Here is a 60948-nt window from a genome sequence, read left to right on the forward strand (position 1 = left end):
CAGGGGAGCCAGGCTGCCGGCTCACCTGCTCCCCGTGCTGGCAGCGGAGCAGCCTGGGCAGCCCTGGCAGGCAGGGCCACGGCAAGGAGGAGCAGCAGGAAGAGGCACAGAGCAAGGGCCATGGTGCCTTGCCCTCTGCCAGTCGCGCAGCTCTTGCTGACACCGCTGTCCTGACACCGCTGTGCCAACGTCAGCACCGCTGCTGCCACCGCCGCTGCTGCCGCAACAGTTGTGCTCAAGGACTGACTGGTGGCTCCTTGTGCTGCTGTGCAACCACGGGGCTCTGGCACCTCTGTGAGCTCAGAGCCTGCTGTGACCTCAGCCTGCTGTGACCCCTGAGCCTGTTGTGACCCGTGAGCCTGTTGTGACCCGTGAGCCTGCTGTGACCCCTGAGCCTGCTGTGACCTCATGGCCTTAGCTTTACCCTCAGAGTGCACCCCCATGTCTACAAATGGACTGCCCTGGTTGTTTTCTTTTATCACAGTCCTATTGCTCAGCAAAATCTTTTTGTCGCCTGCTGACATTGCGGGTCAGGCTGTTTCTCTGGAGGTGCTCTTGATGGCTTCCCTCTGTTCCTGGGCATGACACTGGAGGAGGTGCAGGCCCAGATGATCCCATGGAAGGAAATGTGCCCTCAGCCCAGGGACGCTCAGCATGGGCTCCCCCAGCCCTCGGGGCCGCGCCGCTGGTCACAGCAGCCCCTGCCTGGCTCCTGCCTGCCCACACCGTGGGCATCCACGGCTGCTCCTGGGCATGGAGCTCAGCCAGGGCTGGTGCTGGCTGGGCTTTGCTGCTGCTAGCACCTGGACACTGGGGTGATGGCTACTTGTCTTTACTGGAAAAGAAGGAAGGGCCATCACCTACCCTGGTGGAGGGGGGGGTGGTCAACCTAAGTGTTTTTTAGATGGCAGGGCCAGGGGGCTTAGGGGCAGAGGAAGGGACATGTTGGTCTCAGGAGGGGCTGGAGGGTGCTGGGCTGGTCCTGGGGTCTCTGGAAGAACTTGGGAATGGGCTGGGACGGGACAGAGGAAGATCAAAAAATGGATGAAGGTAGTTTGGGGATACACATGGCGAGAGGGGGAAGCACTGGGATCTACAAGAGAATAGGTGGTTTATTGGTAGATAGCTCTTCTGGGATCCTCTTCTCAGAACTCCTGAGAGGGCGGCCCAGACCCTTATTATTGCTGGATCAGCTGCTCAAGCTGTCTGGGTGTGAGGTGTGTCACCGCCATTCAGCTCCTGTCCAGAGGAGGAACTGTGGAGAGAGGAGGTGGCTGAGGCCCCAGCTGCCAGTGGCACACAGGGACCCTCCTGCACAGCAGGGCCCAGGGCTGGCAAGGCTCCCCAGCACGGCTGGAGCTGCTGGCACAGCTTGGCCCAGCTGCACAGCTGCCCCTCACGGCCCCGGCGAGCAGGGGACGGCTCTGGGCAGGGTCCCTGGCCAGGAGCGGGCCCCAGAGCGCCTCTGCCTTTTCAGGGCAATCTCCTCCCTGCTCTTTCTCCTCCCCACCGTGCTCTGCCTCTGCCCTGTGCCCCTGGGGCTGCTCTTGGCCACGCAGCCTCAGTGGGAGCCAGCCCTGGCTGCAGCCCCAGCCGGCCCCCCAGGACAAGGCCCAGCAATTCAGAGGCCAATGAAAGCACTGGGCAGCAGCAGAACCCTCAGCAGAGTCATTTGAACAATCAGGAACTGGCCACAACTCCACTGCAGCCTCGCTTGGAGCATTTTCTGTCTACATTAGACTTTCAAAAGAAGCTGTTTGAGGGATAGATGAACAAAACACTCACCCTTTTCTCTTCCATGAATACCAGATTCCAAACCAGCAGAACATAAGGATGAGCTCCAAACAAAGCAGGACTGCTATTAACCCTAGCCAGGAGCCTGTTCTGTTAGAGATAGCCTTTCTCATGCCCATCTGAGAATCAGGAACTCGTGCTGTGGGGCCGGCTGCACCTGTGGGAGCAATGGGGAGCGTGAGCCCGTGCTGGGCTGCCCTGCTGAGCTGGCAGCACGGTGGATCCGGGCAGGACGCTCTGCGTTTCCCCCAGAGCTGGGCCCTGCAGGCACCTTGGCGCCCCTGGGCACCGGCTGTGCCACCCAACAAAGCCCAGCAGGCCGGGAGGAGAGCCCGGGGGCAGCGCAGCTGCTTGGGCAGGCGCTGCTGAGAGGGACAGGGGCCAAAGCCATCCCTGAGCAGCCACTGCCAGCCCTGGCCCTCCCTGCCCCGGGACAGCTCCCCCAGCCCCTGGGGACAGAGTCAGGCCCTGTCAGGACCCAGTGCAGCCCCTGCCCAGTCGGGAGCCAGCGCTGGTTCTGGCCCTGGGCTCGCGGCAGGGCTCCCGCTCGGGGCTGCTCCTGTGCCTTGGGCCTCTGGGCACTCAGCGCCAGCTCCGCAGCAGCTGCAGCGGGAGGGACGTTGGTGCACGAGCCCCGTTTCCCCGGGGCTGTGAACGAGCTCCTGAGGCCTCCAAGCCTCCAGAGGCGCCTCCAGCTTTGGCTGCTGCCGGGCTGTGCAAGGGCAGGTCCTGGGGGAAGAGCTGCTGCCACCCAGCCCCACCGAGGGCTGAGCCTGGCACAGCAATTACCTCCTGTGCCTGTGCCCGTGTCTGGCATGTCCTTCCTTCCTGCAGCAGGGGCTGCCAATCGGCCTCTGCTTCCTTGGGGAAACACCTCCTTCTGTCCTGCCTTTTGATGCCTCACTTGAGAAACAAAAAATAACAGCTGGATCAGATAGAACAATTCCCGATTTCTTTGGTGGAATCTTCAGGGCGTCATGTTTATCAAAAATGGAGAAAGAGCCAAAAAACATCTGGGCTTTTGGTGCTGGGCCAGGGCCCACCCTCCTCCAAACAGCTGCCAGTGTCGAGCAGAAGTAGTGAGGGGATGGCGCAGGGCGAGGGCACACATGTGCGTGGTTCTGTCCTGGCACCTGCAGCGATGCCCCTCTGGCCGAGCTGTGGGCTCTGAGCTGGCAGCTCTCCCAGGGGAAAGGCCTTGACCTACCCTCACCCTCTCCCCGATGCTCCATCCTGAACGTGGGTTGGGAAGACAGATCATTTTCAGCAACACGTTCATCTGCAAAGAAAGGCAGGAGAGAACAGCTCCCGTGACACTCCTGAAAATTCTCCTTCAGGCGCGAGTGGCAGTCAGGGCACCTGGGTGATTGGTGCCCTCCAAGCACTCCCTGGGATCTGCCTTCCCTCACAGCAGGGCCAGGGGGACACGAGAGCACACAGAAGGACACACTGGCATGGCACACAGGAAGAAATTAACAGCTAAATGCTCCTTCCTCCCACTGACAGCCATCCTGTGGGGTTACTCAGGGCTCCAGAAGGGAGCAGGGCAAGGTTTCCAGAACTGATCAACCTTCAGTGGAACTTATGGAAATTGCTGCATGCGTGAGCGTTTGCCACATTGATATGGATTATTCTGTCAGGAAATGTACATTCAGAACATCCCTCCAACATTTGGAGAGGTCTTCAAACTACCATTCACTAGCATTTCCAAATAATGCAAGTCAGGATCCCAATCTAGAAGGGAGCACAGATCCTACACAGCCATTTCCATGGTGTGCTGGGATTCCCCTTCTCTCTTGGGGAATTGGGCACTGCATGGTGGTGGGGTAAGGCTGTGGGAGCCTGTGGCTCCTGGTCACTCTTTGCAGTTCCTGTGCGACATCCCTGGAGGGGCAGCTGGAGCAGCCCAGGGCCCTTGGCTCTCTCCCTCCCACACAGGAAAACCTCACTAAATGCTTGGGGAAATCTGCAGCAGGCAGTGCCACAACTATCCCTCTGTCCCTCCGTCCCTCACTCCTGCTTGCCCACCTGCCCATGGAACAGCTCCCACAGCCCATGGGAAACAGCCAGGCCCTCTCAGGACCCACTGCAGCCTTGCTCTCCCCTCTGCCCTTTCCCCACCATGGGCACCCCGTGCAGCCGCTCCCAGGTTTTGGGACGTGTCTCCCACGGAGGGACCCCAGCAGGACTGCTCAGTACCCGAGTGCCCTGAGCCTGCTCGGGATAATTCCTCTGGGCTGTGCCCATCTTGTCCGGGCTGTGCCCGCAGTGCCAAGCAGCAGGGAGGGCAGCTCAAGCCTCAGCAGGGCTCAGGCCCAGAGGCACAGCAATTACCTCCTGGGACTGTGCCTGGCATCACCTTCCTTTCTGCAGGAAGTGCAGCCTTCCTTAGAGCCCCTTTGTCCATCCCTTGAGAAAGGAAGAGGCACAGCTGGATCAGATGGAATCATTGCACTTCAGGGAGGTGGCCTCTTCAGGAGGCAATACTTGTCCAAGACATGGATAAGGATCAGGAAAATCCTGATCCCCCCAGGCCCTTGGGACTGGCTATGGCCCTCCCTCCTCCAAGCAGCCACTCCTCAGGATGTGCCTGGGGACTGGGAAATCGCAGGGCATCTCAGGCCCATAGTGCAGTTTGGGCTGCTTTCAGCTGATGGCAAATGCCTTCCTGCAGAGGCTGGGGAGAAGCTGCAGCCAGGCCAGGCTGGGGAACAGCCCTGCAGGGCGTGGAAGCAGCAGCGGGGCAGCGAGGCTCTCACCATTTTCTTTGTGCAGTTCCTTCACCTTTTGTTTCAGAATGTTTGGCTCATGGGGTTTCTTGTGTCCTGTGGCTTTGTTCTTCCCTCTCAGAGGACCTTAAGGGAAAGTAGTTCCATTTCCCAGGAATGAATCCCACAAAACCATGGCTCAGCCTGTGAGCTCAGCAGGGACACACTACTCACCCCTGTGATGGGAGCCAGGCTGCTGTGTTGAAATCAGGAAAGGGGCAGGAAAAGTCCTCCGTGCAGACACATCTGTAGCACAACAGCAACAGAAGCTTCTGTTACCTGATTCCTGACGCGTTGTCAACAATTATTCCTTGGTGGCACAGTGAGAACACACCTGCAGGAGGCTCCAATGGTTTCAAAACTTTATTCAGCCAATCTAATGGAGAAGGCTTCCCAGCCACCTCATCTAGAATGGGGCACAAATGAGAACATTTTTTCAGGGCATGCTGGGATCCTCTTCTGCCTCTGGGAATTGGGCACTGCAAGGGGGTCAGGTAAGACCATGGGATCTACATGTCGATTGTCATGGCCAAAGGTGCACAGGGGCCTGGGGAGCTCTGGGCTGACTCCTGGTCACTCTCCACCCTCTTTCCATGCCCTGTGCAACATCCCTGGTGGGGCGGCTGAAACAGCCCAGGCCCCTGGGTGCTCTCACTGCCACAGCTGAAACTCTTGCTAAAGTCCTGGGGAAAACTGCAGCAGGCAGCTCCAGAACGATCCCTCTGTCCCTCCATCCCTCCTGCCCTTTTTCCTTCCCTTTCTACCTTCTTAGAACTCTCCATCCCTTTTTCCCTTGAGACAAATCCCACAGCCCAAGTGGACATAGCCAGGCCCTCTCAGGACCCACTGCAGCCTTGCAGCCTTGCTCTCCCTCCCTGCCCTTTCCCCACCATGGGCACCCCGTGCAGCCGCTCCCAGGTTTCGGGACGTGTCTCCCACAGAGGGACCCCAGCAGGACTGCTCAGTACCCGAGTGCCCTGAGCCTGCTCGGGATAATTCCTCTGGGCTGTGCCCGTCTTGTCCGGGCTGTGCCCGCAGTGCCAAGCAGCAGAGAGGGCAGCTCAAGCCTCAGCAGGGCTCAGGCCCAGAGGCACAGCAATTACCTCCTGGGACTGTGCCTGGCATCGCCTCCCTTCCTGCAGCAGAGGCTGCCAATGAGCCATTCCTTCCTCCAGGAAATGCCGCCTTCTGCTCAGGCTCTGCATCTGCTTCTGGAGAAAGGATGAGGCACTGCTGGATCAGGTGCAGCAGTTTCCCCATTGGGTAAGTGGCATCTTCAGGGAAGGGAAGGGAAGGGAAGGGAAGGGAAGGGAAGGGAAGGGAAGGGAAGGGAAGGGAAGGGAAGGGAAGGGAAGGGAAGGGAAGGGAAGGGAAGGGAAGGGAAGGGAAGGGAAGGGAAGGGAAGGGAAGGGAAGGGAAGGGAAGGGAAGGGAAGGGAAGGGAAGGGAAGGGAAGGGAAGGGAAGGGAAGGGAAGGGAAGGGAAGGGAAGGGAAGGGAAGGGAAGGGAAGGGAAGGGAAGGGAAGGGAAGGGAAGGGAGGGGAAGGGAGGGGAAGGGAGGGGAAGGGAGGGGAAGGGAAGGGAAGGGAAGGGAGGGGAGGGGAGGGGAGGGGAGGGGAGGGGAGGGGAGGGGAGGGGAGGGGAGGGGAGGGGAGGGGAGGGGAATGCTTGTCAAAGACATGGTTAAGAATCAGGAAATCCCTATCAACTTTTTGGCTAGACCAGGGCCCTTGTTTCTCCAAACAGCTGCACCTTCTGGTTTGCCTGGAGGCGGGAAATCTCAGGGCATCTTATGCCCATATTGCAGTTTGCGCTGCTTGTGAGCTGATGCCAAATGCCTTCCTGCAGAGGCTGGGGAGCAACTGCAGCCAGGCCAGGCTGGGGAACAGCCCTGCAGGGCGTGGAAGCAGCAGCGGGGCAGCGAGGCTGCCATGGATCCCTTCCCGCTGTGCTGGGCACAGCGTGTGCAGATGTGCAGCCAAAGCCCCCGGCTGCTGAGCCCCAGGACAAGGCTGAGGGAAATGCACCCACCTGGTCCTGCCTGTTGTATTTCCTTCATCATTTGCCTCATGTATTCGGATGGCTCATGGGGTTTCATGTGTCCTTTAGCTTTGTTCTTTCCCATTGGAGGACCTTAGAGCAACAAGGTTCCATTTCCCAGGAATGGATCTCACAAAAGGAAGGCTCAGCCTGTGGGGTCAGCAGGAGCACACTACTCACCCCTGTGATGGGAGCTGGGCTTGTGTGCAGGAACCAGCAAAGGACCTGGGAAACTCCTCTGTGCAGACAGCCCTGTAACTCAACAGCCACAGAAGCTTCTGCCATCTCTGCTCATCTGCACGGGCACCCCTGAGCCACAGGAGCGGTGAGGGGATGGCGCAGGGCGAGGGCACACACGTGCGTGGTTCTGTCCTGGCACCTGCAGTGATGCCCCCCTGGCCGAGCTTTGGGCTCTGAGCTGGCAGAGCTCTCCCAGGGGAAAAGGCCTTGACCTACCCTGCCCATCTCCCAGAGGCTCAGTCGCGTTCTTGGGCTGGGAAGCTGCTCCACCTTGACCAACAGGTTCAGCTGCAAAGAAAGGCAGGACAGAACAGCTCCCGTGGCACTGCAGGAGTTCCTGAGGCTGCAGGCAAGGCTCAGCCCCAGGCACAGCCCTGGGCCCAGCCCCTTCCCTCTCTGCTCTTCTCTGTGGCTGCACAGAGCACACGGAAGGACACACTGGCATTGCACACGGGAGGAAATGGACAGCTAAATGCTCCTTCCTCCCACTGACAGCCATCCTGTGGGATCACTCAGGGCTCCCAAAAGGAGCAGGGCAAGAATTCCAGATTTCTTCCACCATGAAATTATGTTAAGGGAAACCCCTCATGAGTGATGGTTTGCCAAATAGACATGGATTACTCTTTTGGGAAAGGCACAAGGAGCACTTACCTCTGGCATCCTCCAATATTTTCAAGAATTCATCCAATATGACATCTAAATAATGCAAGTTGCGATCCCAATCTGGAGGGGAGCAGAGATCAGAACCATTTCCATGATGGGCTGGGATCTCCTTCTGCCTTAGGGAAATGGGCACTGCAAGGGCGTCGGGTAAGGCCGTGGGAGCCAAATGTCAATGGACAGGGCCAAACTGCACAAGGGCCTGGGGAGCTCTGGGCTGGCTCCTGGTAACTCTCCACCCTCTTTGCAGGCCCTTTGACACATCCCTCGAGAGGAAACAGGGGCTGTAAAGGGCTCATGGGGGCTCTCTCCCTCCCGCAGAGGAAACCCTCCCTAAAGGCCTGGGGAAAACCATGCCCAGCGCTTCCCGGGGAGCACGGAGTGCTGTCCTGGGACAGGGGAGCCAGGCTGCCGGCTCACCTGCTCCCCGCGCTGGCAGCGGAGCAACCTGGGCAGCCCTGGCAGGCAGGGCCACGGCCAGGAGGAGCAGCAGGAAGAGGTGCAGAGCAAGGGCCATGGTGCCTTGCCCTCTGCCAGTCGCGCAGCTCTTGCTGCCACTGCTGTCCCAACGTCAGCACCTCTGCTGCCACCGCCGCTGCTGCCACAACAGTTGTGGTCAAGGACTGACTGGTGGCTCCTTGTGCTGCTGTGCAACCACGGGGCTCTGGCACCTCTGTGAGCTCAGAGCCTGCTGTGACCTCAGCCTGCTGTGACCCCTGAGCCTGCTGTGACCTAATGGCCTTAGCTGTACCCCCAGAGTGCACCCCCATCTCTACAAATGGATTGCCCAGATTGTTTTCCTGTATCTCAGGTCCCTTGCTCTACAAAACCTCATTTGTCGTCTGCTGACATTGCAGGTCAGGCTGTTTCCCTGGAGATGCTCTTGATGGCTTCTCTCTTTTCCTGGAGATGCCACTGGAGGAGGTGCAGGCCCAGATGATCCCAGGGAAGGAAATGTGCCCTCAGCCCAGGGACGCTCAGCATGGGCTCCCCCAGCCCTCGGGGCCGCGCCGCTGGTCACAGCAGCCCCTGCCTGGCTCCTGCCTGCCCACACCGTGGGCATCCACGGCTGCTCCTGGGCATGGAGCTCAGCCAGGGCTGGTGCTGGCTGGGCTTTGCTGCTGCTAGCACCCAGGCACTGGGGTGACAGCTCCATCTCTTTATTGTAACAGAAGAGCTGGGCCAAGCCCTGCCCACCTTCATGAGTGGCCAGAGAGCAGGGCCAGTGCCTTCAACAGGGGGGAGGACCTTGTTTGCGTGGTGGCAGCATCTGCACAGCAACAAGCTGGTAAAGCACCTGAGACAGGAACCCTGGGCATGGCATGGGGATGGGGAAGGTCTGGTACAGGTGTCCCAGACTGAGGTGTTTGGCTGCTCCTGTGCCGCTGCAGACGGCCGGCTGTTGAGACAGGAGGTTGCTGAGGCCCCAGTTGCAGCTGGCACACAGAGACCCTCCTGCACAGCAGGGGATTCCCACGGTGCTCAAAATTTGCCTCTGAAGATTTGAGGGGTGAGCTTGTCAGAAATCCCAGAAAATACCAGGGAAAGGGTTTTAAGTTGGTTGTTGTGACTAGGTACAAATCTCCCGTGGGAAAATACCTCTGCAGTACACTGGGTGTCTTGTAATGACTTAGTTCTTCTTAGAGGAAAGATTACCAATTAAATGCAGTTTTTCTTTTTATTCTACAAGTGTAAAAGTGTTCTAAATTTTTTATAATTCTAAAACTACTTTGAATAATCCTAAGCTAGTATGGGGAAAGGGAGGAAATATTTGGGGATTTTTTTCTACAAAAAATGTTTCTGAATTATTAAAAAAATTTCTGCTTTGTAAAAATGTAAAATGAAGACAAAATAGTCGCTTTTTCTCGGGAGGCCCATGCCCAGCTCCTGTCTGCCCACCCCTGGCTGTGCCCAGACAAGCACCTGTGCCAGTGCTGGCGGTAGCACACAGACACCTGGGCTGAAGCCCAAAGATGTTGCTGGACTCAAGCCCTTGCCTGGCCGGAGGGCTGCACCTCCTGGCCTGGCTGGACACCAGGGCCAGCACCTTTAGGGACAGAGGGTCCTGCTCTGGGTGGCTGTGGCAGCAGCATGTGCCCTCCAACAAAGTGGTATTGCAGCCATGGCAGGGACTACAGACTCGTGCATGGAGATGCAAGATGACAGCTCCAATTCTCCCTGCCTGAGGTATTTGGCCGGAAGCTGCAGAGGCGCTCCTGTGGAGAGAGGAGGTGGCTGAGGCCCCAGCTGCCAGTGGCACACAGGGACCCTCCTGCACAGCAGGGCCCAGGGCTGGCAAGGCTACCCAGCACGGCTGGAGCTGCTGGCACAGCTTGGCCCAGCTGCACAGCTGCCCCTCACGGCCCCGGCGAGCAGGGGACGGCTCTGGGCAGGGTCCCTGGCCAGGAGCGGGCCCCAGAGCGCCTCTGCCTTTCCAGGGCAATCTCCTCCCTGCTCTTTCTCCTCCCCACCGTGCTCTGCCTCTGCCCTGTAGCCCCGGGTGCCTCCTGTGCCGCAGGGCACGGCCGCGGCTGTAAATGCGTTGGGCTGCAGCACAGGGCCAGGGCGTAGCGAGGCCCTTGTTGCGCCTGCCGCGCTGCTCGGCAGCCCCATGGCAGCCCGGGCCCGCGGCCCTTCCCCGCCGGGGCCGCAGCTGGCCCGACAGGGGCGCGGCGGCTCCTGAGGCCCCGCCCGGCCCCCAAGGATGGGCCCTGCCCGCCCGCCGGGCCCGCAGCCCGGGCCCAGGGCTTTGCGGGAAGCTCCCTGCCGACTCTGCCCAACCTCCACCGACAGTGGCCCTTTGCTGCGCTGAAAAGACTGAAAATCCCCGCAGCACAGCGCATGAGGGACTCCTGCAAACCTCCCTAGAGACCATCAATACTCCTTTGTGCCTCATGAGGGATCCCTGCACCCCACAGCACAGATCCCAAAATATCCCTGTGTGCCTCACAAAAGAGCCCAGCCTCCTGCCCACCTTAGCAAGGGCTCGGCTCCTCTCCAGGCCTTGATGGCAAGCACTAAGCGCCACGTTCATCCCGAGGAAGTCAAGCCCCTGCCAGCCTTACAGATGTCTCCAGTCACCTGTACACCATAGAAAAGATCCCAAATCCTCTAAGAACCTCATGAGGAACCCCAGCCACAGGCACCACTTACAAAGGACCCAAAGCCCTGCGTCTCTTACTGCAACACCCGACAGGCACAACACCCCCTCTCCAGCTCGTGTGCCTCACGACGGACCCCGGTCATCTGCCAGCCTTACACGGGTCCCCCATCACCTGCATGCCATAGAAGAGCCCCACTCGTCATTAACTCTAGCCAGCAGCGTGTTCCCTGACAGAAGCCAATTCCCTTCTGGGAATGGGGAACTCGTGCTGTGGGGCCGGCTGCACCTGTGGGAGCAATGGGGAGCGTGAGCCCGTGCTGGGCTGCCCTGCTGAGCTGGCAGCACGGTGGATCCGGGCAGGACGCTCTGCGTTTCCCCCAGAGCTGGGGCCTGCGGGACCCTTGGCGCCCCTGGGCACCGGCTGTGCCACCCAAGAAAGCCCAGCAGGCCGGGAGGAGAGCCCGGGGGCAGCAGGAAGCTGAGAGAAGTCCCTGCTCTAGAACTGAGGGAGTTCCTCCAGAAGCAAAGAAAGATGGTAATGAGAAGACTAAGAGGAATACTTGTCAAAAATCCCAGGAAATATCTAGGAAAAGGTTTTGCGTATGTTGGTTGTGACTAGGTACAAAGTTTCCGTGGGAAAAGAACCTCTGCAGCAGGCTGGGTGTCTGAGGGTGTCTTAGTTCTCCATAGAGTAAAGATTACCACTGAAATTCAATTGTATTTTTTATTACCTAAGTGGAAAATGTTTTCCAGAATGCAAAACTACTTTCACAAACACAGACATATTGTAGGAACAGGGAAGAAGCATCCAGGGATTTTTCTCTACAAAAAGTAATTTTAAATATTGCTACAATTTAAAAACGAAGACAGAATATGGTTGCAGTTTTAGGATTCTAAAACTACTTTGAAAAATCCTTAACTACTATAGTAATGGGGTGGTAATAATTGGGGATGTCTCTCTGAAGAAAGGATATTTTGAAATATTTCTAAAACTTCTAATTTCTAAAAAAGAAAAACAAATACAAAATGGGGAATCTTTTCCTCAGGAGCCCCATGCTGCTGCGGGCCCCCTGGGCCCCCCCAGCCCTTGGGGCATCGCCGCTGGTCACAGCAGCCCCTGCCTGGCTCCTGCCTGCCCACACCGTGGGCATCCATGGCTGCTCCTGGGCATGGAGCTCAGCCAGGGCTGGTGCTGGCTGGGCTCTGCTGCTGCTAGCACCTGGACACTGGAGTGATGGGTACTTGTCTTTACTGGAAAAGAAGGAAGGGCCATCACCTACCCTGGTGGGGGGGCAACTTCAGTATTGTTTAGATGGCAGGATCAGAGGGGTTCAGGGGCAGAGGAAGGGACATGTTGGTCTCATGATGGGCTGGAGGGTGCTGGGCTGGTCCTGGGGTCTCTGGAAGAACTTGGGAATGGGCTGGGACGGGACAGAGGAAGATCAAAAAATGGATGAAGGTAGCTTGGGGATACACATGGGGAGAGGGGGAAGCACTGGGATCTACAGGAGAAAAGGCGGTTTCTTGGTAGATGGCTGTTCTGGGGTCCTCTTCTCGGAACACCTGAGAGGGCTGCCCAGACCCTTATTAGTGGTGGACGTGCTGCTCAACCTGTCCTGGTGTGAGGTGTGCCACCACCTTTGAACTTCTGTCCAGAGGTGGAACTGTGGAGAGAGGAGGTGGCTGAGGCCCCAGCTGCCAGTGGCACAAAGGGACCCTCCTGCACAGCAGGGCCCAGAGCTGGCAAGGCTCCCCAGCACGGCTGGAGCTGCTGGCACAGCTTGGCCCAGCTGCACAGCTGCCCCTCATGGCCCCGGCGAGCAGGGGACGGCTCTGGGCAGGGTCCCTGGCCAGGAGCGGGCCCCAGAGCACCTCTGCCTTTCCAGGGCAATCTCCTCCCTGCTCTTTCTCCTCCCCACCGTGCTTTGCATCTGCCCTGTGCCCCTGGGGCTGCTCTTGGCCACGCCGCCTCAGTGGGAGCCAGCCCTGGCTGCAGCCCCAGCCGGCCCCCCAGGACAAGGCCCAGCACTTCAGAGGCCAATGAAAGCACTGGGCAGCAGCAGAACCCTCAGCAGAGTCATTTGGACAGTCATGGACTGGCCACAGTTCCACTGTAGCCTCACTGGGAGCGTTTCCTTCTACATTAGACTTTCAAAAGAAGCTGTTTGAGGGATAGATGAACAAAACACTCATCCTTTTCTCTTCCATGAATACCAGATTCCAAACCAGCAGAACATAAGGATGAGCTCCAAACAAAGCAAGACTGCTATTAACCCTAGCCAGGAGCCTGTTCTGTCAGAGATAGCCTTTCTCATGCCCATCTGAGAATCAGGAACTCGTGCTGTGGGGCCGGCTGCACCTGTGGGAGCAATGCGGAGCGTGAGCCCGTGCTGGGCTGCCCTGCTGAGCTGGCAGCACGGTGGATCCGGGCAGGACGCTCTGCGTTTCCCCCAGAGCTGGGCCCTGCAGGCACCTTGCCGCCCCTGGGCACCGGCTGTGCCACCCAACAAAGCCCAGCAGGCCGGGAGGAGAGCCCGGGGGCAGCGCAGCTGCTTGGGCAGGCGCTGCTTCGAGGGACAGGGGCCAAAGCCATCCCTGAGCAGCCACTGACAGCCCTGGCCCTCCCTGCCCCGGGACAGCTCCCCCAGCCCCAGATTACAGAGCCAGGCCCTGTCAGGATTCACTGGTGCCTTGCCCCACCATGGGCACCCTGGGCAGTCACTCCCAGGGTGCAGGACGTGTCTCCCACGGAGTGACCCCAGCAGGACTGCTCAGCCTGGCTGAGCCTGGCACAGCAATCACCTTCTGTGGCACTATCTGGCATCTCCTCCCTTTGTGCATCGGCATCTGGCACGAGGCCATTGCTCCCTCCAGGAAGTGCTGCCTTCAGCAAAGCCTTTTGATCCATCTCTGGAGAAAGGAAAAGGGACAGCTGCATCAGGGGGACCCATTCATTCCCTACCGGGGAGGTGGCATCTTCAGGAAATACTACTAAAGACATGGGTAAGGATCAGGGAAAGGCCAAGGCTTTTGAGGATGCCGCAGGGCATTCCCTTGTCGAAACAGTTAGCCGTCCTGATCAACTTGAAACCAAGAAATTGCAGGGGATCTCAGGGGGTGCATGGCCCATACTGCAGTTTGGTCTCCCTGTCAGCTGATGGCAAATGCCTTCCAGCAGAGACTGGGGAGAAGCTGCAGCCAGGCCAGGCTGGCGAACAGCCCTGCAGGGCGTGGAAGCAGCAGCAGGGCAGTGAGGCTGCCATGGATCCCTTCCCGCTGTGCCGGGCACGGGAGCTGGACAATGTGATGCTCTAGAACCACAGGGCTCCGTGACCCCAGAGCCTTTTCTGATCTCAGAGCCTGCTCTGATCTCTCAATCCTGCTGTAACCTCATGGCCTTGGTGGGGACTGACCTCAGCACTGGAATTTTCCTTCCTGGGGAGGGAGCTTGTTCTGCCTGGCAGTTGTGTCCAAGGGCTGGGCCTGTCCCCCCAAGTCGAGCTCACTGCTCTGTGTTCTGGGCACTGGCACAGGAGATCACATCCAAGGATTCCTGAGCTCCTCAGGCACTGTCAGCTCCAGCCCAAGATGCTGAGGAGTGAGTGATCTCTGGCTGGAGACAAGTGCCACATTCCCTCCTGTCAGCAGCTTCCCAGCTGGAAGTTTGGCACCTTGGGGTGGCCATGGCTAACACAGCCCTTTGGTTTCACAGCCCAGGTGAAGCCTTTACTTCAGCATTTGCTCTTCATGTGCAATTTAAGGCTCTGCTTCCTCTTGTGGTCCTCAAAGGGCACAGTCAGTCAATAAAACAGCAGGGAAAACCACCCAGCCTCTTCAATGCTTTGATATGCCAAAGGAAACCTTGAGGAGCACAGGGTGTGTCTGTGCTGCCTGACCAAGCCAGAGGCCTTCCATGAAGGAGTGGCTGCCTCAGTGCACAAGGGAAGAGCTAGAGATGCCACCAGCCTGGACTTCTGTAATGCCCTGGACACATCAGCCTTGCCCAGCATCCTTGTCCCTCCCTTGGTGAGCTGTGGATCTGATGGAGGCACAGTTTGGAGAATGAGGAATTGCCTGGCAGGTCACAGACAGGGGGTTGTGGTCAATGGCTCAGAGGGCTGATGGATGTCAGTGACCAGTGGTGTCCCTCAGGGTGACCGCGAAACCCCCCTGGACACTGGGAACTCAGTGTCCTGATGGTGCTGCTGGACAGGAGAGCTGGAGGCGCCTCCCAAACACAACTGTTCTGACTGCCCAAGTCTTTCAGACTTTCTCAGTGAATGAGCAGCTGATTGAAGTGCAAAGATACTGAGAAACCACACAATCCCTTCCCTGGGAAGAAACATCTCCCCATCCAAACCTCCCCTGTCATTATCCAGCTCCAAGAGGAACAGACATATCTAATCTATATCTATATCTATATCTATATCTATATCTATATCTATATCTATCTAAAATCTCTTTATTTATCCTTTTGCTATGAAGTATTGTTTAGAAAGCAGTTTTATTTTATACAGGTATAAAATATTTAGTATATTTAGTATATTTAGTATATTTAGTATATTTAGTATATTTAGTATATTTAGTAAAAACATTAAATAACAGATGCTTTTAAGGTCTCAAATACTGGAACTGCAGCAAATTCCTCCCTGACTGACATTCCTGAGTGCCTGCTGTCAGGGAGGGATCAGAAGGTCCTGTCCAGAGGGTGGGAGCAGATGTATGCCCTCCTCTCCAGGATCTGCTTTTCAGCTTTTTTAATGGAATCCTCCAGGTTTTCATCAGCATCTAAGGAGAAACAGAGAAAAGTCAACTAAGGGACCATAAAGAGCTGTTGTAAATTTCTTTCAAGAAGTGTTTTTGAATACAAATGCAAGAGTGAGTGCCAGGAAGAAAGTGAACATTCTCTTCTAAAAAAGACTGATTATTACAGACTGAGCTTCAGAGAGCCAATGCCCAACTGGTCAGTACTTCCCAAAGAGTCCAAATGCCTCATTTCTATCAGTTACTTCTCAGGAGTATATATATAAAATATAGATTTTATATTGCTCAATAAAGAGCCCTGGCAGTTTTCTTTAGCTGTGAAGAGACTCTTTTCAACAGGTTCCAGCTCTGCTGCCTGTTTGAATTAGAAGCAGAAGAAAACTCTTCTGTTGGTCACATCAAAGCAACATAAGTTGCATGAGTCTGTGAAAGACATAGGAGTGTAAAAATGATTTCATTTTATAGCACTTACAGTCTTCTAATTCAGCCATGGGATAATCATGCCATCACTCACTATACCAAATAACGGTAAAAAGCACTGGAAAAGAAATAATTTTTAAAACTAAGTCTTAAAAAAGTGAATGAATTTCATAAAGAAAACCACAAAGAATAAACACAGTAATTTAAACTTCTCAAAGCCATTTGATAATGGAGCCCTGAACTCCAGTCATGTGCAGTGTGGCCTCAGCTGTCCCCTTGAAGCCAGAACTGCCCAGGCTCAGGGCTGGGATGAGCCTGCACCCAAAACTGGCTCCAAGACTGATTGGGACTCAGTGCAGAACAGGGCTCACACAAAGAGCAAAGGCCAAAGCCTGTGGCGAGATGGAATGTAAGAAAATAGTGCAGCAGGTAGTCTCACACCAGAGCAGTTGCTTCAGAGCCAATTACTAAAGATTAGAAACAGGCCCAGATCTTAACAAGACATACCTGTATCCATAAGAGCAAGTGCTACAAAAGAGCAGGTTGGCTAGCTGTGAAGAGAGCTGGCATTTGTTAGCTGGTTGTGAAGAGAGTTGCAATTTGTTGGCTGTGCTGTGGAGAGAGCTGGTGTTTGTTGGCTGTGGAGGAGTCAGATGACTGCTGCAAGGAACAGGGACAGGCAGCACATAGAGGAGCTGCGTTGCGAAGGAACTTCAAGGAGGTATAAGGCCCTGGAGATACGAAATCACTTGCACTATAATGACACTAGAATTCGTGTTAACACAACAAAAGCCAAACCTTCCTCACGTTGGATTTGTTTTAACAGTGAACTGGAGCAAATTTGCTTGTCCTGTAACACCACTGTTACCACGAAACTTTACATGAGCTACTAAATAAGCACTGTCCTGTCCTGAACTGTGCTCTCCAAACACTGTTGAGAACTTGCTCTGCCTCTGCCCTGTGCCCCTGGGGCTGCTCTTGGCCACGCAGCCTCAGTGGGAGCCAGCCCTGGCTGCAGCCCCAGCCGGCCCCCCAGGACAAGGCCCAGCACTTCATAGGCCAATGAAAGCACTGGGCAGCAGCAGAAGCCTCAGCAGAGTCATTTGGAGAATCATGGACTGGCCACAACTCCACTGCAGCATGACTCCAAGCCAGGCTACCAATGCCATGGAGCAGAGTTATAAGAAAAGTATGGTGAAAAATCAGCAACTGACCGTCTGATCTCGGATGCCAGCTTGCGAATGCCAAGATAGCAGCATGTCAGCACAAGTGGCACAGTGATCACTGTCACCACCGTGCCGATCATGCAGGACCTGCGCACATCCTGGGGGCAGACAATTCTTGGGAGGCGCACTGGATCCGGGGCATATATTCCTGCTTCAGTGACAACATCTGTGGGAGCAATGGGGAGCGTGAGCCCGTGCTGGGCTGCCCTGCTGAGCTGGCAGCATGGTGGATCCGGGCAGGACGCTCTGCATTTCCCCCAGAGCTGGGCCCTGCAGGCACCTTGGCGCCCCTGGGCACCGGCTGTGCCACCCAACAAAGCCCAGCAGGCCGGGAGGAGAGCCCGGGGGCAGCGCAGCTGCTTGGGCAGGCGCTGCTTCGAGGGACAGGGGCCAAAGCCATCCCTGAGCAGCCACTGCCAGCCATGGCCCTTCCTGCCCCGGGACAGCTCCCCCAGCCCCAGGGCACAGAGCCAGGCCCTGTCAGGACTCACTGGAGCCTTGCTCTCCCCCTCTGCCATTGCCCCACCATGGGCACCCTGGGCAGTCACTCCCAGGGTGCAGGACGTGTCTCCCACGGAGTGACCCCAGCAGGACTGCTCAGCCTGGCTGAGCCTGGCACAGCAATCACCTTCTGTGGCACTATCTGGCATCTCCTCCCTTCGTGTGTCGGTGGCTTGCATGGGGCCATTGCTTCCTCCAGGAAGTGCTGCCTTCAGCAAAGACTTTTGTTTCATCTCTGGAGAAAGGAAAAGTGACAGATGGATCAGATGGGGCCATTCCCATTTGGGAAGGTGGCATCTTCAGGAAGTACCACTTGTTGAAGGGATGGATAAGGATTAGGGAAAGGCCAAGGCTCTTGGGAGTGCCACAGGGCCCTCCCTCTGCCAAGCAGCTGCCCCTCCAGATCTGCGAAGAGACCAGGAAATCGCAGGGGATCTCAGGCTCATACTGTGGTTTTGTCTCCCTGTGAGCTGATGCCAATTGCCTTCCAGCAGAGGCTGGGGAGAAGCTGCAGCCGGGCCAGGCTGGGGAACAGCCCTGCAGGGCGTGGAAGCAGCAGCGGGGCAGCGAGGCTGCCATGGATCCCTTCCCGCTATGCTGGGCACGGCGTGTGCAGATGTGCAGCCAAAGCCCCCGGCTGCTGAGCCCCAGGGAAGGCTGAGGGAATGCACCCACCACGGCGCCTCTCCAGATCCCTCAGCATCTGGTCCAGATGTTTGGCTGCCTCCTGTAATTTCTTCTCTCCTGTATCTTGCTTCTTCCAACTAGGAGGATCTTGAAAGAAAGTTGTTCCATTTCTCCTTCTTGCCAGAGTGGCAGTGAGGGCACCTGGGTGACTGGTGCCCTCCAAGCACTCCCTGGGCTCTGCCTTCCACTCAGCAGCAGGGCCAGGGGGACCACGTGCCTGCAGTGGCCCCACACTGGGATGGAAGGAGCCCCTTGCAGGGCAGTTGACGCAGAAAGGACTCCCTGGAGCTGCCAGCAGCTCTAAACTCAGCCCTAGGCAGGGCCAGGGCTTGGCAGTGGCAGCAGGAGCAGCTCAGGCTCCCTGGGGCCGGCACAGGAGCTGTGAAAGGCTCAGCCCTGGGGCACAGCCCTGGGCCTGGCCCCTTCCCTCTCTGCTCTTCTCCATGGCTGCACAGAGCACACGGAAGGACACACTGGCATTGCACACGGGAGGAAATGGACAGCTAAATGCTCCTTCCTCCCACTGACAGCCATCCTGTGCGATGTTGTAGCCTGCATTGCTGCTAATAACGTCCAAGGTAAAGCAGCAAAAAGGGCCTATGCAAAATATCCACAGATGTTTAATTCAGCCATGTGGTGATAAATTCAGGTCCCAGACAAACACACAAATTGTGTCCAGCTCTCTTTCTGGGGGCCCGGGGACTGACCTTGGTCTCAGGGCACTACAAAATTAAGGGCCAATCAAGGAAATGGGAGGCAGTGACTCAAGAGCATAGGAACAGGGGAAGGAGCCAAAGGGGTAAAACCTAGGGGGTGCCCCCCAGGGCCTCAACACCGTGATCCCTCAGGCTCCAGAAGGGAGCAGGGCAAGGTTTCCAGATTCTTTCCACTGAGAGATTATGTTAACGGGAAAGGGCTCATGAATGACCTCTTGCCAGATGGGCACTAAGTATTTTGCCAGGAAAGGCACACAAAGAACTTGCCTCTAGCATTCTCCAGGGGTTTCAAGCCATCATCCAATAGAGCATCCAGATAATCCATTTTACCGTCCCAATCTAGAAGGGAGCACAGATCAGAACCATTTCCATGATGTGCTGGCAGTCCTCTCTGCCCCTGGGAAACTGGAACTGAAAGGGGATTGGGTAAGGCTGTGGGAGCCAGGTGTCAAAGGACATGGTCAAAGCTGCACAGGGGCTGGGGGGGAGCTTTGGGCTGGCTCGTGGTAACTCACCACCCTTCTTGCAGGCCCTGTGACACATCCCTCCAGAGGAAACAGGGCCAGCCACAGGCCTGTGGGGGCTCTCTCCCTCCCCCAGAGGAAACCCTCCCTAAAGGCCTGGGGAAAACCATGCCCAGCGCTTCCCGGGGAGCAGGGAGCGCTGTCCCGGGACAGGGGAGCCAGGCTGCCGGCTCACCTGCTCCCCACGCTGGCAGCGGAGCAGCCTGGGCAGCCCTGGCAGGCAGGGCCACGGCCAGGAGGAGCAGCAGGAAGAGGCGCAGAGCAAGGGCCATGGTGCCTTGCCCTCTGCCAGTCGCGCAGCTCTTGCTGCCACCACTGTCCTGACACCGCTGTGCCAACGTCAGCACCGCTGCTGCCACCGCCGCTGCTGCCGCAACAGTTGTGCTCAAGGACTGACTGGTGGCTCCTTGTGCTGCTGTGCGACCACGGGGCTCTGGCACCTCTGTGAGCTCAGCCTGCTGTGACCTCATGGCCTTAGCTGCACCCCCAGAGTGCACCCCCATCTTTACAAATGCACTGCCCCGGTTGTTTTCCTTTATCACTGTCGACTCTGGGCTGTGGCTGTAGGGCACAGCTGCTTTACAGCACTGGTGGACTGCGTCTGGGGCAGGGACAGGGAACAGGGAGAAGTCTTCTGTATGTTCACTCCCCAGACAGTCAGGGACAGAAAGACCCTGAAGTAAAGGCATCACCAATTTCTAAACTGGGGAGGTCCCGGCGGAGGATACAATCTTCAGCCAATTGGGAGAAACTGAGGGTGGAACACAAGGCGGGGAATACAAGGTTTAAACCAACAGGGCATTACAGGGGAGGAGGACAACTTAAACAAACCAATGGGGTTTTGAAGGCTACCAAATTGATAGGGAAGTTTCTGGAGAAAGGGGCAGGCTTGGGGAGGGATTGACATTCAGTGGGAGGAGGAACAGGGACCAAAAGGGCAGGTCTTTGGGGAGATGGACAAGCAGGGCAAAACCAACAACAGGGGGGAAAGGAGTACCCCATAAGTGTGCTATAACAATACAAAATGAGGGGGGCTAAAACAATACAAAATGAAGGGGAGTTTATAACACTGACTACTAGGACCGAATTACAGTCCAAAACTCCCAATGCAACAGGGAAGCCCTCAGTCAGGTTTCAGTTGAGCACTTCCAAATCCTTTCCTGGCAGAAATAGAAGGCCACACTTGCCCTTATTACAAGCAAACTGAGTGTTCCCCAACAGCAACCCCTTCCGAGCCCCTGTGGAAAATGCGTATTTTATGGTTGGCTTTTCGCAAATTTTAAAATGAATATTTTATGTGGTTTGGTAGAAGCTGATGCTCTATTAATTTTCTTAAGTCATGTGTTAAATATAGTTTTAGATTATACCATAAGGTTAAAATAGAAACTACGCTATATAAGATACTTGTTTAAAAGGAAGGACTCGCAGTGAGAAAGCAGCCACGGGACACCTAAATCTTTCAGGGAAAAGAATTGATTGCTCTCCTGTCAGAAGAAACTTTCCCCTGACTTGCTCAGCCATGAAGACGCCCTTAGGATTAATGGGAAGAAGTTGCTGATGACCAGACAGAATCCTGTGTTTGAATGGAATTGATGCCTCATGTCTGAGATGTATGAATATGCAACAGATTATTGTTTTTAAGGGTTAGTTCTCTGTTAACGTGTGTCTTTTTTCAGGCTCATACTGCCCAGAAAAAGGTACCCGGAGGTCCGTAACTCTTCCTTTCTATTGTCTCATATTGTCCTAATCCTAATTGTCCAAAATTATGATTACTCTAATTATATTGCTCTTTTGATAACCATTTTATTACTATGAAAATTTAAAAATTTTATAAACAAGTGACTGGCATTTTTCGCACTCCTTCTGAGAATGGGGAACTCGTGCTGTGGGGCCGGCTGCACCCGTGGGAGCAGTGGGGAGCGTGAGCCCGTGCTGGACTGCCCTGCTGAGCTGGCAGCACGGTGGATCCGGGCAGGACGCTCTCCGTTTCCCCCAGAGCTGGGCCCTGCAGGCACCTTGCCGCCCCTGGGCACCGGCTGTGCCACCCAACAAAGCCCAGCAGGCCGGGAGGAGAGCCCGGGGGCAGCGCAGCTGCTGGGGCAGGCGCTGCTGAGAGGGACAGGGGCCAAAGCCATCCCTGAGCAGCCACTGCCAGCCCTCGCCCTGGCCCCCTGCTCTCAGAAAGTTTCCAACAAACCTCCAATAAATTCCAGGTTACCTCTGTGAATTGCACACTACAGTTTGCTTCGATTTTTCCCAATACCTGGAGGTTCCTGTATATAATATTGGTCTTGAGGATCTCTGATTCTTTTGTGTCTTTTTTTTTTTTAATTGAGACAGATGAAACAGCCTTACTGGTGGTAGTTTGCTCAAGTCTGTTTTTTGTCTAGCCGTGAAGATTTACTGATTGTCTACAGGTAAACCTATTTTTATTTATGCCTCTTTATTCCCCAACCAATTATTTTGACTATATGTCATGCACTTCTTAGTAAATGTTCCATATATGAACAATTCTGAATCTCTCTTTATAGGAATATAAAGATCTCAGAAAAGGGTATTTTTAATTTTGATGACACTCTTCTTCCCTCACCCAGCTTTTACAATGATCCTTTCTGAAACATCCATGAGGATAGGTAGAGTTGTTTAGGAAATGCTTGGCTTAACCTGGCTAATGGATTATTATTTTTAGTGCTATAAAGCTAGATTGCTTCAAATTTCACACCACTACTGTCTGAATTAAAACAATGCTTGTGAGGAAGCTGAAGAGCTTACACCTCAGAAATTAAAATTCCTGGGAGGAGAAAGAAAAAACAAAATCCTGTTTCAAAGGCTGTTTTTTTCACTTCTACTATGCCGGAAGTATGGTAGACTACACCTGTCTTCAAACGTCATTTAATTCCAGAACAACTCTCTACAAGGCCAGACACCAGGACAAATTACTCCAGACTTTGCCTCCCAGTGCATCAGCTTTCATTCTCGTGAGAGGTAGGCTGTTATTACAGTCCGATTAGAGCAAATCCACAGAGCAACCTTGCCACCGTGTGAATGGCAAGAAGAATTTCCTTGTGAACAGATGAATATGTCCCACTCAATCATCAACAAAATTTGCCTTGACTTGGAAGAAAGTAGACAAGGAGCCATGCAGTATTTGGGTTTTATCCAGTGACAAAAGGGGCAAGAAGCTGTCACAACTTACCTCGTGTTTTACAGAACACAAGCACAGATACAGCCAATAATGCACCCACATGAAGGGACCTTCAGGACATTCCTTTATTTCTTAACAAGGAACGGGCAGCAAAATGCTGGCATTTATCTGAACTGGAAGCCGTGCTCCTCTCCTGTTTCTCCTTGAGCACACTGTGTGTTATTTGCAGATTTCACTACCCAGCCCAGGAACCCTGTCGTGGCCAATCGCTAAATGACACAAGTACCAAAATACAGGAGCCACATAATCACCCCAGCACTAATCCAGCACTGCTTTGATGGTGCACAGGAGCACAGACTGGCTTGGCTTGGAAGGGACATTTAAAGGCCATCTAGTCCAATGCAGTCCCTGCAGTGAGCAGGGACACCTTTATCTAGGTCAGCTTGCTCAGAACATGAGCTTGAATGTCTGCAGGTATGGATGTCCACCTCGCTGGGCAACCTGTGCCAGGGTTTCCAAACCTCCAGTGCAAAAAATGGATTTCTTTTGTCTAGTCTGAAATCGACCCTCTTTTAGATTAAAACCATTCCCCTTGGTCTGCAGAAAAGGCTCTACTAAAAATTCTGTCCCATCTCTTTTACAAGCCCCCTTAAGGTCCTGAAAGGCAGCAATCAGGTGTCCCTGGAGTCTTCCAGGCTGAACACTGCCTGCTCTCCCAGCCTGTCTCCAAAGCAGAAGGGCTCCAGCCCTCCAAGCTTTCTCCCTCCTCAGGACTAGATCCAAGAGGGCCATGTCCTTCCTGCGTGGGGAGCCCAGAGCTGGATGCAGTACTCTGTCGTGGTAGAGACGGAGACAATACAAAGAAACACACTGCGTTTCCAGAAGGCGTCAAACCCTGTTTTTATTCTAGCATGCATGCTTGTTCTACATTCTTACAAAGCTCATAACTTTACACTTTCCTCAATGGTCATGAGAGACAAGCAAAGTGCTCCTTGGAATAGGCAGTTGCACATTTCTCTTATTCATCCTTTCTTTCTTGGTGTCTACGTGAACAACCTTGGTAGGAAGTTCTTTCAGGGGCAAAACATGGATGCTCTGATCAGACTTTTCAATGGCTCAAAGAAATTCCTGTAAAACCTCTTCTACAGTACTCCAGGTGGAGTCTCACCAGAGCAGAGGGGTTGAATCACCTCCGTCAAGCTGCTGGGCACTCTCCTTTGGATGCACATGGCTGGCTCATGTCCAGCCTCTCATCTAGCAGCACCGCCAAGTCCTTCTTGGCAGGGCTGCTCTCCATCCCTTCATGGCCCAGCCTGTGAGATCAGCTGGGCTGGGACTGTGTCACAACCCTTGGACAGAGCAGCTGGGCAGGATGAGCTCCCTGCCGAAGAAGGACGATCCCAGTCCCCACACAACTCCACCCTGGCCAAGAGGTCACAGCAGGCTCTGAGCTCACAGAGGTGCCAGAGCCCCGTGGTTGCACAGCAGCACAAGGAGCCACCAGTCAGTCCTTGAGCACAACTGTTGCGGCAGCAGCGGCGGTGGCAGCAGCGGCGCTGACGTTGGCACAGCGGTGTCAGGACAGTGGTGGCAGCAAGAGCTGCGCGACTGGCAGAGGGCAAGGCACCATGGCCCTTGCTCTGCGCCTCTTCCTGCTGCTCCTCCTGGCCGTGGCCCTGCCTGCCAGGGCTGCCCAGGCTGCTCCGCTGCCAGTGCGGGGAGCAGGTGAGCTGGCAGCCTGGCTCCCCTGTCCCGGGACAGCGCTCCCTGCTCCCCGGGAAGCTCTGGGGATGGTTTTCCCCAGGCCTTTAGGGAGGGTTTCCTCTGGGGGAGGGAGAGAGCCCCCACGGGCCTGGGGCTGGGCCTTTTTCCTTTCCAGGGATGGGTCACAAGGCCTGCAAATAGGGTGGAGAGTTACCAGGAGCCAGCCCAGAGCTTCCCCGTGGCCCCTGTGCAGCTTTGGCCTTGGCCATTCCCATCTGGCTCCCACAGCCTTACCCAACCCACTTGCAGTACCCAATTCCCAAAGGCAGAGGGGGATCCCAGTCCATCATGGAAATGGGTCTGGTCCTTGCTCTCCTCTAGATGAGCATTTTGGAAAGATTGCCCCAGCAGCTTGGCTCAGTGAAGATTTGCAGCCCGTTAAGCCTCCTGCAGGTATGTTTTCCATGTTCCCTTCAGAAAGTAATCGTTGACAACCTAGCAGGTTGACAACCTAGCAGGTGACAGAAGCTTCTGTGGCTGTTGGGTTACAGGGGTGTCTGCATGGAGGACTTTTCAGGCTCCATTCCTGATTGCTGCACACAAGCCCAGCTCCCGTCACAGGGGTGAGTAGTGTGTCCCTGCTGACCCCACAGGCTGAGCCCTGGTTCTGTGGGATCCATTCTGGGGGAAATGGAAATACATCTCTTAAGGTCCTCTGAGAGGGAGGAACAAACTTGAGGCGATAGTAAGTCCCTAGAGACATCCAAACACATGGAAAAGATGCTGAGTGATTGAGAGAGGTGCCATGGTGGGTGCATTCCCTCAGCCTTGTCCTAGGGCTCAGCAGCCGGGGGCTTTCGCTGCACATCTGCACACGCCGTGTCCGGCACAGCGGGAAGGGATCCATGGAAGCCTCGCTGTCCCGCTGCTGCTTCCACACCCTGCAGGGCTGTTCCCCAGCCTGGCCTGGCTGCAGCTTCTCCCCAGCCTCTGCTGGAATGCAATTGCCGTCAGCTGACAGGGAGCCCAAACTGCACCACGGGCCCGAGATCCCCTGCGATTTGCCGGTCTCTGGGTAGATGCAGCGAGGCAGCTGTTTGCAGGAGGGAGGGCCCGGGAGCAGCTCCAAAACCCAGAGCATTTTCCTTGTCGTTCTCCCTGTCTTTGACAAGTATTGCCTGGAGCAGAAGGGCACAGCAGAGAGGAATTATGGCATGCAGGCTCAGGGGCTCGGGTACTGAGCAGTCCTGGTGCAAGGGGCAGCAAGGTGCCTGCAGGCCCCAGCTCAGGGGGAAACTGGGAGCAATAACGTCCTGGCCGGATCCACCGTGCTGCCAGCTCAGCAGGGCAGCACAGCACGGGCTCACGCTCCCCTTTGCTCCCACAGATGCAGCCAGCACCTCAGCACGTAATGACAACATCTGGAGGAAAGTCTTCTGCTGGGGAACACCTTGTCTACTTAAGTTGCTGGCCATTCTGGCTGTTGGGGCACTTTGCCCCTTGATTTTCTGTGCTGGAATCTTATGTTGCTGGAAGGGAAAATGGTGAGTGTTTAATAATTATCTACTAAAAAATAGCTGGCTTTAAAGGCTGCTCATATTCAGGGAACATTCCCAGTGAGGCTGCAGTGGAACTGTGGCCAGTCCATGTCTGTCCAAATGACTCTGCTGAGGGTTCTGCTGCTGCCCAGTGCTTTCATTGGCCTCTGAAGTGCTGGGCCTTGTCCTGGGGGGCCGGCTGGGGCTGCAGCCAGGGCTGGCTCCCACTGAGGCTGCGTGGCCGAGAGCAGCCCCAGGGGCAGAGGGCAGAGGCAGAGCACGGTGGGGAGGAGAAAGAGCAGGGAGGAGATTGCCCTGGAAAGGCAGAGGCGCTCTGGGGCCCGCTCCTGGCCAGGGACCCTGCCCAGAGCCATCCCCTGCTCGCCGGGGCCGTGAGGGGCAGCTGTGCAGCTGGGCCAAGCTGTGCCAGCAGCTCCAGCCGTGCTGGGGAGCCTTGCCAGCTCTGGGCCCTGCTGTGCAGGAGGGTCCCTGTGTGCCACTGGCAGCTGGGGCCTCAGCCACCTCCTCTCTCCACAGGTGCTCTGCAGAAAAAGAGCCTGTAATCTCGGGCAACGAGATCTGGACTCGTGATCCCAGCTACCCACATCTGCCCCTATCTGCCCTGCCATGGCTGCAGCACCGGCACGAGTGCTTCCCAAAACCCACCCCTCAAAAATGAGACCCTCTGCCCGTGAGTCCCCTGGTCCTGTACTCCAGCCCGGAGTGAAGGTGGGCAGGCCCTGTCTGCCAGGGCAGCGCTTGGCCCACATTTTTGTTTCAATAAAGAAATGGAGTTGTCATACCTGTCTCCGGGTGCTATCAGCAGCAAAGCCCAGCCAGCACCAGCCCTGGCTGAGCTCCATGCCCAGGAGCAGCCGTGGATGCCCACGGGGTGGGCAGGCAGGAGCCAGGCAGGGGCTGCTGTGACCAGCGGTACGGCCCCGAGGGCTGGGGGAGCCCATGCTGAGCGTCCCTGGGCTGAGGGCACATTTCCTTCCCTGGGATCATCTGGGCCTGCACCTCATGAGGCACACAGGGATATTTTGGGGTCAGTGCTGAAGGATGCAGGGATCCCTCATGAGGCACACAGGGATATTTTGGGGTGACTACTGAAGGCTGCAGGGATCCCTCATGATGCACACAGGGATATTTTGGAGTCCCTGCTTAGGGGTGCAGGGATCCCTCAGGAAGCACAAAGGAATATTAATGGCCTCTCCTAAGGCGTGCAGGGATCCCTCATCAGGTGTGCAGCAGGGTTACATTTGAGGGGGTTTTTACTCTTCCCAGCACAGCAAGGGGTCCCTTGGCCGAGGTTTTGCAGGGCTGGGAGAAAGCCTCTTGCAGAGCCCTGGGCCCGGCCTGTGGGCACAGCGGGCGGGCCGAGCCCATCCCCTGCGGCCAGGCCGGGCTGCTCAGGCCGGGCCGGGCCGGGCCAGGCTCGGGCCCCGGCAGGGAAGGGCCGCGGCCGTGGGCTCTGCTGAGGCTGCTGAGCTCCGCCCTGGCCCTGTGCTGCAGCCCAGCACATTTACAGCCACGGCCGTGCCCGGGCCCACAGGAGGCACCCGGGGCTGCAACTGCGGCCGCGCCTTCTCCCACTCACGGCGGCTGGCTCTGTTCCTTGGCAGGGCGCAGCTTAGACCCCAGTTGCATTTGGGAACCTGCTGGGGAAGGGTCGAGTGGCAGAGAATTCCAACCCTTCTCACTGGCAAGCGTGGCTTATCTTGTGTGTTTTTTTATGTTTTTGCCCTCTAAATTTGTGTTATGTCAGAGGGTTAAGTTTGCTTGCTCTCAGGAGGGCCCTTTTCTTCTTGCTGGTCAGTGGGGCTGCAATGCACCCAGGGTGGAAGGAGGCTCTGTGGCCGCTTGGGCCATGGTTGTGGGACACCAGGGCTTCATCCTTCCTTTGGCTGTGATATGCAGTGGTGCTTGTGCGGGCATTTTGCAGTAACTGGCTTCACCTTGTTCCTCTTGTCACCAAACCTTGAGAATAAATGTCTTTAACAACACTGTAGTATTAAGAGGCAGGCCTTACTTTCTTGCATTGCTGGAGGCACAGGCCATTGGGATCACAGGGCCTTCTTGGTGTAGTCTTCAGGTACCCTGGTGGTCACTGAGGAAGAAAGCTGATTCTTCTGGAAAAAGGATTGTCTCCCATGTGTGGAAAAGAATAACCTCTCCCTTCCCCATCTCTTTCTATGCAAAATTATCCAGGCAAGTGCATTCATATGTCTCTGTCTGCCTTGTCAATCCATCTGTCTATCATCTATCTATCTGTCTACCTATCTATCTCTCTATCTAGTTTTATAATTATGAAATATTTCTATGCATAATATTTTGGTTTTTTGTAAATTATGACAGATCTATTGAGAGCTGGAAAATAATATCATCCATCTTTGATCTAGCAAAGCTTGGGTTTAGGACCAGATATAAGCTGTGATTTCCTTCTTGCTAGACATATGCTGGCTCATCACAGAGCTTTTACCTTGAAGCTCTGATATATGGAGCTTGTTCAGTTCTTCCATGGACAAAGGGAGTTTGAAGACAAAGAGGTTTAGCCAGGAGATCCATGCACAACAAAACTGTTTGTATTTTAGCAAATGAAGCATCTTAAAATGTAAAAGGCTCATCCATACTCCAGTTTTATCCCTTCATTTGCCCAAATTCTTGATCTTCATTCCTTTGTCAGAAGGAAAATATGACAGGGAAATGTAGATCCTCCTTTTCCTCTTGAGCTGGGCAGCTTGTAACCTCGTCTTCTCCCGCAAACAGGAACAGACAAACTGGAACTTTGTCATGAAGCCATACTTTGGAAAGTTTGCCCTGTGTTTGTTTTCACCCAGAAGGAACTGAGATTCGCTGGAGTATTTACAAGCCATAAATGATGGATTTATTGTGGTTGCTAGAATCTTTCATATTTTACAACCTTTCTGCTGCACAAGAGCCTGGCACTTGCAGAACTCTTGCCCCATGCACTTCTCCAGTGCTTCTTGCAGAGAAGCTTTGGGAAGCACTCAGGATAAGTGCCATGTTCATGTGTGGCTTATGGAGCCCACAGGACAGAGAACTGTCTTTGCAGTGTGCCCTGGCTTTTATTCCAAGGAATTGTCATTGCTCCGGGCACTGACTGTTATTTCAACACCTGTTGTCATTTATTCCACTGGAATCCTTGTGAGAAAGGTTGTTCTTTCCCATCCAGATTTTTAGTTGACGTTTTTTATCTCAAACAGCCAAAAGTTCTCCATCTCACTGGTTTCTGATGTTGGTTTTTCCTTTCCAGTCTGTTGTTGGCCCACGAAGATGCTGCTTAGATTCTGCAGACCCCATACATGGATTCCAAGCTGAAAGTTCTCCGCTGCTCCAGAGCAGCCCAATTATCCACAGGTGGGCCAAGAGCAGCTCCAGAAGCTCCAAGGGATTCTAACAGATGAATTTGTGTCCCTCAGAAAGGCAGGGCTGGTTCTGAAGTCACTACGCTACATAAGATACTTATTTAAAAGAAAGGACCTGCAATGAGATAGCAGTCACAGGATGCCTAAATCTTTCAGAGAAAAAGATTTGATTGCTCTCCTGTCAGAAGAATCTAACTTTGCCCTGCCTCACTCAGCCATGAAGACGCTCTTCAGATTAATAAGAAGAAGCTGAAACTGACCAGACGGAATCCTGTGTTTGAATGGAATTTGTGCATCATGTATGAGATGTATGAATACGCAACAGATTATTCTTTTTAAGGCTTAATCCTCTGTAAACGTGTGTCTTTTTTCAGGCTCATGCTGCCCAAAAAAAGGTACCCGGATGTCCGTAACTCTTCCTTTCTATTGTCTCATATAATCATAATCCTAATTGTCCAAAATTTTTATTACTCTAATTATATTGCAATTTTTATAAACATATTATTACTATTAAACATTAAAAATTTTATAAACAAGTGACTGGTGTTTTTCACACTCCTTTTGGGAATCAGGAACTCGTGCTGTGGGGCCGGCTGCACCTGTGGGAGCAATGGGGAGCGTGAGCCCGTGCTGGGCTGCCCTGCTGAGCTGGCAGCACGGTGGATTCCGGCAGGACGCTCTCCGTTTCCCCCAGAGCTGGGCCCTGCAGGCACCTTGGCGCCCCTGGGCACCGGCTGTGCCACCCAACAAAGCCCAGCAGGCCGGGAGGAGAGCCCGGGGGCAGCGCAGCTGCTTGGGCAGGCGCTGCTTCGAGGGACAGGGGCCAAAGCCATCCCTGAGCAGCCACTGCCAGCCCTGGCCCTGGCCCCCTGCTCTCAGAAAGTTTCCAACAAATCCACCAATAAATTCCAGGTTACCTCTGTGATTTGCACACTACAGTTTCCTTCGTTTTTTTCCAATACCTGGAGGTTCCTGTGTATAATATTGGTCTTGAGGATCTCTGAATCTTTTCAGGTTTTTTTTTTTTTTTTTGTATTGAATGAGATGAAACAGTCTTACTGGTGGTAGTTTCGGCAGGTCTGGTTTTTGTCTTAGCGTGATGATTTACTTATTATCTACATGTAAATTTATTTTATTTATGTTTATTTGTTCCCCAAGCAATGATTTTGACAATCTGTCCTCCAGTTCTTAGTGAATGTTCCATATATGAACAATTTTGAATCTCTCTTTATAGGAATATAAAGTTCTCAGAAAGGGGTATTTTTAATTTTGATGACACTCTACCTCCCTGTCTTGGTTTAGGAAGACAGGTGCCTGTTAAAGGAGACAGGAGCCTCCCCTGAAATGGAGAATGCAAACCCTCCCCACCCCTCCGAATTGGTATGAATAAGGGGCTCTCAGGCAAAACGTATGGGAGCAGGAAATAACAGTTCTTTAATAGGGAAAGGGAAAAAAAAACAATATAAAAGAAAAAAAAAATACAACAATGCAATACACCAGAATAACACTGTCAGAGTCAGAACACGACCTGACACCCTGTGGGTCAGGGTGTTGGTAGCAGTCCGGTTGGAAAAGGAGCTGCAGTCCTCCTGGAGGGTCAGGCGTGGTTCTGTTGGAGCAGGGGAGTCCTGTAGGAAAGGGGTGTCTTCTTCCTCCGCAGATCCGTGGAAGTAGAAGCAGCGGCTGTTCCTCTGGGGAGCATCTCACAATGGGTTGCTACAGTTCTTATCATGTGGTGACATTCAATAGCCCCTTATCAGCAGATGTCCCTTGTTGATTATGATCACTCAGGAAGAGAGATAAGGAGGAATGCCTGCTTGACACCAGACAACTGCCATACAGATGGCAATAGAATACATCTTGCCTTGCAATCTGGAACACTCCCCCACCCAGCTTTTACAATGATCCTTTCTTAAACATCCCTGAGGATAGGTAGAGTTATTTGGGAAATGCAAGGCTTAACCCAGGTACAGGATTATTATTTTTCAATATGTTGCTTCAAGTTTCACACCACGGCTGTCTGAATTAAAACAATGCTTGTGAGGCAGCTGAAGAGTTAAGGCCTCAGAGATTAAAATTCCAGGGAGGAGGAAGAAAAAACAAAATACTGTTTCAAAGGCCGTTTTTACACTTCTAGTATGCTAGAAGTATGGTAGAGTACACCTGTCTTCAAACGTCATTTAATTCCAGAACAACTCTCTACAGTGCCAGACACCAGGACAAATTACTCCAGACTTGGCCTCCCAATGCATCAGCTTTCATTCTCGTGAGAGGTAGGCCTTTATTACAGTCTGATTAGAGCAAATCCACAGAGCAACCTTGCCACCGTGTGAATGGCAAGAAGAATTTCCTTGTGAACAGATGAATATGTCCCACTCAATCATCAACAAAATTTGCCTTGACTTGGAAGAAAGTAGACAAGGAGCCATGCAGTATTTGGGTTTTATCCAGTGACAAAAGGGGCAAGAAGCTGTCACAACTTACCTCGTGTTTTACAGAACACAAGCACAGATACAGCCAATAATGCACCCACATGAAGGGACCTTCAGGACATTCCTTTATTTCTTAACAAGGAACGGGCAGCAAAATGCTGGCATTTATCTGAACTGGAAGCCGTGCTCCTCTCCTGTTTCTCCTTGAGCACACTGTGTGTTATTTGCAGATTTCACTGCTCAGCCCAGGAACCCTGTCGTGGCCAATTGCTAAATGACACAAGTACCAAAATACAGGTGCCACATAATCACCCCAGCACTAATCCAGCACTGCTTTGATGGTGCACAGGAGCACAGACTGGCTTGGCTTGGAAGGGACATTTAAAGGCCATCTAGTCCAATGCAGTCCCTGCAGTGAGCAGGGACACCTTTATCTAGGTCAGCTTGCTCAGAGCATGAGCTTGAATGTCTGCAGGGATGGATGTCCACCTCACTGGGCAACCTGTGCCAGGGTTTCCAAACCTCCAGTGCAAAAAATGGATTTCTTTTGTCTAGTCTGAATTGACCCTCTTTTAGATTAAAACCATTCCCCTTGGTCTGTCAGAAAAGGCTCTACTAAAAATTCTGTCCCATCTCTTTTACAAGCCCCCTTAAGGTCCTGAAAGGCAGCAATCAGGTGTCCCTGGAGTCTTCTCTCTTCCAGGCTGAACACTGCCTGCTCTCCCAGCCTGTCTCCAAAGCAGAAGGGCTCCAGCCCTCTGAGCACTTCTCCCTCCTCTGGACTAGATCCAAGAGGGCCATGTCCTTCCTGCGTGGGGAGCCCAGAGCTGGATGCAGTACTCTGTCGTGGTAGAGACAATACAAAGAAACACACTGCGTTTCCAGAAGGCGTCAAACCCTGCTTTTATTCTAGCATGCATGCTTGTTCCACATTCTTACAAAGCTCATAACTTTACACTTTGCTCATTGGTCACGAGAGACAAGCAAAGTGCTCCTAGGAATATGCAGTGGCATGTTTCTCTTATTCATCCTTCTTTCTTTCTTGGTTTCTATGTCAACAACCTTAGTAGGAAATTCTTTCAGGGGCAAAACATGGATGCTCTTATCAGACTTTTCAATGGCTCAAACAAATCCCTGTAAAACCTCTTCTACAGTACTCCAGGTGGTCTCACCAGAGAAGAGGGGTGGAATCACCTCTGTCAAGCTGCTGGGCACTCTCCTTTGGATGCACATGGCTGGCTCATGTCCAGCCCCTCATCTAGCAGCACCGCCAAGTCCTTCTTGGCAGGGCTGCTCTCCATCCCTTCATGGCCCAGCCTGTGAGATCAGCTGGGCTGGGACTGTGTCACAACCCTTGGACAGAGCAGCTGGGCAGGATGAGCTCCCTGCCGAAGAAGGACGATCCCAGTCCCCACACAACTCCACCCTGGCCATGAGGTCACAGCAGGCTCTGAGCTCACAGAGGTGCCAGAGCCCCGTGGTTGCACAGCAGCACAAGGAGCCACCAGTTGTCCTTGAGCACAACTGTTGCGGCAGCAGCGGCGGTGGCAGCAGCGGTGCTGACGTTGGCACAGCGGTGTCAGGACAGCGGTGGCAGCAAGAGCTGCGCGACTGGCAGAGGGCAAGGCACCATGGCCCTTGCTCTGCGCCTCTTCCTGCTGCTCCTCCTGGCCGTGGCCCTGCCTGCCAGGGCTGCCCAGGCTGCTCCGCTGCCAGCACAGGGAGCAGGTGAGCCGGCAGCCTGGCTCCCCTGTCCCGGGACAGCGCTCCCTGCTCCCCGGGAAGCGCTGGGCATGGTTTTCCCCAGGCCTGTAGGGAGGGTTTCCTCTGGGGGAGGGAGAGAGCCCCATGGGCCCCTCTGCAGCCCCTGTTTCCTTTCCAGGGATGTGTCACCAGGCCTGCAAAGAGGGTGGAGAGTTACCAGGAGCCAGCCCAGAGCTCCCCCATGGCCCGTGTCAAGCTTTGGCCTTGTCCATTCCCATCTGGCTGCCACGGCCCTACCTGACCCCCTTGCAGTGCCCATTTCCCTAAGGCAGAGGGGAATCCCAGCACACCATGGAAATGGATCTGGTCTTTGCTCTCTTCTAGATTGGGATCATGACATGGCTTATATGGAAAAGGTGGTCAATGACAGTTTGAAGATTCTAGAGCACGGTGGAGGCAAGTTCTCTGTGTGCCTTCCCTGACAAAATGATCACTGTCCATGTTGCAAGAACTCACTCATATGCCTTTTCCCTTAACATAAGCTCAGGTTTGAAGGAATCTGGACATCTTGCCCTGCTCCCTTCTGGAGCCCTGAGTGATCCCACAGGATGGCTGTCAGTAGGAGGAAGGAGCATTTAGCTGTCCATTTCCTCCTGTGTGCTATGCCATTGTGTCCTTCCATGTGCTCTGTGCAGCCATGGAGAAGAGCAGAGAGGGAAGGGGCCAGGCCCAGGGCTGTGCCCCGGGGCTGAGCCTTTCACAGCTCCTGTGCCGGCCCCAAGGAGCCTGAGCTGCTCCTGCTGCCACTGCCAAGCCCTGGCCCTGCCTGGGGGTGGGTTTAGAGCTGCTGGCAGCTCCAGGGAGTCCTTTCTGCCCCGACTGCCCTGCAACGGGCTCCTTCCATCCCAGTGTGGGGCCTCTACAGGCACGTTGTCCACCTGGTCCTGCTCCTGCACTGGAGAGATGCTGTGGTGTGTGCATTTCCCTTCCTTGCTTTGCACAATTCCTAAAGGCAAAAGGAGCCCCTTGCACACCATGGCAACACATCTGATCTGTACTGCCTTCTAGATGTCAGTGCTGGGAAGGCTTTTCAGGGAAGTGGGATGGAAGAGGACTTGGAACCCTTGGGAGCATCTGCTTCTAAATTCTCAAATTCCCCTCCGAGTACAATCAGTGACAACCTGGCAGGAACCAGGTGACAGAAGCCTCTGTGGCTGTTGAGTTACAGGTGTGTCTGCAGGGAGGACATTCCCAGCTTCCTTGCTTCTTAATGCTCTCAAGCCCAGCTTTGATGGCTGGGGTAAGTAGTGTGCCCCTGCTGTCCCCACAGCCTGAGCCCTGGTTCTGTGGGATCCATGCACATGAAGCGGAACTACTTTATTTTAAGGTCCCCTAACAGGCGAGAACCAAGACACAGGAGCCAGTAAATCTCTAGAGGCAGCCAAACATCTGGACCAGATGCTTAATGACCTGGAGAGGCACCGTGGTGGGTGCATTCCCTCAGCCTTCCCTGGGGCTCAGCAGCCGGGGGCTTTGGCTGCACATCTGCACACGCCGTGCCCGGCACAGCGGGAAGGGATCCATGGCAGCCTCGCTGCCCCGCTGCTGCTTCCACGCCCTGCAGGGCTGTTCCCCAGCCTGGCCTGGCTGCAGCTTCTCCCCAGCCTCTGCTGGAAGGCATTTGCCATCAGCTTACCTGGGCGGGGCCCAAACTGCACCAGGGGCCATGCAAACCCTGAGGTGCCCTGCAATTTCCCACTCTCCAGGCAGATCGGGGGGGCTGATTTGGTGAGGGATGTCCCTGGCCCAGCCCCAAAAACCTGGCCATTTTCCTGATCCTTATCTATGACTTTGACAAGTATTGTTTCCAGAAGATGCCACCTCCCAGAATGCTGAATCATTCCATCTCATCCAGCTGTCCTTTTTCGTTTCTCAAGCGATGGAGCAAAAGTCCGTGCAGAAGGCACCATATCCTATAGGAAGCAATGGCTCTGTGCCAGCCCCTGCTGCAGGAAGGAAGGCCATGCCAGACACGGGCAAAGGCACCGGAGGTAATTGCTGTGCCAGGCTCAGCCCTCGGTGGGGCTGGGTGGCAGCAGCTCTTCCCCCAGGGCCTGCCCTTGAACAGCCCGGCAGCAGCCAAAGCTGGAGGCGCCTCTGGAGGCTTGGAGGCCTCTGGAGCTCGTTCACAGCCCCGGGGAAACGGGGCTCGTGCACCAACATCCCTCCCGCTGCAGCTACTGAAGAGCTGGCGCTGAGTGCCCAGAGGCCCAAGGCACAGGAGCAGCCCCGAGCGGGAGCCCTGCCGCGAGCCCAGGGCCAGAGCCAGCGCTGGCTCCCGACTGGGCAGGGGCTGCACTGGGTCCTGACAGGGCCTGGCTCTGTGCCCTGGGGCTGGGGGAGCTGTCCCGGGGCAGGGAGGGCCAGGGCTGGCAGTGGCTGCTCAGGGATGGCTTTGGCCCCTGTCCCTCTCAGCAGCGCCTGCCCAAGCAGCTGCGCTGCCCCCGGGCTCTCCTCCCGGCCTGCTGGGCTTTGTTGGGTGGCACAGCCGGTGCCCAGGGGCGCCAAGGTGCCTGCAGGGCCCAGCTCTGGGGGAAACGCAGAGCGTCCTGCCCGGATCCACCGTGCTGCCAGCTCAGCAGTGCAGCCCAGCACGGGCTCACACTCCCCATTGCTCCCACAGAAGTGCTTGACAAGTCAGACACCAACGCCCAGAATCCACGGAATACCCCAAGACTTTTCTGCCCCCAGGATGTGCGCAGGTCCTGTATGATAGGCACAGTAGTCACACTGTTCACTGTGCCACTTTCCATGGTGCTGTGTTATGTTGGCTTCCAGTGGTGGAAGGAAAAGAAACGGTAAGTTGTTGCTGATCTCCAGCTTCTTTAAAGGCTGCTCATATTCAGGGAACATTCCCAGGGAGGCTGCAGTGGAGTTGTGGCCAGTCCATGGTTGTCCAAATGACTCTGCTGAGGGTTCTGTTGCTGCCCACTGCTTACGTTGGCCTCTGAATTACTGGGCCTTGTCCTGGGGGGCCGGCTGGGGCTGCAGCCAGGGCTGGCTCCCACTGAGGCTGCGTGGCCAAGAGCAGCCCCAGGGGCACAGGGCAGAGGCAAAGCACGGTGGGGAGGAGAAAGAGCAGGGAGGAGATTGCCCTGGAAAGGCAGAGGCGCTCTGGGGCCCGCTCCTGGCCAGGGACCCTGCCCAGAGCCGTCCCCTGCTCGCCGGGGCCGTGAGGGGCAGCTGTGCAGCTGGGCCAAGCTGTGCCAGCAGCTCCAGCCGTGCTGGGGAGCCTTGCCTGCCCTGGGCCCTGCTGTGCAGGAGGGTCCCTGTGTGCCACTGGCACCTGGGGCCTCAGCCACCTCCTCTCTCCACAGTCGCGCTGCCGCTGCTCCAGCATCCCGGCCGAGAAGGCGTGCCTCTCCCTCTCCCCCAGAGAGCCCAGAGACCCTCGGTTTTGACAGCTCTCACACGTGGCCTCGGCAGCAGCAGCTGCCCAAGAAAGCAGAGCACCAGCCCTCCGTGCCTCCCCCATGGCCCCCCAGCCCGGCCCTGAAGCAGAAGCCTCCTGACATCCCCCCACCTCCTCCCCTCCCGAGCTCACCACCCTGGTCCAGCTAGGACTGCAACTGGCCAGCCACGCAGGGCTTGGGCCACCAACAGCTGGGGGCACCTGCTCTCCTCTACAAACAGCACATGTTACCTATGGGCAACAGCCAGACTCAGTTCTCATACTCTTGGACCTTCAACAAGAAGGGCTGAAGATTTTCCCATGCCCTTTCTCATCCTTTACCACTTTGATTTTCATACAGCTTGGAGCTGGTCGCATCCCTTAAAGACTTTTCTAGCTCTGCATGTTTTACCTTACCTGAAGAAAAAAAAAATAAAAAAAATTCTTTGGTTTAAATTTCATTTTTAGTGTGGTTAGGCCGCTCACATTTTGAGCAATTAATTTTCTATGGTACTTCTTCTTCCCTTTTCATTGCTATCTATAAAAAGTTCATCTGGACATAAAAATCATCAGAATTGCTGAGATTTACCTCAAAGCCCAGAGGAGAATCTAGCACAAAATATTCTCCCTGTGTACTGCACAACAAGAAATATTCAGAGGAAGACACAGTGGCAGCTGAGGCTCTTTGAATTCCCAGAATACTGAGCCTGCAGAGGAGGCAGACAGCCCTGGCAGTGGCTGAGGGGACTTTTCCTCACAGACTCCTCTGAAAGTGTGTCAGGCTCCTCCTGAGCTACAAACAATTCTCCATTCCTCAACAAAGCTACTCAGGTTCTTGACTTATCTTAAAGAGCAAAAGCAAATGTGGTCAGAAATTTCTCATCAAAGCCTGTTTGCAGAGAAACCCCACCATATGTGAGCAAATACTTCTTAGCATCAGTTCACTCAAAGCCAACCCTGAATTGAGCAGCGCTTTAAATGAGGTTGAATTCTCTTTCCTCACCTATCATACAGATTGGTTTGCCTCTTTTTTGTCCTAGAGAGAACATTAGAACGATTTGCTCTTGGCAGGACTCCTTGCATGGCTCCCAAACTGGTTGCTGTTCACCACGCCTTGCCTGGGCTCTTAATGCAGCCTGTTAGCAGCACCTGACATTGCCACCCTGTTCAGCCCTTGGGCACGGCTGGTGCCACGGTCCCCTCCTGGCTCCTGGCATGTCCCTGCTGGTGGAGGAGCCCTGCTGGTGCTGCTGCCTGCGGTCCTACTCCGCAGCCAAAGAGAGACTAAAGTCACTGCTTCGGGCAGCTCGTTTGGTTTAACGCTTGCTCACCTCTGTCCCAGACCTCTTCAAACCCACCCAGCAACACCATAAAGTCACCTCATCTACAGAGGTGAGCAGGTCTGAGCGAACAGAAGGTCGGCTTTCATGCACATTGGGATTTTAATTTAGTGGAAGCACTCACTCGTTCACAAGCCTTACTTGTCAAAGTGGATTGTGCGATGCTATTGTGTTGCTTGTGTTAAAGAGAAACCAGAAGGGAGAAATGAGTTAAGAAATTGAGAAAGACACTTGGGGCGCAGGCTTGGCAGCCAAACGGAGCAGGGTGGCAGCCGGCCGCTTTGCCGGAATCCCCTTTCGTGCCGGACAAAGGCGGACGCGGCTCCGCTGCGGGGCGAGCCGGGCGCTCGGCGAGCGGCGCTGGAGCGGCGGCGGCCCCGCCCCGCCCGTCCCGCCCCGCCGCGGGCCGGGGCCGAGCGCTCGGCCGGGCGGGAGCTCACGATGCTCGGGCAGCGCCGCGGGCCGGGCGGGCGCGATGGAGCCGCCTGAGGGCTGGGACCCCTACGGGCGGCCGGCCCGGCGCACGCAGTGGCTGGTCAGCGCCCTCGCCTACCACTACGGGCTGGACCGCGGCGTGGAGAACGAGATCGTCGTGCTGGCCACCGGCTTGGACCAGTACCTGCAGGAGATCTTCCACCACTTGGACTGCGCCGGTTCGGGCCGCATCCCCGGCGAGGACTTCCGCACGCTGTGCCAGGTGCTGGGGCTGGAGGAGGCGGCGGAGCCCGAGGAGTGCGCGGGGCTGTGGGACGGGCTCTCGGCCGAGCTCACCTTCCGCCAGTTCCACGCGCGGCTCTGCGGCCACTTCAGCACCCGCGCGGGGCCGCGGCTGCCGCTGGGCCGGGAGAGCGAGCACATCGAGACCCAGATCCGCCTGCGCAGCCCCCGCCGCCGCCGCCGCACCGAGCCCGCCGGCCGCGGAGCCGCGGGCAGCGCCGAGCGGCGGCCGCCGGGGCCCTGCTCCCGGGAGTGCTACGAGGAGACCGTGGCGCTGGAGCAGGCCGAGGACCGCATCGCCAAGCTGGAGGAGGAGAACGGCAGCCTGCGGGAGCTGGTGGAGGACATGCGCGCCGCCCTGCAGAGCAGCGATGCGCGGTGCCTGGCGCTGCAGGTGAGTCCGGGCCGGCTTCTGCACCGGCCTCCCGGGGGCGGCTCGGCTGGCCCCGAGTGCTTCAGGAGAGATGCTGCTCTCGCAGAATCAGTGTTTATAACCCCTCCACTGCCAGACTGAGACCGAAGTTGCTCGTTCATCCTCGGCATTAACTTTTTAGCAAAGTTTAGTTACAGGGAGGCTTTAAGCAGGAATGTATGGCACCGGTGTACCATCAATATAGTTGTGGTGAGCACTCTGTTAAAAGCGTAGGGCAGTTCAGCTTAACAAACCCAGGTGTACAATGCTGCTGCTGCTTCTACTGCACGTGCAGTCAGGATGTGCTGATACCATGTGCTGGATGTACACCAGTGCAGGGTTTTTCTTGAAGTGAGAAAGAACTTTTGGAGTCCTGCCTGCACAAGCACAAGCAGTGTCTCAGTGAGAAGTTCCTGTAAGGAACATTAGAAGGATGTTTTCCTTAGAGTGCGGTCACAAGAGTTCAGAGTTGGAGCCAGCTCTGCAGGCAGGCTGATGAATAGTCTGGGGCTCCTGTGCACAGCCCCATTAATTCCAGGGCTGGTTCTGCTGTACACACACTTAACAGCAGTTAAATTCCTCTGGCATGAAATAGCATGGAACAGGCAGAGCAGGGAAGGGCAGCATGGACCCATTGTTGTGGCAGGTCTCACCAGGTGGGATTTGATACTAACACAGCACTCACAGAACTCTGCTCCACCTGGGACACTTCCACTTGCAGTAGATGACTGCTGTCTTCACAATGTCCAGCAAGGCAGGTCAGAGACACTTTTACCATTTTCCTCTGGAAAAGGGAAAGGAAATCAGCAGCAAACACAAAGTCACCAGTCAGAGGTCCCAGGAAGAATGGAAACGACAAAGAGGAGAGCTCCAGAACACCCCCAGCTGCTCTCTGCTCTCTTCTTCTGAACACAACTTCATTGGAAATATCTTTTTCAGCAGACTGCCTGACTCCTGAGTACAGACCATAGTAATGACATGAAAACTACTCCGAAACTTGTGCAATAACATGGTAATGTGTAGTTTGAAAATTAATTGCATAGCTAGGTATTAAAAACTACTTTCCAGAGATTGTTTCCTTGTCTCTGTATTTGGCAAAGTTAGTTGCTGATCAACTCTATGTGACTGAAACAAAAAAAAACCAAACCAACAAAGCACAATCCAGCCCCTTCCAGTCTTCATTAAAACCCATCAATTTCTCCCTGCTTTGTGCTCCTGGTCATTGCAGGTGGGACTGCGGAAGAGCCATGCCAGCCATGCAGAAGGAGGATCCTGCTTCATAGGGAGGAAGACACCATTAACACAGAAGCACTCCCAGACCAAGTGCCTCCAGAGTGTCCTGGAGGAAATGGAGCTCATGCGGAGCTCCAGGGATGGGCAGATTGAAGAAGCCATCAGGTTCAGTCAGGAGCTGGAGAAGGAGCTGAAGAGCTCTCAGGAAGCTCTGGTCAGCCTGGAAGATTGCAACCGTCACCTGAAGAGGGAGCAGGCAGAGATGAGGAGGAAAGTGGAAGAGGCCAGACACGCTGTCCTGAACAGTCTTGGCAAAGTGAAGGAGCTGGAAGTGAGAGCTAAGGAGGTGCCACATCTGCAAATACACATCCAGCAGCTGGAATCACAACTGCAGCACGACAGGTAGGTTGGAGTCTGACAAAAAGTGCCTATAAAATCAGTGTTGGGGCACAAGTGAGTTTGAGAATCTCTGGCTGGGGCTTATTAGATATCTCCAAAACACCTTGTAAAATCTGGCCAGAGGGAAATTAGAAGCTGCTCATCCATTTTCTTGGTCGGGTCTTTAGGAGATCTAGGAGTCTTCCAGGCCAAAGTCAGGATGCTGATCTACAGAGAGCTGAAGTCACTCCTCAGACACACAACAACAGGACTCAGCATGGTAATGCTTCAGGAAAGCCCCAACACAAACTGCTGACACTCCTTCAGAAACCATTGCCAACACACTTCTTTCGCTGCCTTTCCTGGTCCGTAGGTCCCGTCCCAAGCCAGCTGTAATCAGATGGCTGACTCTCCATTTCATATTCAAGCTCTTCAGCTTGTCCTCAGAACTGGGGAAAAGCACACAAGGACAACGTCTGGCCTGTGGTTTGAAACTTGCTGTGACTTCATTGCTTCTTCACTGAGAGAACAGGCAATAGAGGAGAGAAGCTGAAACGTTCCTAAACCCACAAAAGAGTAGAGTGGGAATCTCAACAAAAAACACTAGCCAACTGAACCCCACTTTTGTAGTGGCATTAACAAATCCTTCCAGAAGTTAGAAAGGTGGTCACAAATTTAATAGTTCACTGCTTTTGTTGCTTTTAATCTCAGACCAAACTTGCACTCACCGGTGGTTATTAAGTGTTAGTCATCTCTGCCCAAGTTTCAGACTGACCTATGCAATAAAATCTAGTTTATATTTTCACTGACCCAAAGCAAAACCAGTATTTCTAGACATATTTTTACTTACACTACTAAATCTAGTATTTTAATAAATTGCATCTTCTGAAGTCCTTGCCTCTTCCTAAACTCACACTTCCTCTGTTTGCTTACAAGAAGAATTCATAGTGAGTTATTTGTGGCATCCTTGCTATTGTACTGTTTTATGAAGTGAGGAAATTCTAAAAATAACCATTTTGTCCAGTGTCTTTCTGGCAGCATTTGTATGTTAATACATGCATGGTTGCAGAAGATCAAAGAAAATAGAAGCATTTCTTTAAACGTTCATAGGATTTAAAAACCACTGCGAGGGCACGTAACATTCAAGGTGACTGTCAGGGGTCTCTGGAGGAGTGACACAAGTCCTGGTGCTAAAAGGGATCACACAGCTTGTCAGGGCTGTCACCTTCTCCTTGGCATGAGCACCAAAGATCTAAGAGGGGTTCTTGTCCTGTGGAATTGCTTTTCCAAAGTACGATGAAGGATAAAAAAAGATCACCTTGAAACAGGTTAAAGGCAATGAACAACATCCACTGGCCTTGCAGTGCAGGAACTTCATGGGTTACATCAAAACAAAGAGTGCAAATTTAGAAATGTAAATGACATGTTTCTTGTAAGACAACCTTCATTTGTAATACCTACTTTTAAATTGCATGCTAATTTAAAGTGAGTGTCAAGCTCAGGAATGGTGCTGGACTGACCATTTGGGAACTACACCCCTTTTTTAGCCCTGTGGCACTTTAGCAGAGGCCCAGGCCAGCTTCCACCCCTTGAGATTCTCTGTTGGCCACAAAGCACCTGCAGCTCCCCGTCCAGTGAAACAGCTCTTGGTGCAAACAGTGTAACTCAGAGATGCATAATGATAATTGGGACTTGCATGCCTGTGCTCATATTCCGTAACACATGGAATCCCATCGCTCCACATGTTCCCAGAGTGGCACAAGAGGTGCCCAAACTGGCACAAAATGGTGAATAAACAGTGCAGGGCTGTGTGTTAGGGTGGGGAAAGTGTTCAGCAGCAGCTCTGCCCCACACAGCCTTGGCTGTCCCAGCTTGTCCCACTCCCTCTGCTTGCTCCCACCGGTGCTCAGGCAGCCCAGAGGCCTCCTGCTCCGAAAGAATCACCTTCTGATGTGCAGGAGCCCTCATCCATGGGTGTGGCTCGGGTGAGCTGCTGGGAGTGCTTGGTGAGGGGAAGAGATGGGTTGGCTGAGGCATGGAGAGGGAGGGACAGCTGGGAATCCACAGGGTTCTGTCACTTGGCAAGAGTGTCATTGCCCTGTTGGTTAAGTCAGGTTTGTCTTGGTTTGGAAAGACAGGTCTCTTCTAAGGAAGGCAGGAGCCTCCCTTGAACCTGAAACTGTAAACCCCCTCCCTCCAAATTATGATAAATTTGAAATTAAGGGGGGCTCTCAGGCAAAGATATGGGAGCAGGAATAACAGTTATTTTAGTAGGGAAGAAAATAAAAAGATAAAATAAACAATGCAGTAAACTAAAACAACACTGACAGAGTCAGTACACAACCTGACACCCTGTTGGTCAGGGTGCTCATAGCAGTCCAATTGGAATTGTGGCTGCAGCCCTCCTGGAGTGTCAGGTGGGGTTCTGTTGGAGCAGGGATCCTGTAGAAAAGGGTGTAGTCTTCTCTGAAAATCCAGTGGAAGAGGCAGCTGTTCCTCTGGGCATCCAGTGGAAATGCTGTTCTGATGTCCCAAGAGCCCAGATTATATCCAGTTGGGAATGTTTAGCTCCTCCCTCTGGGCAGAGCATCTCACAATGGGATGATGGAATTCTTATCAGCCATGCAGGGACACTCACTGGCCCCTTTCCAGCAGATGTCTCCCCAGAAAGAGGACTGGTTGTGGAAGAGATAAAGAAAATGGCCCAATGAACAGAAAACAACTGCCATACCTCTAACAGATGGTCAACAGAATACATATTGCTTCCCAGTCTAGGACAATGCTGTGTTTCAGTTGCTGTTACCTGTACTGTTAAAGCCTGCCTGTGTTTCAGTCACCTTTCCAGTGAACAGTTTTCTCCCCTGCCAGCTGCCACACAGAGTTTGTGAGCAGGGTCTGGAGTTGGCAAGAGCTAATGCTGCAAGGTAGGGCTGGAGAAGAACGGGGGGGATTTGGGTGATCTGCAGAAAGCATTGACAATTGCAGATATCTCTCCTGAGAATTCACCCTGACTGGCTTGGTGAGCCACAGGCTTCCTCCAGCTAAAGTCCAATTTCTTCCAGAGAGGATCATATTCAAGAATGAGTCCAAGCTATGAGCTTTACACACTGTTCCTGTTTATAGTTTCATATTTATCGAGGAAATGCTTTCTTCTTTTAGGTTCAGATTTTAAAAGCTCTTTTATTATTCAAATCCCTCTTCTAGACCTTCATCTGAGACCTACTTGCAATCACTGATCTAAAATCCCAACCATGGCCTTGAGTTTTCCTCTGAAGTTCCAGTGGTGGTTTAGAAGGGCCTGGTCTTCCTCTGGGAATGCAGTAGGAAAACGGCTGCTGTGGTGTCCCCAAAACCTCAGATTCTGTCTGGATAGGAATGCTTGGCTCCTCCCCTGGGTGGAGCTTCTTCCGATGGGATGATGGAATTTTATCAGCCATGCAGGGACACTCGCTGGCCCATTAACAGAAAATATCTCCTGGATGGAGGATGGGTTTGTGGAAGAGATAAAGAAAACTGTCTCATGAAGAGAAGATACCTGCCCCACCTCTTAACAGATGGCAAATAGAATACACACCTATCGTACAACCCAGCACAGGGAGGCACCTCCAGCTCTCCTGTCCAGCAGCACCATCAGGACACTGAGTTCCCAGTGTCCAGGGGGGTTTCGCTGTCACCCTGAGGGACACCACTGGTCACTGACATCCATCAGGCCTCTGAGCCATTGACCACAACCCCCTGTCTGTGACCTGCCAGGCAATTCCTCATTCTCCAAACTGTGCCTCCATCAGATCCACAGCTCACCAAGGGAGGGACAAGGATGCTGGGCAAGGCTGATGTGTCCAGGGCATTACAGAAGTCCAGGCTGGTGGCATCTCTAGCTCTTCCCTTGTGCACTGAGGCAGCCACTCCTTCATGGAAGGCCTCTGGCTTGGTCAGGCAGCACAGACCCACCCTGTGCTCCTCAAGGTTTCCTTTGGCATATCAAAGCATTGAAGATATGCCATATGAAGATATGGGTGGTTTTCCCTGCTGTTTTATTGACTGACTGTGCCCTTTGAGGACCACAAGAGGAAGCAGAGCCTTAAATTGCACATGAAGAGCAAATGCTGAAGTAAAGGCTTCACCTGGGCTGTGAAACCAAAGGGCTGTGTTAGCCATGGCCACCCCAAGGTGCCAAACTTCCAGCTGGGAAGCTGCTGACAGGAGGGAATGTGGCACTTGTTTCCAGCCAGAGATCACTCACTCCTCAGCATCTTGGGTTGTAGCTGACAGTGCCTGAGGAGCTCAGAAATGCTTGGATGTTGTTTTGCGGAGAAGACTGAAAACTCCACAACTCTGATAAAGTTGCAAAGCTGGTATGTTTATTGCAGCGCTGGACACGTGGAGATTACTCTCCTTAAAAGGCATGCACACCTCTGGGAACTTCAGGTCTCTTTTTAGCTCTCTCTCAAATGCATATGCATACAATTTCACAATAGGTTCATGCATATCTATTTTTACAAATTTCGCGTGACATTTGGCGCTAGTTCTTCTTTATCAGAAAGAATTCCTAGGTCAGGCTGACCTGCCCCCTTAGCAGTCTCTGTCTCTCTCTATCTCCCTCTGTCTCCCCCCCACCACCTTTCTCTGTCCTTCACTGAAGCAGTTTCTCTGAGCCTAGGCTTTTTGCAAGAACAGGCAGTCACACTAAATAGCTACATTTTCAAATTACAGAAACCGTAAAGATGTACATTTCACCTAAATGAAAATGGACTTCTACCCTGGAAAATTTTTACTTTGTCTCAATGTGATCTCCTGTGCCAGTGCCCAGAACACAGAGCAGTGAGCTCGACCTGGGCGGGCAGGCCCAGCCCTTGGATACAACTGCCAGGCAGAACAAGCTCCCTCCCCAAGAAAGAAAATTCCAGTGCTGAGGTCCATCTTCCCCAGGCCACGAGGTCACAGCAGGATTGTGATGTCACAGCAGGCTCTGGGGTCACAGCAGGATTGTGATGTCACAGCAGGCTCTGGGGTCACAGCAGGATTGTGATGTCACAGCAGGCTGAGGTCACAGAGCCCTGTGGTTCTACAGCATCACAGTGTCCAGCCTCTCAGTCCATAACAAATGGTGCTGACGTTGGGACAGCGGTGTCGGGACAGCGGTGGCAGCAAGAGCTGCGCGACTGGCAGAGGGCAAGGCACCATGGCCCTTGCTCTGCGCCTCTTCCTGCTGCTCCTCCTGGCCGTGGCCCTGCCTGCCAGGGCTGCCCAGGCTGCTCCGCTGCCAGCGCGGGGAGCAGGTGAGCCGGCAGCCTGGCTCCCCTGTCCCGGGACAGCGCTCCCTGCTCCCCGGGAAGCGCTGGGCATGGTTTTCCCCAGGCCTTTAGGGAGGGTTTCCTCTGCGGGAGGGAGAGAGCCCCCATGGGGCCTGGGCAGCCCCTGTTTCCTCTGGAGGGATGGGTCACAGGGCCTGAAAAGAGGGTGGAGAGTTACCAGGAGCCAGCCCAGAGCTCCCCCCCAGCCCCTGTGCAGCTTTGGCCTTGGCCGTTCCCATCTGGCTCCCACAGCCGTACCCGACGCCCTTGCAATGCCCAGTTCACAAAGGCAGAGGGGGATCCCAGCACATCATGGAAATGGGTCTGGTCTTTGCTCCCCTCTAGATGAGCATGCTAGGAAAATTTCCCCAGCAGCTTGGCTCCATGAAGATTTGCAGCCTCTTAAGCCTCTTGCAGGCATGTTGTCAATGTTCCCCTCAGATGATAATCATTGACAGCCTGGCGGGAACCAGGTGACAGAAGCTTCTGTGGCTCTTGGGTTACAGGGTGTGAGAGTCTGTTCAAAATATCCCTCATCTGCCTCACGACTGTCATTGAGGGACCACTGAAGAAAAGACCCCCCCTTGTCCAAAGGCCTCTGGCTCTGTAAGCCAAAGGACTTGGAGACCTGAGAGTATAGCTAAGCTACTGCTGTCACAGGTGTGTGTATTTTGCTGCATGCTACACTGCGCTCCATGAGAAGAAAAAGGCCATTATGACCTTTTTGCAACAATAGCTCTGGGATTTTCCTCCCCCAATTCTTGGCCTGGCTGGACTTCTCCTGACTTCTAGGGGTGGTCCCTCAAAGAAGACCCCTGTTCTCCGTTTGCACCCACCGTCACACACAAACTGAGATGGAGGAAGCCACTTCCCCAGAGAAAAAGCAGAGACATGAAATCCCCATGTGAAGAGGCCTCTCCAGCACTCTCCAAGGACTGGGTCTGAAGCCCCCCAGCCCGGGGAATGTGCGCAGGGGGAGGCGAGCTGACCAAAGCAAGATGGATGTTGCAGGTGCAAGCACTGAACCACGAAAACAATGGCTCTCGCCCGCTGAGAAAAAGGACTGTGTGTACCCTTCTACCAAATACCAATTTTTCCCCCAGTAGAACAGATTCCATTTCAAAATCATTCCCTTCCGCCATCGAGAAAGCGTGTCATTGGAATCCAGAAGAACTGCATCTCTGAGATCTCCCCTGACGTGAACTGGTGAACCTCAACAGCTGGACACCGAAGGACCTTCGCCATTCCCACGTTTGGTGGCTATATACCCTCTTCCTTTGCCTCCATATTTTCCTTGTTTTTCTCCTTTTCCCCAATTCTTCCCCAATGCATTTTCTGCCGGGGGTATTTCAATAAAAGTGCAATTGTTTTGATTACCACTGCAAACCATCTTGGACCGTGCCTGTTTTTTGTAGCCTGAGATCGCCCATGAACCATCACGAAACCCGTCATGAGAAGAGTCTTCTGCTGGGGAACACCTTGTTTGCTTAAGTTGATGGCCATTCTGGCTGTTGTGGCACTTTGCCTGGCCATTTGCTGTGCCAGAATCTTGTGTTGCTGGAAGGGAAACTGGTGAGTGTTTAATGATTCTCTACTTCAAATAGCTGCCTTTAAAGGCTGGCTCATAGGCAGGGAACATTCCCAGGGAGGCTGCAGTGGAGTTGTGGCCAGTCCATGACTGTCCAAATGACTCTGCTGAGGGTTCTGCTGCTGCCCAGTGCTTTCATTGGCCTCTGAAGTGCTGGGCCTTGTCCTGGGGGGCCGGCTGGGGCTGCAGCCAGGGCTGGCTCCCACTGAGGCTACATGGCCAAGAGCAGCCCCAGGGGCACAGGGCAGAGGCAAAGCACGGTGGGGAGGAGAAAGAGCAGGGAGGAGATTGCCCTGGAAAGGCAGAGGTGCTCTGGGGCCCGCTCCTGGCCAGGGACCCTGCCCAGAGCCGTCCCCTGCTCGCCGGGGCCGTGAGGGGCAGCTGTGCAGCTGGGCCAAGCTGTGCCAGCAGCTCCAGCCGTGCTGGGGAGCCTTGCCAGCTCTGGGCCCTGCTGTGCAGGAGGGTCCCTGTGTGCCACGGGCAGCTGGGGCCTCAGCCACCTCCTCTCTCCACAGGCGCTCTTGTGAATCTCCAGAAGAGCCTAGCAACTTGGCCAAGGAGATCTGGGCTCGTGATCCCTTCTATCCACGGCTGCCCCTATGTGCCCTTCCGTGGCTTCAGCAGCAGAACGAGGCCTTCCCAAAACCCACCCCTCCAAAATGAGACCCTCTACCCCTGAGCCCCCTGGTCCTGTGCTCCCGCCCGGAGTGAAGGTGGGCAGGCCCTGTCTGCTAGGGCAGAGCTTCTTTCACATTTTTCAATAAAAAAATGGAGTTTTCACAGCTCTGTCCTAGTGCTAGCAGCAGCAAAGCCCAGCCAGCACCAGCCCTGGCTGAGCTCCATGCCCAGGAGCAGCCGTGGATGCCCACGGTGTGGGTAGGCAGGAGCCAGGCAGGGGCTGCTGTGACCAGCGGCGCGGCCCCGAGGGCTGGGGGAGCCCATGCTGAGCGTCCCTGGGCTGAGGGCACATTTCCTTCCATGGGATCATCTGGGCCTGCACCTCCTCCAGCGGCATGCCCAGGAAAAGAGGGAAGCCTTCAGTAGGTGCTTGCCTTGAGAACAGTGCAGTGAGGCTGCACTCTCACTGAAGTCCTTCAGAGCCTGAGGCATCAGCTCAGAGCCCGACAGACACTGGGCCTGGGGCAGCCCCAGATCTCTTAGGAGCAGAGTGGGGATTTGCCCCACAGGCCTCATCTTTTCACCCAGGGACACATGGTGGACGCACAAGGGGGATGGTTCAGCACTGTTGCTGCTTCCCGAGTGTTACGTTTGGGTCCCTCTAAAGGCTTTGCTGCTGCTAGCACCCTCACACTGGGGTGACAGCTCCATCTCTTCATTGCTACAGAAGAGCTGATTCGGGAAGTGCTGCAGTGCTGGATTTCTTCAGCCCGACCAGCTGCCAACGCCAACACCCAGAGCGCGCCGCCCCCAGAAAACTGTCGACTCTGGGCTGTGGCTGTAGGGCACAGCTGCTTTACAGCCCTGGTGGACTGCGTCTGGGGCAGGAACAGGGAGCAGGGAGAAGTCTTCTGTATGTTCACTCCCCAGACAGTCAGGGACAGAAAGACCCTGAAGTAAAGGCATCACCAATTTCTAACGGGGGAGGTCCCGGCGGAGGATACAATCTTCAGCCAATTGGGAGAAACTGAGGGTGGAACACAAGGCGGGGAATACAAGGTTTAAACCAACAGGGCATTACAGGGGAGGAGGACAACTTAAACAAACCAATGGGGTTTTGAAGGCTACCAAATTGATAGGGAAGTTTCTGGAGAAAGGGGCAGGCTTGGGGAGGGATTGACATTCAGTAGGAGGAGGAACAGGGACCAAAAGGGCAGGTCTTTGGGGAGATGGACAAGCAGGGCAAAACCAACAACAGGGGGGAAAGGAGTACCCCATAAGTGTGCTATAACACTAGAAAATGAGGGGGGCTAAAACAATACAAAATGAAGGGGAGTTTATAACACTGACTACTAGGACTGAATTACAGTCCAAAACTCACAGTGCAACAGGGAAGCCCTCAGTCAGGTTTCAGTTGAGCACTTCCAAATCCTTTCCTGGCAGAAATAGAAGGCCACACTTGCCCTTTTTACAAGCAAACTGAGTGTTCCCCAACAGCAACCCCTTCCGAGCCCCTGTGGAAAATGCGTTTTTTATGGTTGGCTTTTCGCAAATTTTAAAATGAATATTTTATGTGTTGTGGTAGAAGCTGATGCTCTATTAATTTTCTTAAGTCATGTGTTAAATATAGTTTTAGGTTATACCGTAAGGTTAAAATAGAAACTATGCTACATAAGATACTTTTTTAAAAGGAAGGACTCGCAGTGAGAAAGCAGCCACGGGACACCTAAATCTTTCAAAGAAAAAGAATTGATTGCTCTCCTGTCAGAAGAAACTTTCCCCTGCCTCACTCAGCCATGAAGACGCCCTTAGGATTAATGGGAAGAAGTTGCTGATGACCAGACAGAATCCTGTGTTTGAATGGAATTGATGCATCATGTCTGAGATGTATGAATATGCAACAGATTATTGTTTTTAAGGGTTAGTTCTCTGTTAACGTGTGTCTTTTTTCAGGCTTATGCTGCCCAGAAAAAGGTACCCGGAGGTCCGTAACTCTTCCTTTCTATTGTCTCATATCGTCCTAATCCAAATTGTCCAAAATTATGATTACTCTAATTATATTGCTCTTTTGATAACCATTTTATTACTATGAAAATTTAAAAATTTTAGAAACAAGTGACTGGCATTTTTCACACTCCTTCTGGGAATGGGGAACTCGTGCTGTGGAGCCGGCTGCACCCGTGGGAGCAATGGGGAGCGTGAGCCTGTGCTGGGCTGCCCTGCTGAGCTGGCAGCACGGTGGATCCGGGCAGGACGCTCTGCGTTTCCCCCAGAGCTGGGCCCTGCAGGCACCTTGGCGCCCCTGGGCACCGGCTGTGCCACCCAACAAAGCCCAGCAGGCCGGGAGGAGAGCCCGGGGGCAGCGCAGGTGCTTGGGCAGGCGCTGCTTCGAGGGACAGGGGCCAAAGCCATCCCTGAGCAGCCACTGCCAGCCCTGGCCTCCCTGCCCCAGGACAGCTCCCCCAGCCCCAGGGGACAGGCTGACAAAAAGTCTAGAGCCAGCAATGAGATTGTCCCAGTCACTGTGTGCTGCTTTTCTTCCCTGCAGTTGGTCCCAGAAACATCCCTCAGCCAGCTGTAAATGCCCACACATGGGCTGACCAGCCCCTATGCTTTTCCTCTCTGCTCTCAGAAAGTTTCTAACAAATCCACCAATAAATTCCAGGTTACCTCTGTGAATTGCACACTACAGTTTCCTTCGTTTTTTCCCAATACTTGGAGGTTCCTGTAAATATTGTTGGTCTTGAGGATTTCTTATTCTTTTCAATCTTTTTGTTTTTGTATTGAGAAACAGCTTTACTGGTTTTAGTTTTGGCAGGTCAGGTTTTTTTCTTAGCATGATGATTTAGTTATTATCTACATGTAAACTTATTTTTATTTATGGTTTTTTTGTTCCCCAAGCAATTATTTTGTCAATCTGTCATCCAGTTCTTAGTGAATGTTCCATATATGAACAATTTTTAATCTCTCTGTATAGGAATATAACAATCTCAGCAAGCTGTATTTTTAATTTTGATGACAATCTTTCTCCCCACTCCCAGCTTCTACCATGATCCTTTTTGAAACATCCCTGAGGATAGGTAGAGTTATTTGGGAAATGCATGGCTTTACCTGGGAATGGATTACTATTAGTTTTTGTGCTATAAACCAGCATTTCTTCAAGCTTCACACCACACCTGTCTGAATTAAAACAATGCTTGTGAGGAAGCTGAAGAGCTTACACCTCAGAAATTAAAATTCCTGGGAGGAGGAGGAAGAAGAAAGGGTTCAATCTTGTTTCACAGGCTGTTTTTTCACTTCTACTATGCTAGAAGTATGGTAGACTACACCTGTCTTCAAACGTCATTTAATTCCAGAACAACTCTCTACAGTGCCAGACACCAGGACAAATTACTCCAGACTTGGCCTCCCAATGCATCAGCTTTCATTCTCGTGAGAGGTAGGCCTTTATTACAGTCCGATTAGAGCAAATCCACAGAGCAACCTCGCCACCGTGTGAATGGCAAGAAGAACTTCCTTGTGAACAGATGAATATGTCCCACTCAATCATGAACAAAATTTGCCTTGATTTGGAAGAAAGTAGACAAGGAGCCATGCAGTATTTGGGTTTTATCCAGTGACAAATGGGGCAAGAAGCTGTCACAACTTACCTCGTGTTTTACAGAACACAAGCACAGATACAGCCAATAATGCACCCACATGAAGGGACCTTCAGGACATTCCTTTATTTCTTAACAAGGAACGGGAAGCAAAATGCTGGCATTTATCTGAACTGGAAGCCGTGCTCCTCTCCTGTTTCTCCTTGAGCACACTGTGTGTTATTTGCAGATTTCACTGCCCAGCCCAGGAACCCTGTCGTGGCCAATTGCTAAATGACACAAGTACCAAAATACAGGAGCCACATAATCACCCCAGCACTAATCCAGCACTGCTTTGATGGTGCACAGGAGCACAGACTGGCTTGGCTTGGAAGGGACATTTAAAGGCCATCTAGTCCGATGCAGTCCCTGCAGTGAGCAGGGACACCTTTAACTAGGTCAGCTTGCTCCGAGCATGAGCTTGAATGTCTGCAGGGATGGATGTCCACCTCACTGGGCAACCTGTGCCAGGGTTTCCAAACCTCCAGTGCAAAAAATGGATTTCTTTTGTGTGGTCTGAATCGACCCTCTTTTAGATTAAAACCATTCCCCTTGGTCTGTCAGAAAAGGCTCTACTAAAAATTCTGTCCCATCTCTTTTACAAGCCCGCTTAAGGTCCTGAAAGGCAGCAATCAGGTGTCCCTGGAGTCTTCTCTCTTCCAGGCTGAACACTGCCAGCTCTCCCAGCCTGTCTCCAAAGCAGAAGGGCTCCAGCCCTCCAAGCATTTGTCCCTCCTCTGGACTAGATCCAAGAGGGCCATGTCCTTCCTGCGTGGGGAGCCCAGAGCTGGTTGCAGTACTCTGTCGTGGTAGAGACGGAGACAAAACAAAAAAACACACTGCGTTTCCAGAAGGCTTCAAACCCTGTTTTTATTCTAGCATGCATGCTTGTTCTACATTCTTACAAAGCTCATAACTTTACACTTTCCTCAATGGTCATGAGAGACAAGCAAAGTGCTCCTTAGAATAGGCAGTTGCACATTTCTCTTATTCATCCTTTTTTCTTTCTTGGTTTCTATGTCAACGACCTTGGTAAGAAATTCTTTCAGGGGCAAAACATGGATCCTCTTGTCAAACATCTCAATGGCTCAAAAAAATCCCTGTGAAACCTCCTCCACAGTAATCCAGGTGGAGTCTCACAGAGCAGAGGGGTGGAATCACCTCCGTCAAACTGCTGGGCACTCTCCTTTGGATGCACATGGCTGGCTCATGTCCAGCCCCTCATCTAGCAGCACCGCCAAGTCCTTCTTGGCAGGGCTGCTCTCCATCCCTTCATGGCCCAGCCTGTGAGATCAGCTATGTCACAACCCTTGGACAGAGCAGCTGGGCAGGATGAGCTCCCTGCCAAAGAATTCCCCACACAACTCCACCCTGGCCATGAGGTCACAGCAGGCTCTGAGCTCACAGAGGTGCACAGCAGCACAAGGAGCCACCAGTCAGTCCTTGAGCACAACTGTTGCGGCAGCAGCGGCGGTGGCAGCAGCGGTGCTGACGTTGGGACAGCGGTGTCAGGACAGCGGTGGCAGCAAGAGCTGCGCGACTGGCAGAGGGCAAGGCACCATGGCCCTTGCTCTGCGCCTCTTCCTGCTCCTCCTCCTGGCCGTGGCCCTGCCTGCCAGGGCTGCCCAGGCTGCTCCGCTGCCAGCGCGGGGAGCAGGTGAGCCGGCAGCCTGGCTCCCCTGTCCCGGGACAGCGCTCCCTGCTCCCCGGGAAGCGCTGGGGATGGTTTTCCCCAGGCCTTTAGGGAGGGTTTCCTCTGGGGGAGGGAGAGGGCCTCCATGGGCCTGGGCCTGGGCCTTTTTTCTTTCCAGGGATGGGTCACAGGGCCTGCAAAGAGGGTGGAGAGTGACCAGGAGCCAGCCCAGAGCTCCCCAGACCCCTGTGCAGCTTTGGCCTTGGCCATTCCCATATTGGCTGCCACGGCTCGAACCGACCCATTTGCAGTGCCCAATTCCCAAAGGCAGAGGGGGATCCCAGCACATCATGGAAATGGGTTTGGTCTTTGCTCTCCTCTAGATGAGCATGCTAGGAAGATTTCCACAGCAGCTTGGCTCAATGAAGATTTGCAGCCTCTTAAGCCTCCTGCAGGTATGTTGTCAATGTTCCCCTCAGAGAATAATCATTGACAACCTGGCAGGATGCAGGTGACAGAAGCTTCTGTGGCTGTTGGGTTACAGGGGTGTCTGCAGGGAGGACTTTTCAGGCTCCATTCCTGATTGCTGCACACAAGCCCAGCTCCCGTCACAGGGGTGAGTAGTGTGTCCCTGCTGACCCCACAGGCTGAGCCCTGGTTCTGTGGGATCCATTCTGGGGGAAATAGAAATACTTCTCTAAAGGTCCTCTGAGAGGGAGGAACAAACCTAGAGGGGACAGTAAGTCCCTAGAGACATCCAAACACATGGAGAAGATGCTGAGTGATATAGAGAGGTGCCATGGTGGGTGCATTCCCTCAGCCTTGTCCTGGGGCTCAGCAGCCGGGGGCTTTGGCTGCACATCTGCACACGCCGTGCCCGGCACAGCAGGAAGGCATCCATGGCAGCCTCGCTGTCCCACTGCTGCTTCCATGCCCTGCAGGGCTGCTCGCCAGCCTGTCCTGGCTGCAACTTCTCCCCAGTCTCTGCTGGAAGGCGTTCGCCATCAGCTGACAGGGAGCCCAAACTGCACCCCCTGAGAATCCCTTTGATTTCCTGGTCTCAGGATAGATCAGGCAGCAGCAGAGTTTGTGGTCTGGTGAAGCGATAGCCCTGGCCCCGCTCCAAGACTTCGATGACTTACAGAACCTTATTAATGTGCTTTCCAAACATTGCCTCCTGAAGGTGCCACCTTCCCACTGGGGAACAGCCCTACCTGATCCAGCTCTCCCTTTTCCTTCCTGCAGAGATGGAAGGAGAGGCTGTGCTGAAGGCTCAGTTTCCCGGAGGAAGCAGGGGCTCACTGGCAGCCTCTGCTGCAGGAAGGGAGGCGATGCCAGGCACAGTGCCAAGAGGTAATTGCTGTGCCTCTGGGCCTGAGCCCGGCTGAGGCTTGAGCTGCCCTCTCTGCTGCTTGGCGCTCCTGGAACACAGCATTACCTGACCCCTGTGCAGTGCTGGGTTCCCTAGAGAAAGGGATCCCAACACACCATGACACCATGGGACGGTTTCCATCTGTGTTCCTTTCTAGACTGGGATCGTGACTTTGATCGTTTGGAAATGCTGGTAAAGCACAGCTTAAAGACCTTGGAGCTTGGTGAAGGTAGGGTAACAGCAACCCTTTCCTAACTGAGTAATCATTGTCCAAGAGTAATCCTGGTTCAGAGTAGCGTTCCTGTGTCATTTCCCTTAAGATCCTGTGAAGTTTGATGGATTCTAGGAATCCTGGCTTGCAAATTTCTACTTTGTACCCAACATTGATCCCACAGGATGGCTGTCAGTGGGAGGAAGGAGCATTTAGCTGTCCATTTCCTCCCGTGTGCAATGCCACTGTGTCCTTCCGTGTGCCCTGTGCAGCCACAGAGAAGAGCAGAGAGGGAAGGGGCCGGGCCCAGGGCTGTGCCCCGGGGCTGAGCCTTTCACAGCTCCTGTGCCGGCCCCAGGGAGCCTGAGCTGCTCCTGCTGCCACTGCCAAGCCCTGGCCCTGCCTGGGGCTGGGTTTAGAGCTGCTGGCAGATCCAGGGAGTCCTTTTTGCCCCAACTGCCCTGCAAGGGGCTCCTTCCATCCCAGTGTGGGACCACTGCATGCACTTGGTCCCCCTGGCCCTGCTGTGAGGGAAGGCAGAGCCCAGGGAGTGCCTGGAGGGCACCAATCACCCAGGTGCCCTCACTGCCACTCGGGCCTGAAGGAGAATCTTCAGCAGTGTCACGGGAGCTGTTCTCTCCTGCCTTTCTTTGCAGCTGAACCTGATGATGAAGATAATCCTAATCAGGAAGATGATCCTGTTGACAATGATGTTCTGGGTTCCCATCCCATACCCATTACTGAGCCTCTGGGAGATGGGCAGGGTAGGTCAAGGCCTTTTCCCCTTGGAGAGCTCTGCCAGCTCAGAGCCCACAGCTCGGCCAGGGGGGCATCGCTGCAGGTGCCAGGACAGAACCACGCACGTGTTTGTCCTCGCCCTGCGCCATCCCCTCACCACTCCTGTGGCTCAGTGGTGTTCCTGCAGATGAGCAGAGATGACAGAAGCCTCTGTGGCTGTTGAGTTACAGGGCTGTCTGCACGGAGGACTTTCCCAGGTCCTTTGGTGGATGTTGCACGCAAGCCCAGCTCCCGTCGCAGACGTGAGTAGTGTGTCCCTGCTGATGCCGCAGGCTGAGCCCTGCTTCTGTGGGACCCATTGCTAGGAAATGGAAATATTTCTCTTAAGGTCCCCTGAGAAGGAAGAACAAACTCAGAGGAGCTCGTAAGTCCCTGGAGGAATCCAAACATCTAGAAAAAATACGGAGTGATGTGGACAGCCAGCGTGGTGGGTGCATTCCCTCAGCCTTCCCTGGGGCTCAGCAGCCGGGGGCTTTGGCTGCACATCTGCACACGCCGTGCCCGGCACAGCGGGAAGGGATCCATGGCAGCCTCGCTGCCCCGCTGCTGCTTCCACGCCCTGCAGGGCTGTTCCCCAGCCTGGCCTGGCTGCAGCTTCTCCCCAGCCTCTGCTGGAAGGCGTTTGCCATCAGCTGACAGGGAGCCCAAACTGCACCACGGGCCCGAGATCCCCTGCGATTTGCCGGTCTCTGGGTAGATGCAGCGAGGCAGCTGTTTGCAGGAGGGAGGGCCCTGGAGCAGCTCCAAAACCCAGAGCATTTTCCTTGTTGTTCTCCCTGTCTTTGACAAGTATTGCCTGGAGCAGAAGGGCACAGCAGAGAGGAATTATGGCATGCAGGCTCAGGGGCTCGGGTACTGAGCAGTCCTGGTGCAAGGGGCAGCAAGGTGCCTGCAGGCCCCAGCTCGGGGGAAAACTGGGAGCCAGAACGTCCTGGCCGGATCCACCGTGCTGCCAGCTCAGCAGGGCAGCACAGCACGGGCTCACGCTCCCCTTTGCTCCCACAGATGCAGCCGGCACCTCAACACGTAATGACAACATCTGGAGGAAAGTCTTCTGCTGGGGAACACCTTGTCTACTTAAGTTGATGGCCATTCTGGCTGTTGGGGCACTTTGCCCCTTGATTTTCTGTGCTGGAATCTTATGTTGCTGGAAGGGAAAATGGTGAGTATTTAATGATTCTCTACTTCAAACAGCTGCCTTTAAAGGCTGCTCATGGTCAGGGAACATTCCCAGTGAGGCTGCAGTGGAACTGTGGCCAGTCCATGGTTGTCCAAATGACTCTGCTGAGGGTTCTGCTGCTGCCCAGTGCTTTCATTGGCCTCTGAAGTGCTGGGCCTTGTCCTGGGGGGCCGGCTGGGGCTGCAGCCAGGGCTGGCTCCCACTGAGGCTGCATGGCCAAGAGCAGCCCCAGGGGCACAGGGCAGAGGCAGAGCACGGTGGGGAGGAGAAAGAGCAGGGAGGAGATTGCCCTGGAAAGGCAGAGGCGCTCTGGGGCCCGCTCCTGGCCAGGGACCCTGCCCAGAGCCGTCCCCTGCTCGCCGGGGCCGTGAGGGGCAGCTGTGCAGCTGGGCCAAGCTGTGCCAGCAGCTCCAGCCGTGCTGGGGAGCCTTGCCAGCTCTGGGCCCTGCTGTGCAGGAGGGTCCCTGTGTGCCACTGGCAGCTGGGGCCTCAGCCACCTCCTCTCTCCACAGGCGCTCTGCAGAAAAAGAGCCTGTAATCTCGGGCAACGAGATCTGGACTCGTGCTCCCAGCTACCCACATCTGCCCCTATCTGCCCTGCCATGGCTGCAGCACCGGCACGAGTGCTTCCCAAAGCCCACCCCTCTAAAACGAGACCCTCTGCCCGTGAGTCCCCTGGTCCTGTACTCCAGCCCGGAGTGAAGGTGGGCAGGCCCTGTCTGCCAGGGCAGCGCTTGGCCCACATTTTTGTTTCAATAAAGAAATGGAGTTGTCATACCTGTCTCCGGGTGCTATCAGCAGCAAAGCCCAGCCAGCACCAGCCCTGGCTGAGCTCCATGCCCAGGAGCAGCCGTGGATGCCCACGGGGTGGGCAGGCAGGAGCCAGGCAGGGGCTGCTGTGACCAGCGGCGCGGCCCCGAGGGCTGGGGGAGCCCATGCTGAGCGTCCCTGGGCTGAGGGCACATTTCCTTCCATGGGATCATCTGGGCCTGCACCTCATGAGGCACACAGGGATATTTTGGGGTCAGTGCTGAAGGCTGCAGGGATCCCTCATGAGGCACACAGGGATATTTTGGGGTCACTACTGAAGGGTGCAGGGATCCCTCAGGAAGCACAAAGGAATATTAATGGCCTCTCCTAAGGCATGCAGGGATCCCTCATCAGGTGTGCAGAAGGGTTACATTTGAGGGGGTTTTTACTCTTCCCAGCACAGCAAGGGGTCGCTTGGCCGAGGTTTTGCAGGGCGGGGAGAAAGCCTCTTGCAGAGCCCTGGGCCCGGCCTGTGGGCACAGCGGGCGGGCCGAGCCCATCCCCTGAGGCCAGGCCGAGCTGCTCAGGCCGGGCCGGGCCGGGCCAGGCTCGGGCCCTGGCAGGGAAGGGCCGCGGCCGTGGGCTCTGCTGAGGCTGCTGAGCTCCGCCCTGGCCCTGTGCTGCAGCCCAGCACATTTACAGCCACGGCCGTGCCCGGGCCCACAGGAGGCACCCGGGGCTGCAACTGCGGCCGCGCCTTCTCCCACTCACGGCGGCTGGCTCTGTTCCTTGGCAGGGCGCAGCTTAGACCCCAGTTGCATTTGGGAACCTGCTGGGGAAGGGTCGAGTGGCAGAGAATTCCAACCCTTCTCACTGGCAAGCGCGGCTTATCTTGTGTGTTTTTTTATGTTTTTGCCCTCTAAATTTGTGTTATGTCAGAGGGTTAAGTTTGCTTGCTCTCAGGAGGGCCCTTTTCTTCTTGCTGGTCAGTGGGGCTGCAATGCACCCAGGGTGGAAGGAGGCTCTGTGGCCGCTTGGGCCATGGTTGTGGGACACCAGGGCTTCATCCTTCCTTTGGCTGTGATATGCAGTGGTGCTTGTGCGGGCATTTTGCAGTAACTGGCTTCACCTTGTTCCTCTTGTCACCAAACCTTGAGAATAAATGTCTTTAACAACACTGTAGTATTAAGAGGCAGGCCTTACTTTCTTGCATTGCTGGATGCACTGGGATCACAGGGCCTTCTTGGTGGAGTCTTCAGGTACCCTCCCTGGTGGTCACTGAGGAAGAAACTGATTCTTCTGGAAAAAAGATTGTTTCCCAAGTGTGAAAAGAATAACCTTTCCTTTCCCCATCTCTTTCTATGCAAAATTATACAGGAAAGTGTTATGAACAAAAGAAGGCGTTATCCATTTTTTTAAAATGGCAAGGCTCCCAAGTGATACCAATAACTGCCTAGTGGGAGTTCTAACTATTTATTGTTAAGTATTTCATGTTGTAATGTTCTGTTAACATCTTCCTTTTAATCACCTGTTCTCAATAGTGTTCTGAGCCCTCCCGCCGCTGCCTGGTGACCCGGGAGCGGCGGGGCAGCCTCCCTCGGGCGCGGGTCTCGGCAGGGACGGGGGAGCCCCACGGGAGGTGCCCCTGGGGTGCAGACCCGCCCCGGGGAACGGCGGGCGGCCCCCCCTCAAGCAGGGGGCCCAGCTGAGCCGGCTGGGGGGGAACCCCGGGGCTTGCACGGGGGGTCCCAGAGGCGGGGACCGGCCCAAGTCGCCGGAGCAGCGGCTGGGCGTAGTCCTGCTGTTTCCTGGGAGATGGCACCCCGACAGACGGATATGCAAATGTAGTCGTTAATTCTATTGTATCAGTATCACCCTGCCACAGACAGGTCAATGACAGTGAGGGGAGGGAGCCTCCGAGTTGATATGAAAACAAGTTTAGAGCCAACATGCAACGGGGCAAGCCCCCCACCAAACGCAAGCTCATAAACCCCTAAACCGGCCAGCCAATTTGGAATTTAGAGATCAAAGTAGTGTCTGGATATCGGGGGCAAGGTCTGGAGCCAGCAGAGGCTCTGAAAACCTTAATGGCCCCTCACCACAACCTAAGATGATGTTAGTCGGAGCCAGGACCCAAGATTGTAACCTCGAGATGTGGGATCCAGGGGTGTACATGCCAACCTGCTCTCGTGAGGAGAGGACCCCCAGCTCTGCTCCCTTGTGGACAAAGCTGTATTTCCTCCTCCTCCAATTGCAAACTGCCATTGATTTAACTTAGAGAATGTTCTTGATAGAATATGTTCTTTGCAACATGAAACAAAACTCAAACTGGGCAAAAATAAGACTATCCTCTGCTCAGTTTTGGGAGCTTGCCTCACAGCAGCCATAGAAACTCACTTAAGTGAAGAAGTGAGGAGAATGCTATAATAGACTCCCTCCAAAACCTAGCTGTAATCTTGCAAAAACAATTAGATGAAGAAAGAAATGAAAATAAGTTATTACGGGCTGCCTTGAGAGAGGAACAAGTTAAAAACTCACATAATGCTGATTCCTCAAAAGAGGCAGAGGAGAAGGAAACTCCTCACATTATTCAAAATTGCCCTCAAACAGAATTAGCTCTGATGAAAAGTTGCAGGAAACACTGTTGTTACAACAGCATAACACCTGTAATTAAGACAGAGTGCAACTCTATCAATAATGAAGATCCTGACCCGCGCATAACCACTAAAGAAATCCCGTACACTGCTACTGAACTAACAAGGCTTGCAAAGCAGTAGGGGCTTCTCCCCCACAAACCCAAAACAGAATACGTATGTCAAGCGTCTCTCACCGGGGGAGATCAGATTCTTTCGTCAGAACAAGAAGCCGGTGGGTGCTGGGGACATGGGGTGTTCTTAACAACGGGAGACAGGCACATCCCATGGTCCCTACCTCAGCACACAGCTTATTGGGCAGAGGGGCTCAACCCCTGGGAAAGGGGA

General features: G+C 54.1%; 1 protein-coding gene across 1 annotated transcript; it reads left to right on the plus strand.

Moving 5' to 3' along the window:
* Window positions 1–38620: 38620 nt before the first annotated feature.
* LOC311158677 (uncharacterized protein) lies at window positions 38621–57919 on the plus strand (the record flags this gene model as incomplete). Its single annotated transcript, XM_084214248.1, has 12 exons — window positions 38621–39256; window positions 40503–40909; window positions 41074–41165; window positions 49113–49318; window positions 50339–50359; window positions 52687–52819; window positions 54040–54111; window positions 55186–55220; window positions 55896–56003; window positions 56735–56889; window positions 57043–57063; window positions 57730–57919. 12 exons carry the CDS (start codon window positions 38621–38623, stop codon window positions 57917–57919), a joined length of 2076 nt encoding a protein of 691 aa, XP_084070374.1.
* Window positions 57920–60948: the final 3029 nt, after the last annotated feature.

The sequence above is a fragment of the Fringilla coelebs genome, assembly GCF_963513975.1.
Source record: "Fringilla coelebs genome assembly, chromosome: 13".
Lineage (NCBI taxonomy): Eukaryota > Metazoa > Chordata > Aves > Passeriformes > Fringillidae > Fringilla > Fringilla coelebs.